The sequence below is a fragment of the Balearica regulorum genome, chromosome 24, assembly GCF_011004875.1.
Source record: "Balearica regulorum gibbericeps isolate bBalReg1 chromosome 24, bBalReg1.pri, whole genome shotgun sequence".
Taxonomy (NCBI): Eukaryota; Metazoa; Chordata; class Aves; order Gruiformes; family Gruidae; genus Balearica; species Balearica regulorum.
Genome location: NC_046207.1, coordinates 4701563 through 4759421, shown reverse-complemented (window position 1 = coordinate 4759421; position 57859 = coordinate 4701563). Strand labels below are relative to the sequence as shown.

Genomic DNA, 57859 nt, shown 5'->3' with positions numbered 1-57859 from the left:
GCCTTCTGGAGACTTCAAAGAGTCCGGCCACGCCCCTCGCCACGCCCCTCCCGCCAATGGGGCGCCGCCGGAGGCGGCGCCCCATTGGCGGGAGGGGCGTGGCGAGGGGCGTGGCCGGCGGAGAGGGGCGGGGCGTTCTCCGTCGTTCCCCCCCTCCCCTCCGCCGCCGCCGCCGCCGCCGCCCCGCCCGGCCCAGCCCCGGGTAAAGTTTCCCCGCGAGCACATGACTCGCAATGGCCGCGGTCGCCGCTCGTTAAGCGTTTTCCCCCCTCCCTTCCCTTTACCCCGTTCCCTTTTACCCCCCCCCCCTTCCCTCCCCTTTCCCCTTCCCGCTCCTTAACCCCCTTTAGGCCGGGTCGTTCCCCGTGCCTCCGCCGCCATGAGCAGCACCGGGAGCTTCCCGGTTTTAAGGATCTCGGTGTGAAGTCTCCGTGATCAGGTAATGAGTGGGCCTTCGTATTCACTCGTGGAGGGACGGAGGGGGTTTGTTGTGGTACCGGTACCGGGGGGCGGGAGCGGGGGGGGGGGGGCCGTGACGGCGGGACCCGCCGCGTCGTGCCGGTGGAGGCGGGAAGGGGGGGGGGGGGGGTCGCCGCAAGGACCGGGGGAGGGTGGTGGGTGCCGTCGGGGTCGTGGGGTCTCCGCTCCGGGAGGGGCGTCTTGAGGGTCCTAGGGGGGGTGGGTGTCCCGTCCGTGTGTCCCGTGTCCCGTCCCCCCCCCCCGAGAGGCGGCGCTGGGGATCCCCCTCCGGTAACGGGGGAATCCTGGGGATCCCCCTCGTTCCGTCTCGGTGGTGGGGTCCCTGGGGGGAGGGGGGGGCACGAAGGCTCCCGCCTGGCTGAGGCTGCCGGGAGCCCCGGAGGGGCAGCGTTGCTCCCCCCCCCGCCCCTGTTCCAGGTCGTGGCTTTGCCCCCGGGCTTGGCGGTGCCGGATCCCCCCGGTTACCGGTGCTGGGGTCCCTCCTCCCGGGGCCGGCTGGTTGGGCGCTCCCGAGAGGCACCGCTGCCCCCCCCCCCCCCCGACCCCGCTGAGGGCTCGGGGCACCCCCGGCACAGGGGGCTGCGGTCCCCCCCCCCACCGGTGTGTGCGTGTGGGTGGGTGGGTGCCGGGGCCCCGCCACGGGGCGCGGTGCTGGGGGTGCCCCCCCGGGAGAACCGGGCCCCCCGGGCCTCCGGTGCGTGCAGCCACGTTCCCCCCCCCCACACCCCCCCGCCCCGGCGGGGGCGGACGGGGGGGGGGGGGAAGCTGGGGCAGCTTCCCCTTTTAGGGGTGCGGGGGGGGCCGGGGCGCAGACGGCGGGGCCCGGCGGGTGAGCGGGGCCGGGAACGCGGGGGGCGGCGGGGTCCGGGGGGCGGGAGCGGCGTCTGCGCCGTTTCCTGGCCGGCGGGCGGAGGAAGCCATCGCTCTCCGCGGCTGACAGGGCGCTGGCGCGGCGGCGGGGCCGGGGGGGGCCGGGCGGGGGGCGCCGGCCGCCGCCTCCCCCGCCGCAGCAGATGACTGGGGCCGGGCTGGGGGCGGCGGAGCCCCCGCGGGCTCCCGTTGGCGGCCGGGCCGGGCTGGGGTGGGGGGTCCCCCGCTGGGTGCTCCCCCGGCCGCGGCCCCGAGGGTGGGGGGAGCCCCCCCGCCCCCCCCCCCCCCCCGGGGCCGGGCAGCAGCGCCCCAGGGCGGGGGGGGAGGCGGGGCAGAGTCTCCCTGCTCGCAGGAGCAGGGGTGTCCCCCAAATCTGTGCCTCTGACCTTTGACCTCGTTGGGCAGTGGGGGCCATCCCGCAGTCCGGAGGGTGCCGGAGGGGGGGACGGGGACGCGGGTGCTTCCCCACGGTGCCCACACCGGTCCCCGCTGCGGGAGCGGCCGTCCCGCTCGGAGATGCCGGGCAGGCGCCGGCCGGCAGCTCTGGGTGCGGTGCCCTGACCGCCAGCCTCCGTGCGGGGATTAGTGGGTGACGGCTCGGGGGCTTAGCGGCCCTGCAGCCGCTGCTCCTGGGCCATATGTCACCCGTGGGCCCCACGCCCTGCCCTTGGGGGTGACCTTGCTGTGGCGTGGGGACGCGTGTGGCTCCGCGGGTGCTCGCATCAGGGCTCTCTGGGATGCCGGTGGGTGCCCGGCACTATCATCCACTGCTGCATTCGTGGCCCCCCCCGCCCCAGGTGACATGGCCGATACCAGCGGGTACCGGGACGGCGGGGAGGAGGGCAGGACCCCATCCCACACCGCCTGGTGCCCGCGTGCGTCGCGTCCCAGCCGGGATGCCCGGCTTTGCCTGGCTGTCCTTGTGCGCCCGCTGCGTCCCCGGTGCTCAGTCCCCGTGCCGGGAGCGGCGTTGCAGCCGCCGAGCCTGGGGAGGGCCCGTGCCGGCGCCTGCCCTGCGGCGCTGGGATTCACCAGCTCCGCTGCTCCGGCTCTATTTATAACCAGGAGGCTCTGGCATGTCAACGTGCCACACTCGGCTGCGCCGGCCACGGGCAGAGCATGTCCTGGGCCACCCGCCCTGGGAATGGCTTGCGCCGATGCCAGCGCTGCCACTGAGGGGGGTGGCTGGGCTCTGGGGTCCCCTGGCCCTTTTTGGGGTTCTACTGCAGGACTGCAGGGGACCCCTCGGCTGGGGAAGCTGTGGGGTCCTCGCAGCGTGTGCCCAGAGTCCCCCGGCACCCATGGGCTCCCCTGTGCCGTGGCAGTGCCAGCCCTGGGACTCGGGGGGAAGGGCTGCGGTGCTGGCAGGCGCGGGGGGGCTGCGATCATATCTGCGGTGACACATGTGCTGATTACGGAAAATGGGTTAATCTCCCTGCGGCTGGAGGCAGCTTAGCGGGGGGGGTGGCTCGTGGCAGGGCCGGTGAGGGGCCGCGTGCACCCGCCCTGCCCTCCGCTGTCCCCGGCTGAGCCGTGGCTGCCAGGTTATGACAGGGGACGTGGCAGCGGCACACGTCCGCGTGCCCTCCCGCAGCCGGCCTGGTCGCGGCACGGTGGGTCGCAGTACCTGTGGCCTGGGGTGGTTTGGCCCCCCCCAGGTACGCCAGGTCCCAGCCCAGCCTGGCCTGATCCCAGTCCCCAGGAGCCTGCCGGGGCACGGTGCCACCAAATCCTGGTGTCCGGGGGTGTCGCGCTATTGCCTGCCCGATGGGTCCACCCACGCCAGCCCCGGGCGCCGTGTCCCGAGCGGCCCCGTGCCGCGGGCCGGCGGCGCAGCCAGCTGCACTTGTCTGCCGGCTGTCGCTGAGCCAGAAAGGGCTGTCTGGGGCTGCGCTGTTCCCGGCACGCCGTTCCCAGGGCGCCGGCTGCGCGCCGCATCCAGGGCTAAAAACAACCGGGGGCCGCTGCAAGCGGCTGCCGTGGTGCAATCCCGCCAGTTCCCAGGAGCCCGTGGGGAACCGGGATGGGGTACCCCAGCACCGCAACCCCTCCCGGGCTGCAGAACCTGCGGTTCCCTGGGCTCATCCCAAGGGTCAGGGCTGCACCGTGGGTTGGGGGCCGGACTGCGCCCCCGGGGTGCCCCTTCTGTGGGCAGGCAATGCTGGCCTATGGGTGGGGGTCCCCAGGGTGCTGCGGGGCCGTCCTGCAGTGCGAGGGGCTGGTGGGTAGGGCTGGCCGTGGCACCGGTAGGTCTTTGGGGCTGAGCCGGGCTGGGGTGGTACTGGTGCTGGTGGCGGCGTGGCACAGCCGTGTCTGTCCTGGGGGCCATGGCGGGGGCCGGGGCACCTGTTCCCGCAGAAGAATGGCGCGTCTGGTGGCGGGTGCGGGAGGTGTAACCGGAGTGGCGCGTTCCCCACGTAACCGGAGCCGGCCTGGCCGCGACAGGTGGAATTTCAGTTTGTGGCTCCCACCAGGCAGCAGGATGTGGACATGGGGGTGCTGGGGCGAGGACCCATGCGGCAGGGCTGGCATCCGTCCCCTGGGGTGCCCATGTGCCCCCCTGGAATGGGGAGGCTGGCACGGACACCATCCCCGCCAGCAAGGACACCGTCCCCACCGGTCCGTGCAGGGTCCCTGGCCCCGTGTCTCTGTGGCTCGAAGCCGGGGTGGCCCGGTGCAGGTTGCTGCTGGGCTGCAGAGCGCCAGGGTGCGGGGGCACCGGCGCTGCCCAGGGACCTGCGGTGGGGCTGAGCAAGCCCCTGGGTACACTGCTGGGCCTTGGCAGCAGCTTGCAGGTCCTGGGGTCCACACCGGTCCCGGCACCCCCAGATCCCCTTGAACGGGGGCTGCGGGCAGCCCTGGCTCTGGCGCACGCTGCCTGTGCCGAGCGTACGCCGCCGGCTCTGGCCCTGCTGCTGGGCTGGGGCATGATTCACGCCTGCCTGGGGACGTGAGAAACGTGACGGTGACTCACGGCCGAGACGCTTCGGGGATATGGGAAGGGGGTCTTGCTCAGCCGCCCTGCCGGGGGGCACTTCACACCCCCTGCTTGGCGCTGGCCGGCCCGGGGGCTGCCGGGGAGGGTGGTGGTAGTGGGGGGCAGCCAAGGCCTCAGCCTCGCGTGTGAGGCTGCCCCGGGCCAGGCGCTGACAGCAGCGAGGAAACCGCAGGCTGCGACCGCACAGCGGCTCCACGGGCGCTTCCTGCCCTGCCCGGGAGGCTGCCAGCGGAGCGGGGCCACCCTGCTCCCCCCGTGCTGGGGGCAGGGCACCCCCTTCATCTACCCTTGTGCCACGGGGGTGGCCTGGCACAGGGGTGTTCCCGTGACCTGTCCCGGTGAGGATGGGGGATGCTGGCAGCAGCCCCTGCCAGATTTGGGGAGCAGAGGGGGCTGGGGCGGTGGGCTCTGGGGTGGCAGCGGAGGAGTGGGGTGACGGGGTGCTGGGGTAGTAGGGGAGTGGGGTGACAGGGGCTGGGGTGGCAGGGGGCCGTGGCAACAGGGCTGGGGCTGAACTGAAACCTAGCCGCCCAGGAATCGAGACGGGCAAGGGGAAGCTGCGGCCGGGAGCACGGTGCCCGCAAGCATGACAGGAAGGGCTCGGTCGCTGCCCGCCGCCACGCCAGGCAACCCAGAGCAGCCCTGGCCCTGCTTGCCCCCATGGTGCCAAGGCGGGGGACACACACAGGGCGGTGCCCCCGCTCACCGGCGTGTCACATCCGGGCGCTGGCGCTGCCATCACCGTGTGCCCTGGCAGGAAACGCGGCTGGGTTTGGTGGTGTGACATGGGCACCAGGGCTGGGGGTGCTGCCTGCACCGGGGAGGTCGGGGAGCCCTTGGGGTGGGATGGGGGGGATACCCCCTCGGTGGGCAGGGCTGGGGACGGCCACTGGGGAGGTGGGTGTTGCGGTGCTGCCATCCCAGTGCAATCCTAGCTGCTCTGTGGTTGGCCGTGCTGGCCACGCCAGGCGCTGGGGAGCAGGATGCGTCCCTGCCCTGGGGTGTGCGCAGTGAATCCAGACTGGGGTCACAGCTCGGGGCTGCATTTTCGGCAGAGGTCTCTTGGGTGGGCTGTGCCGGTGCTACCCAGCCTATCTGGGTGTGTGGAGTGGGTTTTGTGCTCCGGTTTGGGGTCATGGGTGGCTTGGGCAGCTATGGTCCCTCCAGCCACACTGCCATCAGCCCTGGGAATGGCTCTGGTCTGCGTGTCCGTGCGTCCGTCTGCTCCCAGGGGCCGCCCCTGGACTGGCCGGGAGGTTCCTCGTGGCTGGGATTTGGCCCGGGCTCCGCGGCCGTGTTTTCTGCGGGGCTGGAACAAGGCGCTGGATTCCAGGAAGCTCCGGGCCCCGTCCAGCTCCTGCCGGGGACTGGAGGAAAAGGCGTCGGGGAGGGCGAGCGTGGGCCCTGCCGAGGGGCTGCGCGGCCCCTGGCCCCATACTGCTGGCCTGGGGTGCTCTGGGAGCCGCGCTGGGCCAGGATGCCCAGGACCCCCTTGCCCTGGTCGAGGAGCAGCCATGTGCCGGGGTCTGTGCTGGCACAGGGGCTGGTGGGGACTCCTCTGGGCCGCAGCTCCTTCTGCCTACAGGGACCCACGGGAGAGGGGCTCCCTGGTCCCTCCTGGCCACTGCTGGTCCCATGGGAGTGTTGGGAAGGGGTCGGGGGGGGCCTGCAGCCGCCTGCCAGGTTTAGGGTGCCCGGTGGCCAGGCCGGCGGTGCTGGCCTCGCTCAGTCCCAGGCTGGCGGCGTGGGGGGGGGCAGGAGCGGGTTGAGTAATTGGGCCCCGGCGCGGCTGGCGCGGTGCCCGGCGAGCACTTGGCACCGGCAAACATAAACAGTTCTTCCCGCGCCTCCCTCCCCCCTGCTCCCCCCGGCCAGCGCGGCTCAGGGGCCATGGCCTGGCTGGGGGACAGTGGGCAGCCCCCCGCACTGGGGGGCCGGGGTCCCCACGCAAAGTCTGTTCCTTCCCTGGGGCCGAGCCGTGGCCCCTGGGCCCAGGCGGATGCTGACCCGAGGTCCGGCACGGTGCCCCGGCAGTGCCCGTGGGAATCCGCCACGTGCTGCAGTGCCCGGTGAGGTGTCCTGTGCCGGGGGGGTGTCATCACCCCCACCCCAGCCACCCCTGGGTGCCCACCCTGGGGACAGCTGGACTGTGGGTCTCCCCGTGGGTGCTCCAGTGGGTCTCCGCGGGTGGGGGGCAGCGCTGGGGCTGTGGGTGCTGGTGTAAGCTGGGAGGATGTGGGTCCTGCCTCCAGTGGGTGCTCCCAGCTGGGTGCTGGGGGGGGGGGGGCGGACAGGGCTGTGCCCATCCCGGCCCCTCCCCAGCGCCTCGCCGGGCGGCCCAGCCTTGTTCCTCTGGATCCTTTTCCGCCTCCGCGGGGCCGGGAGCCAGCACTCTCGGCAAATAAACAGCCCCCGCCGGGCCCCGCGCCAGCGCTTAAATAAACAGCCAGCCCGGGATTGTGAAAGCCCCGTGCCCCCCTTCCCACCGCCGCCCCCTGGCCTGGCCTGGGCCGTGGGGTCCGTGCCCCGACGGGTTGGTGTGGGAGCTGCCGTCACGACCCAACACACGGCACGGGGTAGGTGCTGCTCCCCCATGGGCAGAGCCCAGCTCTGCGGCGGGCAGCCAGGCTGAGCCCCCCGGGGTCCGGTCCCATGAGGGGGTGAGCCCCCTCCTACCCTGAGGCCGGGTGGCTGAGCCCCCTGACGCTCGGTGCAGGCATGGGGGAAGCGGAGCTGTTAGGGGTGCGTGGCCGTGACAGCAGAGATCCAGGCTGGAGCAGAGCCATTGTCCTCAGGGGACCCCAGCGTGCCTGTCCTTCCCCCCCCACACTGCTGCCTTGCAGCCCCCTGGACTGGGACAGGGGGTGCTGCCCTCCTCAGACCCCCCATGCACCCCAGTTCCCAGGCCAGGCCTGGGGGAGCAGGTTTGGGGCCATCGCGTGGCCCCTGGCCCCACGGGGTGTCCTGTGGGGCCGCAGTGTCCCCACGCCATCCCCTGCCCCCTCGCCCGCTAAGCTGGGATTAGTGACCTGCGCCTGCCGGGCCCCGCCGGTCGCGGTGTCGTTAATCTGGGGGATTGTCGTTAATCTCGGGTGGGGGGGTGGGGAGAGCGCTGGGCCCGGCCCGGCCCACTGCGCCCTCCTGGGGCCTGGAGGGGATGTGACCCTTAGGGGGTCTGGGGAAACTGAGGCACAGCTGGTAGGTGCCACATTGGGGTGGGGGCCAGGCGTCCCAGCCCCTCCACTAACCCCCCTCTCTGTTCCCCCCCACAGTGTCGCAGGAGCCAGCGCCGCCAGTGAGGACAGCCGCCGGGCAGCGGGTCGCCCGTGGGCCCCATGCTCTGCTCGGCCCTCGCACCCTGCGCCTGAGAGCCCCCACCCACGCTGGAGACCCCCGCCATGGCCAGCAACAGCAGCTCCTGCCCCACGCCTGGAGGGGGGCACCTCAATGGCTACCCTGTGCCCCCCTACGCCTTCTTCTTCCCCCACATGCTGGGGGGGCTCTCGCCACCCAGCACGCTGGCCGGCATCCAGCACCAGCTGCCCATCAGTGGATACAGTACCCCCTCGCCTGCCAGTGAGTACCGCGGCCCCGGTGCTGGAGGGGGGGTGTGTGGGGACCCCTCCATACTGGGGTCTGTCCCTGGTGTAGGACACGGGTGCCAACCCCAGGTTGCTGTTCCGGCATCGTTCCGTAATCTGCCCCTGGGGCGGTGGCACGGGTGAGGGGGGGGGTCTCCCTGCTCCCAGCTGCCATGTCGCCCACCTGTGGGGAGCTGCGTTTGGGGGGCACCAGCTCCTTGTGCCGGGCGCTTCTTCCCATGCGTCAGTTCTGCCGCTGGGGAAACTGAGGCACGGAGCAGGCAGTGGCACCCGGCGGGGTGTGTATCAGTTAATTGCTGCTGTGTGGCCCCGGCTTCGTTAATGGCTGTGTTTATACCCTGGCTGTTAACGGCCCAGCTGGCCCTGGTTAGGGGCCGTTGGCTGTCACCCTCCCCGGCACCCACCGTGGCCGGGCTGGGAGATGGGGGGCTCGGCAGTGGCGGGGGGGCCAGGGAGGCCAGTGCCGCGCTGCGTCCCCGCGGCGGCTCTTTGTTCGCCGGCGGCGCGGGGGCCGCCCGTGGGGGAGGCGATGAAGGCAATCATCGCGTCTGCTCCTGATTCAATTTCCCCCTGACAGGGTCGTCCATCACGGCCCCAGTAATCACCGCCCTGCCGCGCCGGCAGCTGGGAGCCGCGGGAGGTGGGCTCCTGGCCGGGGTCCTCCCCGCAGCGTGACCCCAGCCCTCGGCGTGCCTCAGTTTCCCTGGGCCTTTACTGGGTGCCATGGTACGGCTGCCGGACGCCTTCCCGTCCCCGGCACCTCTGCGGACAGGCGGCCTTGCCTGTTCCCGTGCCGTGCCGGCATGGGTGCCCCGCGGCACCCGCCGTCGAGGAGGCCCCCGTGGGTCGGGGTGTGGCGGGGCCCCCTCAGCCCGTCCCTGGCCCCGGGGGACGGTGCAGGCCCGGGCAGGGCCGGCCCCGGGCGCTGTCCCCCGCCGGAGCCGCCCCGGCGGCGGTGGGACCCAGTGGGACCAGTTCAGCGACTGGGTGGCGGTGGGTGGGGCCCCTCCCCCGCGCTGGCTCTGGGGCCATTCCCGCCGCACGGGGTTGTGGGAACGGGCTGGCGGGGGGGGGTGCCTGTCCCCCCCTTCCATGACACTGGGGACGGGGGCCATGGGCAGTGGGTCAGGCAGGGCTGGAGGGTTCTCTGGCGCTGATGGTGGCCGGGTGAACTGTGCCTCAGTTTCCCCTTGGCCATCCCTGCTGGGGGATGCAGGGGCTGGGGACACTGTGTTTGCCCCCCCCTCGTAGCACCCATACAGCCTGGTGGGTGCCCTGTCTGTCCCCTGTATTTGGTGTGTGCCCAGGTGGGATACCCCCACTCTCGCTCCTGGCGGTGGGGCCAGCAGGGAAATGCTGGGGGCTGAGGTCCGTGTCCCAGCTGGGAGGGGACCTGAGGCTGGGGGGCTGCGGGGGGGACGTGGTGCAGCCACCCCTTCCTCACACATGTCCGGCCCCGCCGCTGGCCCGCCCTCACCAGATGTGCTGCAGCTGCGCGGCCCTGGGGCTGATCTGGCTGGGCCCTTCTGGGGGTGCAGATTCCCCCCCACCAGGGTTCAGCTGGACACCCCGTCGGGGCCGTGGGTGTCGGGACGGGGATCCCGTGGCGGTGGAGCTGCAGGGGAGCTGCTGGTGCCAGATCTGCCCCCCGGGGTGCTGTGTGCTTTGCCCCTGGCATGGGGAAATAGGATCGGCCGTATCCTGTGTGTGGTGCTGGGGGCTGTCCCGCTCGCCCCCTCCCTGGGTGTGTGTGGGGGGCCCGTTGCACCCCCCAGCCTGAGGTGGGTGTCCCTGGGTGCACTGGGAGCCACCGTGTCCCGGCTGGGGCCAGACCCGAGTGTGGGGCCCTTTGTGCCGTGAGTCGAGAGCACCCAGCAAAGGGGAAGTGAATGGAGGTGCTGGGCACACCCGCCCCCCACCCCGGCATGGCCCCCCCGGCACAAGTGCTGCGGCTTCCCCTGCGGGGTGGGGACGGGAGCCCCTGCCCCATGCTGGGCCCTGATGTGGGGCACCCTGGGGTGGGCAGGGGATGGTGTGGGGGGCACCCGGGGTGGGTGTGGGGCCTTTCCATGCTCACAGCTGCGTGTGGATGTGTGTGCGCTCGCATGGTGGGTGTGCACGCGTGTGCCCGTGCGTGCACGCTGCAGGGGTGGGTGTGTGCGCGCACCCTGTGCAAGGAGGTGTGCGCATCCGTGTGTGCGTGGAGCTGGCCGCGTGCGTGTGTCTGTAGCGCCGTGCGCGTGCGCTGCCAGCTGTGCCTGCGTGCGTGTGTGCACGCCCGTGTGCGCACAGCTGTCGGTGCAGAGCTGGGGTGTGCGGGGGAGTGTGCGTGCAGCAGGCATGCGCGGGGCTGAGCGGCTGCACGTGCACGCGGGTGTGCGTGCGTGAGTGTGCTCAGTGCCTTGCCTGCTGTGCGTGTGCCTGCACACCCGTGTGTGCACGCTGCGCCCGGTGCTGAGCCACCTGTGTCGCCGTGCTGGGTGCACGCACGCGTGTCGGTGCGTGTGGGGCTGCCAGGGCTGTGCCTGTGCCCTCATCCCTCTCCCCGGGGCTCGGTCCTGGCCTCCTTCTGCGGGGCCTGGCTGTCCCCGGGGGTCCCTCCCCTTGTCCAGTGTTGGCCCATGGGGGTCTCGGGGGGCCACGAGGGACTCTCGCCCACCGCGGTGCTCCCCAGGCTGCCGCCCCCACCGGACCCTCCCTCCGTCCTGGTTCCCAGACCCGGCTGCGGGAAATGGGACCCCAAGGCGGCCCCCCTCCCCCTGCAGCCAGGCCCCCCCCCCCCCCCGAGTCCCGCTCTTGGCTGCCGGGACGGGGGGCCCCGCGGCCTGTCACCCTACCCGCTGGCTCCAGTTTCCTCTGCGCCGCAGCCGCTCCCCCGCAGCGCCCCGTAATTAATTAATTTTTAAAAATTAATGAGCAAAACGTGCTCCCTGCAGGCCAGGGGCCGCGGGTGGGGGGGTGACAGCGGGGGGTGGGGGGCCCCGCTTGGGGCAGAGGCTGGGGAGCCCCTATGGGGTGCGGTGCTGGGGACCCCCCGGCCCCCCCATCTCCGCCCGGGGAAGATTGATGAGGCCGTGCTGGGCGCTGAGCCCCCGCGCCTGGGAAAGCCCATTACGGCGGAGGTTTTCTATCACTGTCACGGGGGCCGGGGGGAGCCGCCTGCGCCGGCCGGGAATTTGCTGCGCTCAAAAGCGGCTGAAGGGGATAAATGGGGTCTTTTGAAGTGGGCGGGCGGCAGGGGGGCTGCGGGGCCCCGAGGTGCCCGCGTGGGGATGAGGGAAAGGGGCCAGGGCTGGGCACCCCATACCCCAGGTTGGGATGGGTGGGTTTGCGTGGGGGTCCCGGGGGTCCCTGTCCACGTCCCGCTGTCTGCCTGGGCTGGGGCTGTGACCGTGCGCTCCCGAAGCTGCCGGCTCTGGGCGCAGCAGGGTCCCCCGTGGGGTCCCCCGTTGGCTTTGGGGCCGTGTCTCCATCACGCTCGTGGGAGTATCTTGTGTTTCCCGGAGCATCGGCCGCCCCCGTGAGTGGGGACCGGGCAGAAGCAGGGCCGGGGGTGCTGCCGAGGGGGGCCCCATTCTGGTGCCTCCAGGATGCTGGTGGGGCGGTGGCACGGGGCGCATGGCGGGGTGTCCCCGTCCCCCCTTGCGCCACGGGGCTGCGTGTGGGGCGCTCCCCTCGCCCAGTTCCTCTTGGCTTCTGCGTTAAGGCTTTGGGGTTTTGTTTTGTTTTGTTTTTTTTTAATCTCTGTTTCTTCCTGTTGCCGCCGGCGCGGGACGGGAAGCGCTTGCCCGGTGGGGCGGCTGCCGGCGTGCGTGCATGGCATGACTGCGCCGTGGCCGAGCCGTGCAGTGCCACCGGCCCGTGTCCCCTCCGTCCCCTCCGTCGCAGCCACATTCTTTCCAGCGCTGGTAAATGAGTCAAAGCAGACATTTGTCATGTTCGCTGCAGGAAGTTGGAGGAGCGCTGGGCTTTTGTTCAGAAACCTGCTGGCTAAGCAAAGCCTTTGACTTTCTATTATTATTTAAACAGGCGCTGCTGATCTGCTCTGCGCAGACACACACGCACACACACATGCACACACATACACACGCCTCCCGGCCTTTTTCTTATTCTTTTTTTTTTTGTTTTTTTCCCCATTCTCCCCCCCCTCTCTCTCTTTGCGGGGGGGGGCAGGTTGGAAATAAAAGCGGGGTGGTCCTGGCTGCTCACTTTGGGGCCGGGGCCTGGGGGGGGGCTGCTGGCGTGTGCGGGGCCAGGGCATGTGGGCGTGCAGAGTGCGGCCGTGCCGGTGGGAGGGTGTCCTCGGCCTTGGGGTGCGTGTGAGCACACTGCCCTGTGTGTGTGTGTGTGTGCATATTGCCATGTGTGCACACACGCGTGCACATCTGCTCACGCACGTTCCCCGCTTGCTGCATGTGGCTGTGCAGGGCTGGCGTGTGCGGCAGCACCCGCATCTTCTCACCTGTGTCTAGCTGTGCACACACGTGTGCAGCACACGGGCCGGGGTTCAGATGGGCCCTGTGGCATCGCGGGGTCTCCCTCTAAGGACCCCCCTGGGGTGGGCAGCGTGGGGCTGGGGCGGAGCGGACCCCGTGGCATGGCAGAGGCCGCATGCCCGCCGTGGAATGCACCGGGGCTGGGCCCCATGGCGTGGCTGTGCCAGCGGTGCCGTGTTGCAGGAAGTGAGGGTGGGTGGGTGAGGCCGTGCGGCGTGGAGGTTACCGGCGCGTCGGGGAAGTGGCACGGCCGGGGCCCGTCCTGCCAGCCCGGCCCTGTGGCAGCCGTCCTTGGCGTGGGTCCGTCCCTGTCTGGGTGCGGGCGGCGAGGCCGAGCCGGCTGTGCTGCGTGGGGTGATGCTGGCCTGCACGGGCAGCGCTGTCACCGCTTGGGTGGCCCCGGGTTTGGGGTGTCACCTCCCGTGGGGATCTGTGTGCAGGGGAGGGGGGAGCATGTGGCACTGCCACGCATGGGCCACGCGCAAACGCACACGTATGTGGGGGTGCACACATGGATACAGTGGGAGTATACACATGCGTGTGCGTGCGCTCAGCTGCTCACGTGCTTGGTGGGGACACGGTGTCACACATGCATGCATGTGTGTGCAGAAGGAACACCCGGGCTGCCCCGTGTACCGCGGGAATGTGCACACCCCCCTGTGCAATGGTGCAGCAGGAGCACGCGTGGGCCCCTCTGCAGCGGGGATGCAAACAAGCACGTACCCCATCATGCCGCAGGAACACGCATGAACGCATACACACATGTGCACACACATGCATGAACGCATACGCACGTGCACACACACATGTGCACACACACACATGTGCACACACACACACATGTGCACACACACATGGCCCCCCCCGTGCGGTGGCACCCTCACCCCCGGGGGGGGGGGGGTGGCGGCCGGGGGTCAGGGCGAGGTGAGCCCTTCCCCACCGGGTTCACCCGCAGTTCACCCGCATTCCATTAGGCAAATGAGCCGCGGCCCCGGGCAGCCCCCGGCCCCGCCGTGCGCCCCCCCCGGCCCGTTCCCGCGTGGCGCTGCCCCTGCGCGTCCGTGTCCCGCCGCGCGGCCGTGGCCGGTGCCGGCCGTCCCGGGGAGGGGAGGTGGCGGCGGCGGCGGCGGCGGGGGAGGACGGGGGCGGCCGGGCGGCCCCGCGGCGCGGAGCGGGTTAAGGTTGTGGGGAGGCGGCTGGTGTCGGGAGGGACCGGGGCTGCCGGAGCCGCAGAGCCGGCGGGGCTGCGCCTTCCTCCCCTCCCCCTCCTCCTCCTCCTCCTCCTCCTCCGCCCGCCGCCGCCTGCCCGGGCGCGGAGCGGAGCGGCGGGGCCCCGCTCCCCGGCTGAGCCGCGGCGGGGCCATGGCAGCGCGGCGCGGGGCGCCCCGGGGGCCCGGCTCCCGCGGGGGGGGGCGCTGACCGCCCCGGGGCCGCCCCCGCCGCCGGACCGGGGGAGCCGCCCCCGCGGCCCCGGGCCATGTACGAGGGCGCGGCGGTGGCGGGGCTGCCCCCCGGCCCCTTCCTCCGGATGGATTTCTACGGGCCGGGCCGGGGCTGCCTGCTGCCGGAGCGCGGCCCCCCCGCGCCCCGCGGGGCCCCCCCTCGCCGCCCCCCGCCCTGGAGCAGCTCCGGCCGCTGTAGGTACCTGCGCCCCGGGGGCGGTCGGGCCCCTCACCGCCGCTTCGGGCCGGTGCTGGAGCCCGCCCGGGCGGGAGGAGCGGCCTCAAGCCCGTCTCTGATCCGGGCTGGGGGGGGGGGCGGGTGGTGCTGCGGGGATGGGTGCGGGGTGCTGGGTGCGGAGCGATGGGTGCTGGGCGCGGGGATGGGTGCGGGAGTGGGTGCTGGGTGCGGGCGTGGGTACGGGGTACTGGGGGCTTGGCCGTGGGCGGGGGCGCAGAGCAGGGTGCTGGGTGCTCATCCCGGGGGGGGGGTGCCGGGCTCAGCCCCCGGCCCAGCGCCCTCCATCGCCGGGCAGAGCTCTGCGCAGATGCCGCCGGCTCGGCCATAAACAACCCTTGTCCTATTTCAGCGAGAGCTGGGACGGCCGGGCCGGGGCCGGGGCCGGGGCTGAGCCCGGTGAACCGGGGGCCGGCGGGGACCTCCCCCCCCCCCTCCCCGCACCCCCTCCCCACGAGTGGGGGTCGCGCCAGCGCCAGCTCCGCCACCGGGAATTTCACTCCCTCCTGATAAGGGCTCCCACAAAATCCAATTAACTCCAGAGCTGCTGCGCCTGCTGCTGCTGCTCCTGCTCCGCGGGCGGGGAGGAGCGCCAGCGTGGGCCCCCCGCCATGGCCCCGCCGGGGATCGGGGTGTCCCCCTGGGCCGGGGTGTCCTGGGTGCCGTGGTGGGGCCCGGTCAGTCACACTCCCACTGGCAGGATCCTGCCTGGTGTCCCTGGGGGGCCACAGCCCGGTGTCCCCCACCGTCCTTGGGCACGGGCAGGCCCCGTGCTCTGTGCAAGGGGTGCGTGGGGCGTGTGGGCAGCTCCGGCCGGGGCGGGCAGCGGGAGCAGGCAGGAGTACAGGCAGCACACCCCGTGCTGCCGGCTGGCCCAGGGGCTCCTACCCCCACGGGGGACACGGGACCCCACTGTGCTTTGTCCCCACCGTGTGGGGCTGGGGGTGGTGTGGGAGGCGAGCAGGGCCCGGGCAGGAGGGGGTCCCACACCGTCCCCCGCAGCGGGTGGCTGGCTGGCCTGGCCTGGCGCCCAGGGGCCATGGGCTGTGATAATGGCCTGGGGAAAGTCCTGCCGGGCCCTGTAGGACTTTCACCCCGATAAGGGCTGCGGGGCCCTCCCGCGGGGCCGGGGGGACTGCCTCCTCACTGGGGGGGCCAGTGGGCCCCTCTTCCTGCCACCAGTTTGCCGTTCTCACGGTGATGCCCGGTTCGGTGCCCGTGGCCGGTGCTGCACGTGGGGTGTGCAGCCGTGGCCCCCGCCGTCTCGCTCCCCCCATTGTCTCGGGGCCGCTCGACCTTTCCGCTGGCATCGGGTGCGAGCGCGGCGCGAGGGGCCTTTGTCTGCAGCTGGGGATGGTGCGGGGCTGCCGCGGGGGCTCCCGCCGCCTCTGTGAGGGGGGTGCTGCCTTCGAGCCCCAGAGCAGGCAGGGTGCAGGCAGGGCCTGGCAGGGGCTGTGTATCCCAGGCTCCAGTGCTATCCCCTTAGCGCAGGTCCCCCCCCCAATCCCACTGGGGCTGTTGTGGCCCGAGTGGGGTAGTTGGGGGCCATCACCCCCCTCTGTGCCCCCAGTCCTGCGGGAGAGGGGCCCCTGGCCAGAGCCCCCTCCCTGTGGGCTGCGGCCGGGCGGGCAGCGCGGGCAGCTCTGCCGGGGCCAGGGCACCTCTGGGCTCCGGTCGTGGTGACCGTGACCTGGCGGGCGTGTGGGTGGCGGGTGCTGGCGGGGATCCCTGGCAGGGCGCCCTGCTCTCTACATCACGCCAAAGTGCCGTGTCTCCCCAGCCCGGGGGTGCCAGCCCACGGCACGGCACAGCTCAGTAGTGTCGGGGGTGGCCATGCTGTGCCTCAGTTTCCCCAGAGACAGCTGTGGCTGCGGCTGGGCTGTGCCTGGCGGGGCTGGCCCCAAGGTGCTGGCTGCTGGCCCGGCACCGGCACTGCCCTGCCCGGTGGAACGCCATCTCGCTGGTGCAGGGGGAAGAGCTGCTCCCTGGGGCGCCTGGCCGATGCTGCAGCAGGGCCTGGGGACGCCACTATGCCGCAGCTGGGGAAACTGAGGCACGAGGCGGTTCCCAAGGGTGGTGGAGGGGCCTGTAGGCACCCACTGAGGCAGTGGGTATCCTGTGCCAATGTGGGTCCACGTGCTGCAGGGGGTTTTGTGGGGTGCCGTGGGGGTCTTGGGAGGGGTGCATGGGGTTGGGACCACCCCACTGGGCACAAGGTGGCCCCGCCGGCGTGAGCCGTGCTCTGTCACCCCGGGCCAGCCGGTGGCCTGCAGCCAGCACAGTGCTGCGGCACGGGGCGGAGGTGTGGAGGATGAGAGTCGGGGTGATGGGGACCCCAGGCCTGGTGCTGGCAGGGGGCAGGGACCCTGGGTCCGCTGGGCAGGATGCCCCGTGGGGGGACCAGGTGGGACAGCAGTGCCCGGCGGGCTGAACACCGTGCGTGGTGGCACGTGGGCAGGACCGGGCACCCCATGGCCTGGGGTACCCCGCGGCTCGGGGCTCCTGGCCCCATCGCTCTTGGGACCCTCCTTTTTTCCCCCTCCTTCGCTCCTGCAGAGGTGCAGGAATTCGGGGCACGCGGTGTGGCCCCACAGGCGCTTTCCCACGCCGGGGCGGGGGTGCCGGGTGTCGGGGTGCCCCGGGGTCCCTTGGTGTGGGCAGGAAGCGGCCGGCGGGGCCGCGGGCGGGGGCGGCGCGTTCGCCCGGGGATGCTGGCGGAGCTGCAGCATCTGGTCTGCAGCTGGGCCCCGCTGCCTGCGTGCGGGGGGGCAGGACGCCTGGGTCCCTCCTGTTCGGGAGATGGGGCTGGGGGAAGGGAAGGGTCCCCGGTGTCCCCAGCCGGCCCCTCCTGCACCCAGCCCCGTGGGAGCAGGGGAGGTTTGCACCCGTCCTGCTCGCTCAGCACCTTTGGGCGCTGCTCTGCGCCCTTCCCTTGCTCCACAGGGGCGTGAGGAGCGCCCAGGCCTGATGCCGCCGCGATGGGCTCCTGGGGAGCTGGCTGGGCAGGCGGCTGTGCCCGCGGTCCCTTCGCCGGTGGCTGCGGTGGCAGGGGATTCCCGCGGTGCTGGCGCAGCCGTGCCTGCCCGGGGACACCAGTGTGCGCCGGCGCGGGGGGAACCGAGTCCCCTCCCCCCCCCCCCCTCCCCGCACCCAGCACATCAAAATCTTGTCAAATCTGCATTTTGTGAGTGCAGCTCTCCACGAGGAAGTTCTTAAATTATATAAAAGAGGCGATAAATTATAGACGACGTTCGCTCAGTCACTTTAATGGCTCCGCTCCCTCGAGTGGCAGCGGTGATTTATTCAGTGCCGCCCGGGAAGCGCTGCCCGGCTCGCTCGCCTCCGCGCCCCGCACGCTCGTATCCCACACGCTCATCTCCACACCCCGCGTGCTCGCTCCCTACCCCGCACGCTCGCCGCCGTGCCCCGCACGCTTGCGTTCTGCCCTGCACGCTCGCCTCCATGCCGGCACGCTCACCCGTCCCCGCTGTGCTGGGGGACAAGCGTCGTGGGTGGCTTTGTCCCCGTTGTCCCCCCTCCCTGGTCCCGTCTGCACCCATGACCTTTGGCGACTGGCCGGTGGCGCAGCCAGGTTGGGGACCCCCACCCCTCATCCATCACCCCCCCGCCAAGCCCCACCGCCCCCCCCGTGGGACCCCTCCTTGGCTCAGCTCCGGGGTGGGTGCCCCTGGTCGGGGCTTCTCCCCATGGCCCCCCAGCCTCGGGGGGGGGTGAATGGGTGGTGCCAGGGCCCTTTTCGGGGGCCTTTTTTGGGGCGCAGGGGCTGGCGGGGCGGGGGGGGGGTGGGGGGGGGCCGGGCTCCCCCGCCGGGCCCGGCCTTTAATATCCTGTTTGACTGGTTCGCTTGGCTCCGCTGCAGAAAAACATTCGCAAACATCCCGGAGGAGCTGGGGAGCGCTTAACCCCTGCCTGGCTGCACCCCGCGCCGGGGCCGGCACCCCAGCTGCACCGCGCCGCACACCCCGTGGTGGGGGGGGGGGGGCTTGTCCTGGGTGGCTCGATCACCTCCTGGGTGGTCCTGGGGGTCAGTGGGGGACAGGGATGGTCCTGGGGGGCAGGAGGGAGGTGGCATGTCCCATGGAATTTTGGGGTGTAGGGTGGGGGTGAATTTTTTGGGGTGGCTGTGGGCTGCCTGTCGCGGGGACAAGGGCGGCACTGCCCTCAGGGATGTCCTCTGCTGGGGACCCGCGGGGTGCCGGCTGAGTGCCACCGTGTCCGTCCTCTCCTGGGGGGGGGGGCATGCCTTTGGCTCTGGGGCCGTGGGTGGCCCCCAGACTGTGCACGCGTGTGTGCCCGCGTGTGCGAGCGAGTGTGCGGCAACGGCCCCCCCACACACACCCCCCGCACTGGGACTGCACCGCGCCGGCCCCGCAGACGCCATCAGCGCCGCCCGCGCGGGGGGCTCCTGGGATTCCGGCGTTTTTTTTTTTTCTTTTCTTCTTTTATTTTCTTTTTGTCTGCCTGAATTCCACATCGTCTCCGTGGCCTGGAAATGTCAAATTGCATCTTCCCAGCTCGCGTCCTCTCCCTGCCGGCCCCACGCGACCCGGCCCCGTGGCCGGGCAAAGCTGGCGTGGGCAGTGTGGGGCTGGGGGGGAATGGGGGGGACCCCCGGCCCCAGGGGCTGGCCCTGGTGCTGTCAGGGGGTGCGGGGCTGAGGGGGGGTCCCTGCAGGACCAGCCCTGCCTGGGGGTCTCCGTGCCCTGAGCACCTTCCTTCCCCGCAGCCGTCGAGACGCAGAGCACCAGCTCGGAGGAGATCGTGCCCAGCCCGCCCTCGCCCCCGCCCCTGCCCCGCATCTACAAGCCGTGCTTCGTCTGCCAGGACAAATCCTCGGGGTACCACTACGGGGTGAGCGCCTGCGAGGGCTGCAAGGTGAGAGCTGCCACCGCCCCGCGCCGCGGGGACCGTCCCCGCGAGTCCCCGGGGTCCCTGGGCCGGGCGCTGATCGGGGCGTGCGGGGTCCCCAGGGCTTCTTCCGCCGCAGCATCCAGAAGAACATGGTGTACACGTGCCACCGGGACAAGAACTGCATCATCAACAAGGTGACGCGCAACCGGTGCCAGTACTGCCGCCTCCAGAAGTGCTTCGAAGTCGGCATGTCCAAGGAGTGTGAGTGTGGACGGGGACGGGGACGCCCTGCCTGGGTGCAGCCAGGGGGTCCAGGCGCGGTGGGCCATCCCGGCAACCCCCACCATGTGCCCGGTGAGACCCTGTGGGGGGGTTGGGGGGCCCCCCCGGGTTTGTGTCACAGCCCGGCCGTTGCCTGAGCAACGTGTGATTGACGATGTCAGAGATAAATGACGCTGACGAGGCCTCCTGGCGTCTGCGTGCCAGTTGTCATGGTGCCTGGCTGTACCCCCCGTGCGGCACGGCATCGCCGGGGTGGGTGACTGGGGGGCGATGGCTGCTGGGGCGCAGCTGCCTCCCCGAGTCCTGCCCCATCTGCCTGCCCCCGGGGGCCTGCGACCCCCCCTGCCCCCGGAGGGGGCTGGCGCTTGCTGGGGAGGCCGGGCACTGCTGGGGGGGGGGGTGTTCAGCATCCCAGGGGCTGCAGGTCGCCCCCCCACCCAAGAGGTGTCCCACAGAGGCTGATCCCTGCGGGGTGTGGGGCTGGGGCTGCGCCTGGCTGCCTGCCCCCCCCCCCGCCACCTCGATGAGCGCGGTGGCTCGGCTGCCATTTTCTCTCCCTGCTGTTTTTCTCGGCTGTATCGGCTTTGCAGCACAGAGCTGCGCACTGTCCCCATGGCCAGGGGTGCGTGTCCCCCGCCACGGGTGCAGTGTCACCCCCTAATTGCCTCCTAGTGACTTGAGGGCTTATTTAAAAGCAAGCCGTGTGGGGCTGGCGGCCGTTTGTCACCGTGACTGATCCCGTGGTGGGGTCCTCATCCTGCCCTGGGCGGGGGGGGGGGCACAGAGCACGGTGGGGCTGAGCCCTTGTCCCCGGTCAGGGGCTGGGTGGCAGCGGGGCTGGGTGACGCTGACCCTGCCACCCCCCCCCCGTAGCCGTCCGCAATGACCGGAACAAGAAGAAGAAGGACGTGCCCAAGCCGGAATGCTCGGAGAGCTACATCATCACGCCCGAGGTGGAGGAGCTCATCGAGAAGGTGCGCAAAGCCCACCAGGAGACCTTCCCCGCCCTCTGCCAGCTCGGCAAATACACTACGGTGAGTGTCAGGGGGGTCCCGGGGGGCTGGGGAGCGCGGCCACCCCCCCTCCGCAGCATCCTCAGCCCCCCATCTCCCCCCTCAGAACAACAGCTCGGAGCAGCGGGTCTCCCTGGACATCGACCTGTGGGACAAGTTCAGTGAGTTGTCCACCAAGTGCATCATCAAGACGGTGGAGTTTGCCAAGCAGCTCCCCGGCTTCACCACGCTCACCATCGCCGACCAGATCACCCTCCTCAAAGCCGCCTGCCTCGACATCCTGGTGAGAGCGGGGACAGAGACAGGGACGGGGATGGGGAGGGGACGCCAGGCTGAGCCCTCCCACCCTCACCCCCCCCAGATCTTGCGGATCTGCACGCGCTACACGCCGGAGCAGGACACCATGACCTTCTCAGACGGGCTGACGCTGAACCGCACGCAGATGCACAACGCCGGCTTCGGGCCTCTCACCGACCTGGTCTTCGCCTTCGCCAACCAGCTGCTGCCGCTGGAGATGGACGATGCCGAGACGGGGCTGCTCAGCGCCATCTGCCTCATCTGCGGAGGTGGGTGCTGGGGGGCTGCGGGGACGGGCACCCTGCTCAGCACCCCAGCGGACCCAAACCCGATGCCTGCCCGGCTGTCTCGCCCCCCTCCCCAAATGGTGCCCTTTTTGCCGCGGCACAGCCACCCCGGTGACCGCCACCCCCCCCCAGGACCTGGTACAGGGAGCTGAGCCGTATCCACCCCCATGGGGGGGGGATGACAGGACGTGCCCTGCCCCCCTCTAACCACTGTCATCCCCCCCCAGACCGCCAGGACCTGGAGCAGCCCGACAAAGTGGACAAGCTGCAGGAGCCGCTGCTGGAGGCGCTGAAGATCTACGTGAGGAAGAGGAGGCCCAACAAGCCCCACATGTTCCCCAAGATGCTCATGAAGATCACGGATCTCCGCAGCATCAGCGCCAAGGGTGAGCGCTGGGGAGGGGGCGGCCGCCCTCCTGCGGCTCCGTGTCCCGCAGGAACGTCCCTTGGGCTCAGCACGGGGGTGGAGGGGGGGGTCTAGGGCGCTTGTCCTTCCCCAGGGCACAGCATCCTCTGGAGGGGACGAGGGAGGGGATTCCCACTGCACAGCGTCCTCCAGGGACGTGGCCATGTCCCTTGTTCGGCACCCAAGGAGGAGCAGAGCTGGGTGCTGATTTGGGGGTGCCAGTTTGGGGTGTTGGCCATGCCCTGCCCCGCTGACCCCCGACCCTTCCTGCAGGCGCCGAGCGGGTGATCACGCTGAAGATGGAGATCCCGGGGTCGATGCCGCCCCTCATCCAGGAGATGCTGGAGAACTCGGAGGGCATGGACACGTTGGGGGGGCAGCCGGGTGGCCCCCGCGCGGGCAGCTGCAGCCCCAGCCTTTCGCCCAGCTCCAACCGCAGCAGCCCGGCCACGCACTCGCCGTGACCCGCGCCTGGCGCGCACCAGGACAGAGCCCGGCACGCCGGCAACGCGGGGAGTGGTGGGGGGGGGGAGAGAGACCCTGCGCCTCGGCCTTGGCTGCGGCCCCCCCTGGGGCGGACTCCTCGGCAGCCCCCCGCCGGCACAGCCCCGGGACACCCTCCCCCCCCGCCGGAGCGGACCCCACGGGGAGCCCCGCAGCCCCCGGCCGGCCGCTCCCCGCCCCCCCCCCCCCCAGCCCTGGGCGAAGCGCGTTGGTTGAGTCACATTTCAGGGGCGCGGGGGACCTCGGCCGCATCCCCGGGGACGCCCCGGCCCCACCAGCACCAGCACACGCGGGATCGCGACCACCGAGCCACCCCCCCCCCCCCACCCCCCCCCCCCCCACCCCGCCATCCCGGCCGGCCGGTGGGGAGGACCTGGCCAGACCCCGCACGCCGAGGAAGCAGAGTCATTTAGAAGAGAAAGAAAGCAAAGTATATATATATAAATATCTATAAATATCTATAAATACGTTTTAAAACCTTTGTAAAAGTTTGGAGGGGTTTTTAGGCCTGTGCAGGTGGAGGGGGCACGATGGGCGCTGCCGGGGAGGGGGGGGGCACACGATTTATTATTATTAAATTTTTTTTTTGTTGTTGTTGTTGAGATTTTAGTGGTTTTAGAGTTGGGGGGCACCAGGTGGGCCCTGCCCTGGCACCGGCACCCCCACCCCCCCCCAGATGGGGTGGGGGCTGCGGGAGCGTGTGGCGGTGCCAGCCCTGGCCTCGCGGGGTGCGGGGCCTGGCCCTGCCGGCACGGGGAGGATGGGGGGGGATGGGGGGGACGGGGGGGTGGAAACGGGGGGGGCTGGCTCCAGAATAAAGTTTATTTATTCTAGTGCCCGGCTCGTTCTTGCTGTAGGGGCACTGGGGGGGACGGGGGGAGGGACACACACACACACGGGGTGTGTGCGCCCAGGGTGGGGGAACATGGTCAGGGTTGGGGCACCCCAAGTCCTGGGGGGGGTTTCCTTTGCTGCGGGGGGGGGGGGGGGCACCCCAGGACACACACACAGAGCTCTGGCTGTCCCCAAAGGCTGGGGCAGAGCCCGTTGGGGTCCCCCCCCTCAGTACCCCCAAAGCTCTGCCCTTCCCAGCCTGGCTGTTGCAGCCGCAGTCCCCTATGCCAGGGGCCAGCCCTGGCCTGCAGAGCCCCGATGCACTCATGACACCCCCAGCCCAGGGATGGGACATGTTTGGTTTCCCTTTTGTCCGTGGGTTTTTTTTTTTTTTTTTCCAGCAGCTGCAGGGTGAGGCCTGCCGGCCGCCCACAACAGGAACCGGAGGGGGGGGCCCAGCCCGGCCCCGCTTCCTGGGCACGGCGAGGGCTGGGGCAGGGAGAGCCGCAGCCACCCGCTGGGCACCGGCCAGGCTGAGACCAGCCACAGCTCGTTCCAGCGATGTCAGCCCAGGGCCGGCTACACGGTCAGGTCCCCCCGCGGCGGGGAGGCATTGGGGCGGCATGGCTCCTCCGCAGCCCCCGCCGGCTGCCCAGGGGCCGGTCCCCGCTCCTGCGGCCGGTGGCAGCACCCACCCCAGGGCGGGGGGCCCTTGCGCAGGAGGTGGGCGAGCTCAGCCAGGCTGAGCAGTGCCGAGATCAGCCCCACCACGAAGTAGAAGTAGATGAAGACGGTTTTCTCGGTGGGGCGGGAGACGAAGCAGTCAACACGATGCGGACAGGGCCGCCGGCGGCAGACGAAGAGCGGCTGCACCCTGAAACCGTAGAGCAGTGCCTGCCCCAGCAGGAAGCCCAGCTCGGCCGCGATGCGTGCCACCACGCTGCCCATGTAGAAGGGCTGGAGGCGGCGGGTGCGCTGGCCGGGGGCCCCCCCATGCCCTGGCTTGGCTGCCTGGTGCACAGCGAAGATGACGAAGAGGGCGGCAGGGGCCGAGAGCACGACGATGTGGAAGACGAGGAAGCGGTAGTGGGAGATGGGGAAGGCGGCATCGTAGCACACGGGTTTGCAGCCCGGCTGCTGCGTGTTGCAGACGAACTCCTCCTGCTCGTCCTCGAAGACATCGCTGCCCACAGTGGCCAGGACCAGGATGCGGAAGAGGAGCATCACCACCAGCCAGAACCGCCCCACCATGGGCGAGTGCTCCTGCACCGCATCCAGCAGTGAGCTCAGGAAGCCCCACTCGCCCATGGCCGTGCTGCGGAAGCAGGGTCAACGTTGGGGGGGGATGCTGTGCCCGCGAGGATGGACCCCAGCAGGCAGCATGGCCCCCATAGCCCAGCCCCAGCTGTGCCAATCCCAAATGCATCGCACCATCCCTGCTCGCAGGAGGGTGTGTGGCAGCGCCGGCCCAGCTCAGCCCTGTCCTGAGTGTCCCCAGGCACCTGCCCTACCCCGGAGATGGGTGCAGGGACAGCAACTGGGCCGGGTTCCCCATCCTGGTACCCCCCAGATGCCCCAAGCCCCCCATCACCCCCCACCCGGCAGGGTCTCCCCGGTACCTGCGGAGGCTGGGGTCCACTGTGTGCCAGCGCGGCTGGTGCCGGCTGTCCAGGGCTGTCCTGGACTGTCCGGTCCCTTGTCCGGTGGGATGGGATGACGGTCCCGCAGCCACGCCTGGAGTCCTTTTAAAGCGACAGAGCAGCCGCAGGGGCACCCGGAGGGGAGGGAAGGGCTCTGCTCTGCCGGCGGGGGGGGGGGGGGGGGCAAGGACAAACCCTGCCCCTGCCCTGGGGCCAGCAGCTCCCGGGGCGCAGGTTGGTGCAGGGGGGCAGCAGCCCCCATGGAGAAATGCCCCCGAGCCTTGGCCTCCTCCCCAAACCTTCAGGGCCTGGGGGTACCAAGCCACAGCACTCAGCCCCCGCCCCCCCCCCCCCAAAAGCTCCCCCAGCGCTGGCATCACCTCCCTGGCCCTGGCAGAGCCCGGGTGCATCGGCTGCCTTCGACCATGCCACGATGGCTCCTGCCCCACGGTCCTTCCTGGGGCCGGGCTCTGCCCCACGGGGGCCCAGGGGATGCTCGGGACTGGCACCAGCCCTCCCTGCCCCGCGACGCTGAGCCCGGGCTGTTGGGGCCATGGAGGGTCGCACGGACCGTCTCAGGCTGCCCCCACCTTCAGCACACGTGCTGGCAGATGGAGCTGTGCCGGCTGGCGGGAGGCCGTTCTGCCGACCAGCTGCTTTTCAAAGCCCTGCGATGCTCTACAAGAAACCCTCTGTGGCATGGCCGGGGCTCCCGCCAGCCCCTGCTCGGCCCGGCCGAGTGCTGATGGCCTTCGCCTGTGCCTCAGATTCCCTTTCAGGTGCTGGGCACAGAGCCCTGGCCCACACGGATCACCCTGGGGGGCCCCCCCTTACCCCTCGGGGGCTGTGTGGTGCCCATGGTGGGTCGGTGCCCCACAGCTCAACTCCCCCTCCAGCAGTTCAGCGTCCGCAACGCCCCGGCCAGGGGCATCTAGCGATGGAGAAAATCCTGCTGCAGACACTGTGGTGCATCGTGTGAGTGCACGCGCGTGTGCTTTTGCACACACAGCTCTATATATACATTTGGGGTGATGGCGGGGTTACGGGAGCAGCTCCACAGCCGGCCTGGAGCAGCCTGCGCGGCGCGGCCGTGGCCTCGCCATTTGCTGTGCGAGTCGTGACAACTGATTCTCCGGGCGCGCTTGCAGCACGGAGAGCCGTAAATAGCACGGCCCCTCGGCGGGGACGCGCCAGAAACGCTCTCCAGAGCCCAGCAGTGGAAAATCTGACAGCGCTCTCCACACTTGACTGGGTTCCAGCAAAAGCACCTCGGTGGCACCGATAGCGTCCGTGCCCGACCACCGCACCATGGCTGGGGGGGGGGAAAGCGGGGGGCCCCAGGATTCGCCAGTCGGTGCTACAGCTGTGCTGCTCCCCACGTGCAGTGAATCACCAGCCCGGGACGTGGGGGAAGGCAGGCAGCATGGCTGGGTCCTGCACCAACCCCACATCGTGTTTCAGCCATGTGCACGATGCTCTGGGGGCACTGGGGTGCTGAGCACCCAGGTTGGGGGGACATGGGACAGCACAGCTCATCCCTCAGGGCTTCATTAGTAGCTCTGATCCCTCCTGCTGCAGGGACCCTGCATGCTGACCCCCCCATTTCTGCCAGGAGCAGCTGGAACAGAGCCTGCCGCATACCCCCCGGCAGACAGGCAGCCCCCCAGGGGTGCAAACTCCAGCTCAGAGAGGCAGTTTAGCACAAACCCATCACTCCAGAGTAAAACTCCCCAGCCTGGGAGCACTGAACACATCAGAAACTTCAGCCACCGCTCACCTGCGGTCACCCCCGTCAGCTGCAGAAGCAGAACCTGGGGCAGACAGTCTGCACGGGCAGACGCCGGGTACCACAGGGGCATTCACAGGAATTTGGAAACCTCAGCTGTGGAACTGAGGTAAGCGAGTCCAGCCAGCGGCTTTGCAAAAACCACAGTCTCAGCAGTGAGAAAACCGACGGGGAAACAAGTCCGAGCAGCACCTGAGTCGGCTGCAGGCATTTCCTCTGGCAGGATCCAAGGCAGCAGAACAGGACAGCAGTGGGGTTTTCACAGCTCTCGGCAGCTCAGGGCGACCATCTAAGGGATTTCCAGCTGATGATTTCCACTCCCAGCCACAGGTACCAGAGGAAGAAGCAGAAGAGACACTGAGTGGACCATCTTCGCAAAGCCTGAGGCTCCTACAACTCCTTTACACTGGCCCTACATGTAGACTGGAGCTTGTGTCAAGCCCCCTGTTCTGCCATCGCTTCACTGTGAACGGAGCTTCACACAAGCTCTGCAAGTACTCACCAGGACGGAGACAACTCATGGTAATGAGGGAAAACTAGGAGAGCAGGCAGCTGAGGACAACTCTTTTTTATTAAAGAAAGCTCCAGTAAAACCACTTTTATTACATAAATATTAAAAAGGACAGAAACTCAAGACAACAAGAAAAGGACAGAAAATATTTACATAGACAGTCAAGAAATATCCCTTAGTGCTATAGAAATGGCTCTATGAAAATCAAAACACGACTAGATAAATACTCCAGTGAAGTACTTCTAAGGGGAAGGGGAAGATGATGTTTCCCCGCTTCTGCTGAGGAACCCGGTGGCCCCAAGGTGACAAAAAGGCCTGACTTCCCAGAAGATTGCACTCTTCGTGTGACCACGTAGGAGCCAAGGAGAAGTTCTTGTCCCCAAGAACAAACAGGCAGGAGATGCTTCAGCACAACAGCCTTTTCTAGTGCCGAGCGCGGCAGCAGAGGAGCTCAGCATGGGGGAAATCTGCTGCTTTCCAACATCTGCGTTGGAATAACCAACCGGCTTTCCCGCAAGTTCCCGCAGATCAAAGATTCTTGGATGGCGAATGTCTGTCCTGCCTCCGTCCTTCTAAAAGCTTGTCTCTCTCAGCTGCAGAGACACTCGTTTAGCTCTTTAACAGCACAAGGCACTGGCAGTCACAAGCATCTTTTACCTGAAGATGACCTTTGGGCTGAACTAGCTGAACATGGGGTTTCTTGGCAGCCAGACAGAAGATAAAACTGCCAACACTGAGCAGAGTGCGGGGACAAGTCTGCACAAACCTCCATTCCTAAATCTGAATTTAAAAAACCAAAGGCTAAAACTCAATATGGCAGAGGTTGAGCAACAAGGGCTTGCTCAGACAGAAAGGACTGCGAAAGAAGAAGAAAAACACTAGTGTGGAGTTCTAAATGCCTACACCTCATGTTGTCTCTATGGTTGTGGAGTTAAAAGCTTACATATTTTATTATTTTTTAAGATATCTAAAGAGAAAGGTATCTATGTGAGAGGGTATTTTAAAGGATTTGATATGTTTTAAAGTCTACTTTAATATCAAAATTACCACAAAGTGTCAAAAGATTCCAACTAGCTAATGGGTAAGAGGGAAGTGCATCAGCACTAGCTGGGCACAAGGCTCCAGTGCTCACAAGAAAGGTGTAGGGGGGTCCTGTTTAAACAAATCTAAGTTAGTTAAAACCAAGAAAAATAGAGCTGTATTCACTGGTAACAAACATTTTTGGACTAGCTTAAATTCAGTGAAAAGATGTCCTAGTCTGAGATGATATTCTTCAGTGACAGCTTGTCAAGAGCTCTGTTGAAGGCTAGTTTGTAGCTTGGTTTGGATGAGCAGTTAAAAATCTTCATAAAAATTCATCCTCATCCTCATCGGACTCCTCCAAGTATCGGACAGGCTTTTTGAGGCGTCCAGGCCTGGTACGGGGCACGGCTGCTACGGGGCTGTCCGCACGACCAGTTGAATCAATAGTAAAGCTATCGTCGTCTTCCAGCTTGGATTTCTAAAGGGAAAGCATAATCAAGAAGCAAATCGTGAATCTGTGCAGAAACAGGGAACACAATTAGCATAAAACGCACCACTGTGTCACGGGTAAGGTGGTTGTTTGGACTGATGAGACCACACCAACAATCTGGGACAAGGACGCGTGCCCGATCCCCTCTTCACCCACACCCAGCAACCCAGTCGGGACCACGCTTTATCTGCCAGAATAACCGACACCACACTCAGCGGTACCTCCCCCCCTTGCCTCTAACGGGTGGCAGAGTACAAACCTTTGCCGCAACTGATTTGGAAGGTTTCGAGCCAAAATCCGAATCTGAATCCAAAGAGCTTGTCTGCCTTTTGATCACTTTCCGCCCCTTGGTCTGGCCAGACTTCTTGTAACCCGCTGCTCCATGCTCAGAATCCTGGGATCCCTCCTTCAGCGCCGTCTTGCTGGATTTGGGCGCAGCCTTTGTCTTGGCAAGAATATCCATGATGGACGGCTGGTTATCTGAAACAGAACCCGGCATTTAAACCCTTTTGCTGCCTCTCTTCTCATTCACAGTTTGTGAATTACTTCCAACACAAACACGGCTCTGCACTATACTGCGAGGTCAGCACGCAGGTCGTCTCATTTGGAAGCGTGGTTTTCTAGAAAGATTGCTCTTTACCAAGATTATGAGAAATGAGGTTGTTTATCTGCTTAGTTCCACTACATTTAGAGGATCAAATTAAAGTGTACCCAAAGCAATTTATGGACTATTTCAGATTGAAAAGTCCTGAACTCTCAAGGCTGCATAACCAATCTTAAACCTTCAAAACTTTTGCATGGGGAAGGAATGAATTTACCATCTATACTAAACAGTTACTCGTGGAGTTTGTTCTTACCTATATTTTGACATTTTTTTTAACAGAATCTTGAAGCATGTCTCCAAGTGAAGCTGAAATGAGCAGGCCATTCCTGAATGATAATGGGCTTTCTCAATTTAGAAGTGGAAGAAACAGCTATTTTGCTGTGAAGTAACATACTGCTTTACTGCTGGGATCCAAACCAGCTAGAGATGGAATATGCAAAACAGCTTTCAAAGTTTGACAAAGACTCTGGGCAGTTAAGTTTCAAAAACCTGAGTCAAATGCTGCAGATTTATGAGGTCGAGCTAGCACTAAATAGATCAAGCTACCCGAAAGAAGCTTTTCTTCTTCCTGGGAAGCAAGCTACCAAGCAGCTTTCTTCCCAAAAAGACATGAAGTAGAACATTGACTGCAAGACAAATTCCTCTCGGATTATTTCTGCCAAGTATTACATAGCACTGTAGGAAGCATTCACTTTTCCTGTTCCCAAACTAAAATTCACTCCCTTCGAGCATGTCTGAGATGAACTAGAACATGGTATGTTTGGAAACAGACTTCTTTAAAAATGACAACTACGCAACCTTTGCCACAAACCTCAGATCTTTTCTGAAATGAAAACTCAAGTTATTCAGGCCTCAACACCTGGGACTTGTTTCCCAGAGGAATAATAATTGTTATCTAGAAATGATCTTACTAAACATTGTCTTACCCTTAGTGGCACTGGCCTTCTTAGCTGCAGGAGGTTTTTTAGATGCGGCCCTACTGTGAGGCACAGAGACAGCAGGGGCTGTCGGAGCTTGACTCACATTTTCAGTAGCAACGTCTTGGGCTTGAACTGAATAAAGAAAGCAGAAAGTAAATCTGAAATAGTCAAATTAGCTGCTCTGGCTATAAACATTAGAGCAGAAGGAAATAATTTTGACCCACTTTATAAAGAGAACAACTATTAAAACTGGATTAATCACAAATTCAAGTTAGAAACAGACAAAAAGTCTGGTGCCCTGAAACAAGCCTGTACCCTAGCGTCAAAGCTTCTTTGCAACATCTTGTGACTAACATCTGCCTTTGTCAGTGTCAGGCACTGATCACAGTGCCCAGTGTGCTCTCCTGGGGTTTTAAGAAACTCAACAAAGTTCAGAAGGTCTTGTACTCACCAGGGATAGAGCTTTGCACTGGCTTTTCCTTAGGAGCTTTAGCAGCTTCTTTTTCAGCGGTTTCCCTAGAATACAAAACCCCGAGTATTTTTCTCAATTTATGATGCACTATAATAGGTGCACTGAAGAAAAAGAGCTATTAATTTCTATATAGCATTATCACTAGAAGCACAACCAATTTCCAGTGCCTATGTGGAGAAATACTCACCTTGGAGCAGCGCTGGGCTTGGGAGCAGGTTTTTCTTTTGAGTTTGTATCTGATTCACTGTTGCCCTGAAATTCAAACTCCTCATCCGAGCTGGAGAGATTTGCATCCGAGTCCGAACTGATTATGGTCTTGACTTTGGCTGATGAAACAACACAGATGTATTATTTTATACATTTGACAATATGCAGCTCAGTTTCTTCTTCAATATTTTAGCTGCAGTTATTAAAAAATAAAGATCCGAATAAAAACAAGCAGATATTGAGACTGCCAGTTAGAAGACTCCAAATCACAAGTGTATTCTGGGCTCGCTTACCAACAATGCATTTGTTTTGCCAAGACAATTGTGTAATTAAAACCAATAACCTTATTTCTCTAATTGCCCTTTTCTGCTTTTCCTTGAAAAGCATTGTGAAAATCTGCTCAAATGATAGAAATATTTAGTTGTTATATACGGTAAAATAAATAAGGCTATAAAAAAATATTTCTGACCAAGATCTCAGACTCTGGGAGCTCTCTAAATAGTCTGTTCAATTTTTTTCCTCCAGACTACCCCCTTCTGTATTTGCATCATCACTCACCTGCTGCTTTGCGAACCACTCTCTCTCTTTGAGGAGGTGCTTCAAAATCAGACTCTGAATCAGATCCCGAGTCAGACCAAGGGTTTCGTTTCTTCATTTTCTTTAATGGCTTAAATGGCAGAGTGGCCTGTCTCTTACCACCTGAAAAACATTGGGAGGCAGGATCAACTAGCAAATTTCCATGTGTACTTCAGGCTCAGCAGTTCAAACTCGACTTAGAGATACATCACTAAATTCAGAGGATTCTGGCTTAAATGTCAAAGAGCAATAGCAATTTATCCCGCTTGACTGTTATCCAGGATCACTTTCTCTCACCTAGTTTTTCCAAAAATACTGATCCTAGATGTTACTCATCACCTTCAGGAAGAGATCAGATAACCAAATTTACAACCCTTCACCTCATTTTCCATTGATGGAACACATAAAAATAAAAGCATTTACCTCGCTCAGTATTAAGCTTCTGCACTAATCTCTGCTTAAGGCCTGAAGACTCTTTGTCTCCTGACATGTTTTCTTCTTGATTCTCATCAAATTCAGTTTTTTCACTCTGAAGATACAAGCAGATATCAAATAGATAGCGAGTCAGCTCACACAACTAGAAGAGGCACACAAAGTAATGCAGAAAGGAGCTGCCTATTTCAGATGTACGAAAGTTAGCAATACAAGAAATCTGTTTGTGAAACAAACTGTGTGTAAAATCAATTACAGCCAAGTAAATCAGACATGATCTGTCCCCAGATCAGGTGGCTTAAAATGCAAAATCCAACATTAACAAAAACAGGAACTTTGTCCCCACTCCAGAGCGCACTTTGGTACCGCCTTTGTGTGCTGATGGTATGGCTCTAGGGTGTGTTGAGGATGCAGAATTGAACAGGGTGGGTTAAAAACAACAGTGCAAGTTATTTGGAAAAACTGTTAGATGGAACCATCTGTAGGAAAGGAGTGATACATCTGGCTTACAGGTCAAAACAGGTGAGAGGATATTTTCATTTTCTATGTTGCAATTGGCTGAATGGAATAATTTCAACTAGCCGTAGGAAAAGGGCTAAATCATCTTTATCTCCTTGATATCAAGAACAATAATGGCATTAAGTGGCTGAAAGGATTACTGGAAATGCAAAGGCTGTTCTAGAGAAGTGAGTTTACTAGCTGTACTTCCTGCCTGCTAGAAGATTTATAAAATCCCCAAGACACCTAAGAACAACCTTGTTTGCATCTGGCCTTTTCATTTCTAAGCTACCAACCCATCTCTGACATTGTGATACATGCTTTTGCCAAAAGATTTCCCTCTAAGCCATCTCTCGATACGTTAGTGAATCCGTTCTCTTTTAGACTGAGAAACATCCATTTCCAGCATTCCGCATGTCCAAAGGTTCTATCCTTCCCCCCTGAATAGCTGTTTCATCAGGACAAGTTCAGCTAACAAGAACTTGCATTTCTTTAGGACTATATTGAAGAGGGTGTAAAGAAAGATAAAGCATTCGGAATGTTCTTTTTTACCTTTATTTTCTTTTTAGTTCTCTTCTCTGCCTCTGCCTTCATCTCTGCAGTGATCCGAGGAACAACCCTCACCCCATGAGGTGACGGCATTATTTCTGACAGCTGTGCCTTCTTCACCTTTGCTTTCCCTCCTTTCACCTTTAAAGGTTTACCACTCAAGCCTGCCATCTCGTCCTGCATTTGCTTGGCTTCCACGGCCTGCAGAGGTGAGCATAAAATAATATAACTGTGAGAATACAAAAGAAACAACGTACTACTGAAAAAACCCACCATCACAGCCCTTGCAGTAAAGTACTCTATACTCGCTGCTAGATTTCCTACCATCAGTTTAAATGAAGCTTCCCACCCTGCTACAGATTTGCACATTTTCAAGCAATGGTTTAAGCCAGAGGTATAGTTCAGTTACTTGGGGAGTAAGAAGAGACATTGCGGGTGATGGTGCACAATCATCTGCCCACATCTGGGCTCTGTTCAGTAAAGTCCAGCTCCTCCCTCACTTTCTCAGTGCCAAAAAGCCCTTTGATCTACATCTCCTCAGACTATACGCTAGTACTAGTTTTCTCTCAAGCCCTCCTAAAACTCCTTTTTGCTATTCAGACTGGTGATTGATCTCCTTCCAACGACCACCTTGCTGGTTTGACTCCCTGGCCTAGGGCAATGCTACTCCTATCCAAGCTAGAAAGGTGAAGAAAGCTTTCATTCTCTGCAATGAGCACAGCACATAGGAGTTATCATTTTTTGTTTCCTTGTCATAGCAAAAAAGTAATAAAGAGCTGGTGGATAAGACTACATGGGAGTCAGTCATCTGCACTGAACACTGACATACATCAAGTTCTTCAACAAAGACAGCAAGGTCTTCCTTCCACAGATCAGAGGGTTTCTTGCGCTTAAGGTTTTCCAGCTCCTTTTCCTAAAGGAAATCACAGTTGATAAACGTTAGTCACATATTTTAATCCATCATTTAAAAAATATATGATATAATAATGCATTTATAAGAAAAGGAAGGAACATACTTTGTTATCTCTCTGCTTACAGAGCTCATCTTTCTTCTCTTTAGTCAGATACCAAAGGGGCATGTTCAGCAGATAGTTGAAGTCTGGTCCGGTAGCTGCAGCTGATTCTCTGTCATTCTCCTCCTCCTCCTCCTCCTCCTCTTCTTCCTGAATGTGGATTTAAAACAAGCATTGTCAACAAAACATATACATTGACACACAAGGGAAGGCAATTTTGATCAAATTTGGACTGCATCACAGGTACTCCATGTGCTTGTGGTGTTGTAGAGTCTTCTAGAACAATTTGGAAATGGATAGAGATGAAGTTATGCTTCCTAAAACCTCAGCTGCTATCGCACAGAGGAATCCACCTGCAAAAACAATTCTCCAAATCTCTTTTGCTCTACTATATTTGGCCTCTCTGTCTTGCCCAGATTGCCTCCTCAGGCTTCTTAGAACTGTCATCTTGCTCACAGCCCTTGTACAACTGTGTCCCACGGGCAGAAGGAAACCCTCAAGGAAGAGCAGACATTGCTGTGGCAAGAGGACTCAGACCCGAATGAGTAGGTCTCAGTGCCTTCTGAAAAAGGGACTGAACTTTTGCTTGTCTTAGATTTCCTATCACAGGCATACCAGACACGCAAGCTCTGGAATCCTACAAATTGAAAAGCAACTTGGGCTTCTTCCTACAAATTATGATGCCTCAGACATAGGGGTCAGTTCAGATCTATTTAGAGAGGATGACTGAAGCATTACCTTGTTTTGTGATTCCTTCCAAGCCTTCACTGGATCAGATTCATATCCTCTCTGGATAAGAACTTGAATCAACTCTTTCTTGGGTTTGTTTTCTGTAAACAGACGTTTCAGGATTGTCAGTTAGTGACCACTACCAATCACTGTTAGGAAAGACAGATGAGCTTTACATTTTGGATCCCATGGTTCGAGCAGCTCAGCATCCTCTCAGGCTCTAAAATAGCCTTTCCTCACCAGAGGTGGGACATATGGAAGAGATAACCCCTAAAAAGTTCCTACTTAGCAGGTGATTTGTCAGGTCAGCATCCCTCCTGTGCCTCCCAGGAACACCTGCCAGAGCACTGGAAATATATTCTTCTTCACTTCCATATCTGCATTTTCTGTGCCTTAAGTAGTTTTTGAACTCGAGGAAAAAAAAGGTGTGATTCTATCAAAAAAGGTTTCACAATAATAAGCAGGCAGGTGGAGGAAAAAAAACCCCAAAACCTGATAGCACTCAAAAGCTTTGGTATAGCTTGCACCTCATTAGACTTCACCGGGGAAATTTATGCTATAAGTGCCCCAGCCAATGGAAGTGCTTCAGCTGGAATTTGTTCCTTTTTAAGCTATCAGAAGCAATCAACCATGAGACACAAATACAAATGAAACCAGTTCTGTCAGCCTTGAAACTGCTTATTGCAAAAACCCAAGAAAATGCATTTCAAGGGAATTATTTCTCTTCCCGAGTCAAGTCAAACAGACACCGGCTGTTGGGATTATTGGGCTGCCTTGAGACACAAACCACAAAGCATCTTATGACACTTTGTCTAGCTGCATCCTCCACGAATGCAAGTGAAATACAGACTGCCTTTTAGACTGAGGTGGAAAAGTTGATTGAAAAATCTGAATGCTGGGAACAAAGATCTGTTTCTTTTTCTAGCTCATGATTCTCAGATGGTGCTAACAAGTATCTTCTAAGTTTGAAACCCCAATCCACTGAGAACATGATCTGGAATATTTTTGCAGAGGTTCACAGAGATAACAGACACACACATGTTCTTAAGTATGCATTTGAACAGAAAACACTACCCCTTTCTAGCCCCACCAGTACCTAACTCTTATTCCTACTGATTCAGACATAGGTAGGAATTATTGCTAAACTATTTAAAAAAAAATTCTACTCTCAAAATAGTGTCAAACACAGTAGGAAAGCTGTATGAGTATCCCATTTTAAATAACATGTGCATAATGCTCTATAGACCAAGGATACTCTGTGAAGCATTTTCCTCTTGTATGTTAATGGGAACGGAAAGATAAGCTCTGGTGTAGTTTGTTAAGAGCCAGTCCGGGGTTGAGGGGGTGCTGACAGAACTCAAGGGAGCACCTGGTTCTCCCAGTTTCATCAACCAAGTAACCCAGAACAACGCATACCGATCACAATTTTGCCATCTATTTTCTCCAGGATGAAACGAGCCTGGTTGCTCAGTTTTGCAGACTCGGCACCTAGCATTCCAATAAGCCATTCTTTTCTCAAATTGTAGTATCGGAGCCTGAGTTCAAAGAACTCTTTAAGAATATCCTGGGGTGAGTCATACTTCTTCAGAAAGCCGACATGGTCAAAAAGAACCTAGATGAAAGAACACAGGCATTATGATCATAAAACCGTTTTCCAAACCCACTGACAGTACAATTGAATTATTAGCCAACAAATTATAAAACCTTAGCCTTGTTTTAGAAATTACTTCAGTTTGCAAGCATGGCAGCAGAGACAATTTTATAATTTCAAAGTTCTTCAAAACACATAGTAGGGTTAAGGTTACTTGAATCTTAAAGCTATCTGCAGGATAAACATCTTTGCATCAAGCTTCACATATGTCAAAACCCAGACGTTCAATGGTGGTGCTGTTGTCACAACAAAGGTCTCTGTGAATTGTGTGATTTCAGATCACTTTGACTCCTTCAGGCAAAACCATACCACTCTCAGGCCATTCCCAAGCCAGTCTCTTGACCTTTTGAGGATATATTTAGAAAGCCGATTTAAAACCAGTTACAGCAGAAAAGGCAAAGGGAATAGGTTACCACAAAGGACCATTTTCATTACAAGCAGCAACTGCAGCTTTGCAGTCTGCAGACTGCACAGTCTTTGAGTTAAAACAAGAACTTTCTTCAGCAAAATCTATTACATACCATGGAGTTGCATGTTAAATTTGTTTGGAGTTTGAAGACCTTATGCAGCCCCACTGCTTCAGCTTCCACTAGTTTTTCTTCAGTCATCTTCACTATAAACTTCACTGTTGTGTCTGTGTGATATTCTTTGTAGTCCGTGATTAGTGGGGGTGTCTTCTCTGTCCCATTTAACATTGGTTCCAGAACTTGCTCTTTGTAAGTCTGAGAAAAGAATCAAAGTCAGACCCATGTTTTCCATGAAGATTAAAAGCTCCAAAAACCACTGATCACGTTTTGCTTTACCGGGCAAACTACACATTCCTAGGACAAATTCACTGTTTATTACCTGTGTCCACGTTCTGATAGGCAGCTCAGTAATCTCAATGGTTGTAGAATCAAGGATAGACACTTCACCACTTATCACGTACTGATTAGGTCCCAGCTCATCTATTGTGCCTTTGAAATTCTTGTAACTAGGAAGCTAAGCAGAAAAGAACACTGGATTCAGCTTTGTGTTGAGTCTGTTTTTAAGCACTTGCACGAAATGCTCCATAATGTGCTGAATAAACTAATGAGCGAGACATTGTTTTTTAAATACATTATTTACCATTGGCAATGGCTCTTCTCCGTCCATCAGACGACGGATATTATTCACAACTTCCCTGATATCAAAGTTGGGAATCTTACAGGACCAGCCGGTACCAATCCCTTCTGCTCCGTTTATCAGCACCATTGGAATGATAGGCATATACCATTCTGGCTCCACACGTTGATTGTCATCATATAGGAACCTCAGGATATTGTCATCCATTGGTGGGAACAGCAACCGTGCTAGTGGGCTAGAACGGAACAGAGAATTTAAGCCCAAATTCTTGTTACAGAACAGTGACCACCATGCAAAAACAACCCTCCAGAAAACAAACCAACCACATAAATCAGGTTTATTCCTGTCAGTCAACTTTGGCCATACAGCCTGGGTGTCTACGATAGGAAACTAGGCTTCTAGAGTAACACTCAAAACAGAGATGCATCTTCAGCAATCTCACCAATCTCTACAGGTTCCACTGACTTTATGGGACCCTGAGCTCATACCTGAAGTATGTGTATTAGACCTTTAATGTTGGGAAGGCTCCAGTTCTCTGTGTACCTTGCTTTAGTACAACCATACACATGCTCAAGTAACAGATTTGATCAAGTTCAAACCGAGTGACCACTGGGCCACAGAGACTACAGCCCTGTACTTTCAGATACTAGAACTTCACTCTCTCAACCCAAATTCCGTTTTTATTATCCTACCCAAATTTCTCCCTTTGTTTTTGCTCCCATTTCCATATTCTCTCGGATGATAACCAAGTTCACAAATCTGAATCTAGGATCCAAACCTCACTTCAATTCTTGCTGCTATGAGTATGCAAGTAGTCCAAAGTTTTAAAGGGAAAAAGTAAATTAATTTTTCATTTAAAATGCTGTCAAATTGACTCCTGTAACATGCTAAGAACATTTAAGACAGGAAGAAATCTTTAATGCTGACCTGAGCATTGTAAAGATGTATCGAGGGCTGGCAGAGTCTTTCCCACCATGCAGCCTTGTGCCAAACTGACCAATAGGCTGTAGCAAGTTGAGGTTGTTACTGCCCACAAAGTTCTGAGCTAAGTTAATAATAGTCATCATCAGCGATGCCTGCAATAAAGAAAAGTTCAAAGCTAAAATTGCAGAATTCTTCACTGCAAGGACAAAGTTAAAAGAAAATTCACACCAAGAACAGAATTGATATAGAGGATAAACTCAGCTAATAAAATACAGGAGGAAACTCTCTCTGAAAGTGCATCCCAAGACCTTCTAGTCTGGATGACTAGGTACATTCCAGTGACCCACCATATACTGCTATCTACCTGTTCTTGAAACCTCCAATGAAAGATCCTATCAGTCTGCCAAGAGAAGCTTGTTTTAGTGCTTAACTTCTCCTTTCCAAGGTAGAAAGGCTATTAACGTCTGCCCAAAGCTATCACAGATCAAGCAGGTTTTTTTCCCGTTCTACTTATTGAATGAAATATACTCCCATAAAGTCCAGGTAGGACAGGCAGACGACCATTAAATTAATATACAAGTATTAATAGTGGATATACAGCCACTTTGCTTTGGCTTTTATACTCAAACATCTAATCCTGCTTTTGAGGCATCTTAACTCTCAAGTTAAGAGAAGGGCTTTTTTGCTTTTCATTTAAAGAGCGTTTTACACAACCAGGCCAGGTTCTTACTTCACCATGATGATATGAGGACATCTCAGCTACAGAACCAGCCAGCTGAGCAACCTTCACCTCCCGCTTATCATTTCGTTTGAAACATGTGAAAAGAACTTTTCTTTGACCTGGCTTCAAACCTGTATGAAAAAGAAAAGACCTTGATTAGAACGTACAATGTGTTTCACCTAGCTTCTGCTCTCTAGAGACTAAGAGCAACTTATACACCTAGATTCTGCACCAGGAGAGTAAGGTACTTGCAATAATATACTACAAAATGGACAAGACATTTAATCCAAAGATTAAAAAAACTTGGACAGCAGAAAATGGACCTCAGAACACTGACCCTGAAAACTCCACAGGTTACCTTCATTCTAATGATATGACATACAAACACCCATTTATTAAGTTCTGGGGAATGCACTATGCAGAATCACTATCTTGAAATAACTTACCATCAACCAGTGATGGGATTGATCTTTCATTATCTGAGTTTGAGAACAGGACTAACTCCTTGTTGATGAAGTCGTTGTATGTCAGGTAAGTCGTATTTTTCCCATATAGGTATTCCTAAGAAAAACAGGTGCAAGATTGCCTTAATTTTAGCAAGTTTCTTAGCTTATATTTCATTAATTTCACTAAAATGGAAGTTCCTTCTAAGACTAGCTAAACACAGCTCAAGTGCTGACATTCTTAGCATGGCAAAGCAAAACATCGCTTCACGTGATGCAGGCCCATTTTTTTTGAGAAACTGTCGTCATACAGACCTGCTCGAGTTATCATTGCCCTATTGACAAGGTAATTTGAAAGATAAGAGGTATAAATGAAATGAACTGTTGGACAATTGACAATGAGGCTACACTGATGAGAGGAGCGGCTGCTCTGCAAAATCCTGAAACATTTTAACTGTCCCATAATTCAGTGACTGAGTTGTGTGCAGCTCAGAATGAAGCTGAGAACAGCCCCAGGGAGAGAGAGGAAACCGGTTTCCTTCCTTTTACCTCTGGCAGACCGTGCAGCTTCCGTTGTCTTCTATCCTCCATGAAATTAGTCAGCCACTCCTTTCGCTCTTCTACCTTCTTCTTGCTAAAGGCCTGTGTATTTCAAAATGAAAAGTAACTCAATTCTAGGACATTTCTGTGGTGTGTGCTATTGGACCACTTGAGAAAAAGAAAGCATACAGGAAGAGTTTACTCAGGAGAATAACATGCTAAACAGGCTGACTTAATAGCCTAAGTGCAATAAAAGGTTCTTGTAGCTAAATATATTAAGAGCGTAATTTCTACCAGCCTTTAAGAGACACGGTAGTTAGGTGTAAATGTATTTTTAAAATAATAACATAAAACTAAGCAGATTTCCGTATTAATTAATGTTTTTGGGAAAAAACTTGGGGTTTTTGGCCTTGCCTAATAGCTCAGAAGACTTAAGAGTCAATGTCTGCTGAAGGTGAAGAAGTTCACAGAAGCGAGGACTGTTTTAATCCACTGGTGAACCATTTTACAAGAAGAAAATCTGGGGGAGAAGGGGGAAGTCTGACTTGGAGAAAATTGCAGCAGAACATGCAGAAAAATGTAAAAGGAGTATTTACTATTGTGTCTGAAAATGTCAATTGGTTTGTAGTGATTAGTTTGTTCTGAGCTATATTTAAAAACCATCATTAAAAGGGTGCTCTTGGCCTGAGGTCCGTGGACAGATTTGCTTCTACTGGTTAGACTAAAGCCGTAGCCTTGGTAACAAAGAGATTGTCGCAAGCCCAAAGGCCTCTAAGAGCATTTTAAGAGAAAATACACAGCACTCTAAGCAGTCGAATACCGAAGGTAGTAAGTCAGCAATTAAATCAAGCGTTAGTTACCAGGGTGATCGCAGCATCATCTTCAGGACCAGAATATTTGAAGCCAATTCGATGTTTAGCCATGTCTGCAAAGTATTCTTTAGCCTCCTTCGATGTGCTGGTACCCAAACCTGCAGAGACAATACTAGTTAATCCAAATAATTTCTTGCTTAAATCAAGTTATAGTTAAAAAAATATTTTCCTTTGCTTACTTTCTGTGATGCATCATATAAATGTACAGCAAGAAGATGATTTACTGAAAACTTAAGTTACTTTAAAATGAGATCACAAAAATCACAAGAATTACAGATAAGTGAGCAGTTGCATGTTGTACTATTGGATTTTGTCTGTAACTCCTGCAGATATCTGAAATGATTAAGTGCAAATTGGAAATGATTCCTCATCATCCAGCCATTGCTCTGCAGTTGACAACTTTCTTACTGGTATTAAGCAATTCTGGAGTAAGTACTTAGCTTACAGCGCTAACAGTACCCAAGGACTGTCCTGTGGAAAACAGCACATAAAACTGAGCACAATTGCCTAAGAGGGCTGAAAGAACGGTTACCTACAATATTGTAGTTCCATTTTGGGAGATTTTATACCGTTAGATGTTATGGCTTCCTTACTTTTATATTTTACGTCGCATGTATTTGTAATCAGAATATATTAGGAGGGAAGAGACTTGGAGGTCACCCAGTCCAAACTCTTTCTGCAAAAGCAGGGCTAACCCTGAATTTATTCATGAATGCTCTTACTTGGGTCATTTAATTTCACCATATTACGTTTTCTACAAACCTTTGTAGTACTTGATTTTCCATGAATTGTAGTTCTGTGTACTGTTTTTCCATTCTTCAAATTCAGGAATGCTGTAGAACGCAATTTCTTCTTTGTTTTTGAAGGCCTACAATCAACAGATATTTTAACTGTGAAATGAGGGGCAGATTTGGACCAATGGATCCTTCCTCATTCACCTTACCATCTACCCAACCCATACCTTTATGATGGGAGTAATAAATTCCTCCAAAAAGTTGTGTTTTAGAAGAGATGGCCAGTTGTGATGGATGAAGTTAATCAGCAAACCTTTGATATGTGATCCATCTTGATCCTGATTGAAAAAGAAAAGAAAAAAGACATATTAAATCAGGGACATGATGGAAGTGACAATTGTTAGCTTAATAGCGAATGATTTTATAATTCCAGCTAACTGACCCTAATACCTTTCACTTCTAAAAAGGTGACCATGCATTGTTTAAGTACTGAAAATTAAGGGAAACAGAAAAGGCACATTCTTGGTGAATAAAACGGTATCAAGGACTGGTCAAGGACCTTGAATCAGCAGACTGGAAAGACAGTATTTAGCTATTTGGTGATGCTACTCCCCTCTCTACTTTATCTGGTTTGTTTTGGGGCTGAAAAGACATTATGACCCACTAAAATATAAAATGATAAAAAGAAACAAATACAGAGGATTAGGTACAACAATGGCAGTGGGAGAAAGGTAGTATTTTCTTCTTTCCTCTGTATTCAAGTGTTGGGTTTTTTTCCCTCTCCCAACTTTCAATTTTAGTGAACCTAACCTGATCTGTCATAATCATAATCTTTCCATAGCGAAGACTCTTTAAAGATTCTTGATCTTCATAGTTCTTTTTATATTGCAAACCCACAATCTTGATGATGTTGTTGATTTCAGCATTTTCCATAATCTGGAAAAGATCACATGGAATAAAAACTTGTCTTTCAGACTTAAAATGTAGCTCAAAAAAGCCTAAAATTATCCATAACAGGACTTGATCAATCCTTCCCCTTAACCAGCAAGGCAGGCTGAAGATGAGACTAGACTCAGGCATTTAAGACTCTACTCCCATGAGTTACAGTGTTCAAGGTGTTCGGCTGTACCGACTCAGTTCAAACACGTTGCACTACGCAAAGCACACCGCGCCTTCTAACATAGAGACTATAAAGATTTTCCAACTGACCTGCTTATGAGAAGCTTCTCTGACGTTGAGCATTTTCCCACGAAGGGGAAATACTCCATATTTGTCTCTACCAACCACTCCTAGACCAGAGACAGCCAATGTTTTGGCTGAGTCTCCCTCAGTCAGGATAAGTGTACAATCTAAAGAATTCTTGCTGCCTAAAAAAAACAAACCCAAAAAATCAAGTCAATTTTCTAATAACAAGTCAAATCAAAGCCTGCATACTCACAAATTGATTGAGAATAAATATCCTCTAACAGATACAGGTTCTGTTGCACTGGACATAGTAAATAGGGATAAACGTAGTAAATGGAACTGTAAAACGGGGATAAACTATAATTACGGGTTTTCTAATTTTTCCTTAGGAGACAATTCTTTTATTTGCCTAACGAACAAGTCTTAACTCTTTATGAATGAATTGGTTATAAAGGATGTAAAACACTTACCAGCATCATTGGCATCATCCAGCTTAGGAACACCCTTAATCTTACTGTGTTTCACAGCCGAACATTTCTTATTCAGCTGGCTCTGAGCTTTAAATTTTACCCAGTTTAGGATACTTTCAACAATGCCACAGCCAACTGCCTGCAATACAAAAAATAACCCCAAACAATTGTGGGAAAAACCTTAAAAATGACAGAATTCTAAGTTATATACTTTTTCTTTAGTTCATGACATTACTTCAAAAGTATATATTTATCACATGAAACATAAGATGCAGCTTTAGAGACATTTTGATTATCCACGTATATCAATACTTACACCCTTAATAAATTTTTCACTCAGTTTACAGGTTGAGCCAAAGTTCTTTGCCTGCAGGGTCATGTTCTCCTTAGTCTGAGAGTCAAAGGTTGGGTTTTCAATTAAGGCATTCACGAAAATCCACATGTGGTTCTTCACCTATAGTTAAATACAACGAGCATCGCACATTATACAGGCTCATCTCTGTAACAGCGGTGCATTCTGACAGCAAGGAAAAACTCAGATATCACTGCATGGTTTTGAAATTTCAAAGATGTCTTGAAAGAATTTAGGACAGCTAACAAACATTCATGAACAATGTCATATGATTTGGGATGTCAAGGAATCAGCAGCCCTCAGCCTAGCTAGGTACTATATAACAGATCTGAGTTTTAGCACATCTACACTGACTAATAGTGTTCTGATTAAAAATACATCACCCAAAGAGAAGAGAGTGTTAGTGGGCTTAAACTGGACAATATGAGACTTCTATAATTAGTGATTTCATATATATTGCCAGTACCATGGAAATATGTATGATTCATTAATGCAGTAAGCTGTAGTTACAGCTTGCAATAATGCTTGAGTTGCGTTTCCCACCGGGGAAATTCCGACATCGTACCTGAAAAGGCTTCACTCCCACTCCGTTTTTGTTCTTCTTTTTCACAACATCAATGAGTTTAGTCACAATCTGGTCAGCTACATAATCAACGTGTCTGCCACCCTAAGGGAAAATGGGACCAAAGACCTGGTGGTGATTCCATTTAAAAAACCACAGTAGGTAGATCTATTGAAAACTAAGTATAGTCTTTGCAACGTTAAGCAACTACGTATTTTTCACTAACGTACATACATTTGAAAATGGCTAAGGGTATTAATGATGAAGAACGTGGCATTAGTGTAACTAAATAAAGAGGAGTTACCTTTGTAGTGGCAATGCTGTTGACAAAGCTAACTTGCTGGAAGCCTTTTTCGCTTAAAGTCAAACACACTTCCCACCGAGAATTTACTTCCTCATGGATGACCTTAAGCGCATTACCAGTTTCATCTACTTTGTCCTTCAGATAGAGGTCCACATAACTGCGAAATCCTTTCACCTGCATACAGATGAAAGCAGACAACTTGTTTATAACAGCTCCCAAAAATACTTCATTCATATCCTCCTGAAAAATGGGTAGAGAAATCACTCGTGCAAATTTTCCCTTTACTAGGTGTAATGTTTCAATAAATTGCTTCAACAAAATCTCGCTGTTTAAATGGCATGAGAAATACAGATATTTGTTTCTTTTAAATGCTCACTTACAGGCAGCCTCTGTCCATTTAGGAAAACTTTGACATCCTTTGTGGATCCAGCAATATCATATGCTCTTCGAGACATTAGTGCTACAATGTCTTTATCAAGAATCGTCATTTTGAATTTTGACAGATCAGGTTGGAAAGTGACACACGTGTAATCTTCTCCATCAAAATATTTCAGTTTCATTTCACCAGCATTTCCCATGTTGTCTGTCCAGGTCTGAGAAAAGGAGGTTTTGTGAGTTGCAAGTCTAACACACACACGCAACTAGCTTAGCTTTTAAAAGCAGTAAGCTGATTTACAAGTTTTAAATATTTTCAAATTAAAAAAACCCAAACCACTGGTTAAAAACTAGATTCTGATTATGTCTGCTCACTTCATTATTAATTTCAATTATATTTGGTGGTACAGTAACTGTGGGCCGAATTTATTCTAATCACAGTGCACTAATGCAAGTTACTCCTAGATTTTTGGAACAAAAACTTAGGGTCTTATTTGAAAATCTCGGGTATAACCTTACTGAAATGAGAAGTGTTCATACCTGCTTGAATAACTTCTTGTATTCACGACATGCAGTTTCAACAGTAAATTTTTTGCTAAATATGTTGCACAGTTTGGCTCCATAACCATTTCGCCCACCTGGAATTAGAAGGAAAACAGACTTGTGTTACTACTTTGCTCAAAACCATCTAAAAGAATTCCAGACTAACAGGAGTTCAGCCACTGCAGCACAATCAAAGCATAACTGCCAATAAGCAACAATACCCTGCAAACTCAGTACGTGACTATAAATCCATATTTAATTGGGATTTTTCCTGTTCTCCATGTTTGTACCATTATTATTAAAAAATAGAGCATGAAGACTTCTCTCTGATGGACTCAGAACACATGTTTTCATGTTGCATCAAGGAACCCCATCCCCCCATTTTATTTCAGTTCACACATGTAAACCCATCAGGCTGCTCAGAAATATCAGCACGTATTTGAGAGTCTTCCCTACCTGTGACTTTCTTTTCATTGTCATCGTAGTTGCTGGATGTTAGCAGCTGTCCAAAGATAAGAGCAGGCACGTAGACCTTCTCCACTTTGTGTTCAACAACTGGAATACCTTTCCCATTGTTCCATACACTGATTGTGTTATTCTCTCTAGGGCAGAAGAAAAAAAAAAGTGTAGTTTTAAGGCTGCAAATGACTGAGCTATGAAACAAGTATTGCCCAAAAGCTCTGGGGAAAAGCCACCATTTCATCAAGAGCAAATCTTTGTTCAGCAAGTGCAGAAACAGCCAGCAGAGGGAGGACAAGTCAACAAAAAAATTCCCATATCTGCAGATACCGTCTATGAAATGGACCCCCTACATAAAACCCCTCTATCTGTGCTCAATGACAGAATAAAAGGGTTGAGAGGAAGAAAAGAGGAAAATGGCCACAATGGAAAAACAACAATGAAAAAGCAATCATTTCACCAGTCAGCTCTCTGTAAGAGACCAAGGAACTAAACAAAGAAAAGGGCTTTCACAACTGGTGAATTACTTTTGGTCTAACTTGGATCAGCCTCATTGCAGAGCCCATCAATACTATACCAGCTTAGCAGAACAGCATCTGAGTGAGAAAATAGAACGCAGCTGAGTTTGGAAGGCAACGAACAAAAACGAAATAAAACTTACACATCAATTGTAACTTTAATGCATGACATGCTTTTATCTCTCTGCTTGTTGTCTGCAGCATTGACTAGAATGGAAAGATTATTGTTATGAAATTACATTCTCAATCAAGACAAAACCATTAACTGTAAAGTGTCTTCAGTAGAACGAATGCAAAAATTCAATACAATGTTACAAATAATCATCTTGGTATGCAAATATTTGGCAAGTTACAAAGATGAGTACTACAAGTTCACATAAAAGGCAGAATTTGGGGCCGAATGAAACTGGTTTTGTAATAGAGTGCACCACCATCCCACGAATGGCTTACTATTAAGTAGCGTTAATGGAAGGACACGAGCATCCAATATTTCCAAGCACAATCAACAAACAATGTACTCTGTAAACACCATCCATCAAATTACACAACAGACATTACTTGGTCAAACATGCAACCAGACAAAAGTACACTTGATAAGTCCTTACATTTAGTTCCAGTTTCTTTTCTTAGACACTCAGCACCCGTTAATAACTTGTCAATCATTAACTCAAGAAATAGGTCACCTTACCCAGAATCTCATCAAAGATTTTGTATAAGCCGGGCACAAAGGTCACATCTCGGCAGTTAAGGCCCACATCCTCATCAAAAACCCACATTTGCTGAAAAAGAAGGCAAGAAATACGTAAGTCCCCAGATCCACCTCCTCTTCCGTGCCATCGGTTTGCAAAGCAGACGTTTTGTGCTTTATAAACCACCGAGGGGTTCAGGCTTAGCCCCGCGGGCCTCCGCCGTACCTGGGTGACCAGCTCCACGGAGCCGATGTAGGTGTCAGGCCGGAGCAGGATGTGCTCCAGCTGCGTCTTCTTCTGGTAGATGTGCTCCACCGAGAGCTGCTTCTTGGCTCCACCGCCCTTGGCCACCCGGGCGTTCTCGTTCGCGGGCTGCTCGGGGGGGAAGAGACAGCGGCAGTGAGGGGCGGCGGGACCCGGGGGGTGAACCGCGGGGGGGAGGGAGGGGGCGAAGGGGATCAAGCGGAGCGAGGGGGACACAACGACGACGAAGGACCCCGAGACGGTACCAGGGGAGAGGGGAGAGCCTGAGGGGGGCGAGGAGGACGTGGGTGGGGGAGAACTCGGAGGAGACCGGGGGAACTGAGGGAAGAGGCCGCGATAGGGGCCCGGGGAGGATACGAGGGGACGCGGCGGGAGCTGAGGGAGGCCCGAGGCGCCGAGGGGACGGGGCGGCGGGGGAAGCCGAAGCCCTGCGGGGACAAGGGGACGCGGTGTGTGGGACGCCGAACGCACTCGGAGGGGCGACGGGGACTCCTGGAGCTCCATGGCGGCGGCGGGCGCTGCTGAGCGGCGGCGATGGCGGCCCCCAACCGCGCGGCGGATTTCAAACCTTCGCTCAGCCCGCCGAAACCCTCCGCCAATCCGCGCCCGCGGACCCCCAGCGCGGCGCCAATCGCAGCGGGAGGGCGGGGATAAGGATAAGCCCTCCCCTCTCTCTCGCCAGTCACAAGGCGCTCCGCGCATTCAAACCAGCCACTCAGAAGGGATAGTTGCGGGACGGACAATGCTATTGACCAATAGAAGAGCGAGGGGGAGGGCGCTGTGCGGCGGGGGTTAATGTCTGCCCGGTTGCCGCTGGCGGTGTTATGTAGTGGGACGCGCTGGGCTGGCCCCGGGAACGCACTGGGGGCACTGGGCAGCTGCTGGGGACGCGCAGGGACCCACCGGGCTGGCCCTCGTGTTACACAGGGGCACACGGGGCAGGCCCTGGGGTCCTGCTGGCATGCCCTGGGCAGGTCTTGGGGCTGCCCTGGGCAGGTCTTGGGGCCACACTGGGCCACACTGGGCAGGCCCCAGGGGGACACTGGGACACACTGGGCGGGCCCTGGGGACACGCTGGGCACACAGGGGCACAGCACTGCCTCTTCCATGGGCCCTGGAGCGTGTACCCGTGCACGTACCCGAGTCACCGACCTGCCACCGTGTGCAGACAGGGACCCAAACCTGCCTGCTGCTGCCCAAACCTGCCTGCTGCTGCCCAAACCTGCCTGCTGCCCACACCCCGCGCCCTGCCCGCACACCCTTGCCTTCCTCCTCCTCTGCAGAGAGAGTGCCTGCTTCTTGCGCATTCTGCCTTCGTCCGCTGCTGGAGCTCCAGGAGGGGCAAACCCCACTGCCTGCCACCCAGGAGGGGCAAACCCCGCTGCCCGCACTCCAGGAGAGGCTGGTGTGTTGACGCAGCGGCCGGCAACACTGATATCACTGGGAATGGAACCCTGTGACTTCGGTGTCGCCCTGCACTTGTGCAGCTCCCAATGGGGCTGAAGCCCACACGTGGCTCCAGACCCTCTCCCCGTTCCCCGGGCTGGCTGCAGCGTGCCCCCCCCCCCGCTGCTGCAGGCGAAGTCCTGGGTAGGCCCCCCCTGTAACAGAGATACTATCCAAAACGCCAACTTTTTTGTGTCTTTATTTCTGGGGCAGTGACAGCATTTGCTTCGCTGGAGGTGCAGAGAGGTGGCCGGGCACAGCCTGGCATCACCCTGCCACCCCGCGGCACAGGGATCTGCGGGGATGGCACACCCAGGGACAAGCACGGCACAACCAGGCCGTGGGGTCGGTGTCCTCTCGGTGCTCTTGCACGGCTCCGGCGCTGCAGTTCTCCCCGCTGCGCTGTCCATGGGGCTTCCAGGGCTCCCCTGGCCCCGCAGGATGGGGGGGCTGCCTGGGGCATGTGGCTGGGGGTCACCGGTGCCGCAGTGCCGGGGTCACCACATGTGCCGGTAGGGAAAGGCCACCTCCACGCAGAGCACCACCAGCGCCTCGGAGCAGTTGTGCCGCTGCCCGGCCAGCAGCCTGCCCTCGCCCAGGGGGGCTGCCAGACCCTCCCCGGGACTGGAGCTGCGCCAGCCCTGGCAATCCCGTCTGCGGGCATGGCCGCCCCGCGGCGTGGATCCGTGCCAAGCCAGCTGGCGGGGCCTGTGGATGGGGACAGGGTTTGAGAGGGGCTGGGGGACACCCTCTGGGGCACCGCCGGCTCTTTGCACCAGCTCCTGCGTCCGTGCAAGTGCCAGGGGCAGGGGGGGACCCACTGCAGACCCCCACCCCGGTTTCTGGAGCGGGTGCGTTTGCTCAGGGACACCCTGCCGGCGCCCGCCCCGCGGCCAGACTCACCAGAGGGGATCTGTCAGGACGTTGCGTCCGTTGAAGGAGTAGATGGGCCCCTGCAGGGCAGCACCGGCTTGGCCCTCGAAGAAGGAGCTCCAAGACTTGGCCAGGAGCTGGCCCTGCGGGCACAAGTGGCAGTGCTGAGATGGGGGCCAGGAGGCTGGGGTTCTTGTCCCAGCCATGTGTGGGTAATAACTTGCTCTGGGTTCCTCCCGGCTCCCCAAAACACAAATGCTGGGATGTGCACAGCTGGGATGCGGCAGCTCCAGCCCAGGACTGGGTAAGGCTCCAACCGCCAAGGCTCACCGGGGGCTGTGGGGCTTTGCCGCCGGCAGCCCCCACCGGGGACCAGGGTACCTGCCTTCAGGTTGACAACAGGGAGGGTTCTGTCCGTCCTCTTGACGATGGAGACCAGGTCCTGGGTGGGGGCCGACAGGAACGCCCGGAAAGTGCCGTAGAGCTGGGCCTCCTGGGACTGCCGGTAGCACTGCAGGTCGGCACCCCGGATCCCGCTCATGTCGCCGGCAAGAGGCACATTCAGGGCAGCCAGGCGGAGCTGGGGAGGGCAGGCATGATGCTGGGGAGGCTCGGGCACAGCCAGGCGTCAAGGTCTCTGCTCCCCCCTTCCCAGGAGGGTGCAAGCATCCCACAGTGCCAACTGGGCACGGAGGGCTCCTCTCCCATGGCTGGGCCACCCATCTCCCACCCCCAGGTCCAGGCATTGCTTACTGATGGAATCCGTGGGGCGATGGTGGTTGGCAGGATCTGGGGCAGCCCTTGTCCCTCCTCCTTCTGCACCTGGAATAACACGGCTCAGGTCCGCCCGGGGACACCTATCCCAGTGCCATGGGTGCCGCACCCTGCCCATCCCAACACGACCCAAACAGCCCACCTCCATGGCACGTCCCTCCTGGTGCGGCTGGACCAGGCAGCAGCACTCACCAGCGAGTCCGTCGGGGCTAGTACGGGTGCTCCCACGTTGGGACCTCTTGTCTGCACCCGCTTCGCCTCCTGCATCAAAAAGAGAGGATAGTCCCGTGGGGGCCTGTCCCCCTCAGCAAGCAAAGGAGGGCTCTGTCCCCTTGCTGGGATGTGAGCGGACCCAGCGGCTGCCCACACCCCTCACCTGGTACCGTGGGGTGGAGGCAGAGGGGTCATCACCAGCAAAGCGCGAATCCGAGTCCTCCAACTGCTCAATGCAATGATCAGAGGGACAGGTTAGGGGGGAACCACCTCCTTCCCTGGGCTTTGCTGCTCCAGGGCCACATCCAGCCCGGTGCTGGCTGCCAGGGCTGCAGCCCGGACCCCCCCTCCCCGCGAGGGACCCCGAGGGGCATCCTCAGTGCACGGTACCAGGAGGCGGCTCCAGCCTGTGGGGGTCCGGAGGAAGGCACTGCTCCCTTCCCGCACGTAGACCAGGCTCCCCTCGGGCACCGTGCTGCCCGACTTCAGCATCAGCTCCTTGGACCTGAAGACCCACGTCTGGTGCTGGGGGGGATGGAGAGGTTCATGGCCCCGCTGCGGCGTGCGGGGCAGCCGGACAGCCTGGGGTGTTTGCTCGTGGCTGCAGGCAGGACGCACCCGGAGATCGGCATGGGAGTCTGGCAGCTCCGTCCGAGGGATGTCAGCATCTGGAGAGCCCAGAGAGGGTGGGGGGTCACAAGGCGCCCCGGCACAGGGGCCAGGTGCTCCCATGGGACCCAGCCCCACAGCGACGTGGTGGTGGTGGGGGCTGGGTGGGATAGCCGGCTGTGGTGCCGGGGATCCGTGCAGGGTGGCACAGCCCTGCTGCCCGGGAAGGGATGCAAGACTTTGCAAAAGATATTTCTGAGGAGGCTGGAGCCCCTGAAACACCCGAGAAATGCCCTTACCTGCTGTCCAGCCTGTGTCAGCGGCTGCCGGCTGCTTGCAGGGTGGCTGGGCACGGACGGGGTAAACCCTCTGGAAGCAAAGACAGGCGGGTTTGCGGGGAGCTTCTTGTGCCGTGCACGCTCACATGTATGCATGCTCTGGCACAGGCGTGTGCACAGCCTGCGCTGGGCCTTACGTTGAGGTAGAGGAGACCTGGTGCTCCAGGGGGGCCAGGGGGGCCAGGAGGGCCAGGGTTCCCGGGGGGACCTCGAGGACCCTGTGGTAGAGCAGTGTGGAGATCGGACTGGGGTACTTTGGTGCTGCCTTTGAGGGGGGCAGCTATAAGACACCCCATCGCTGTCCCCCATCCCTCCCGCTCCCTTCCCCTCCCAGGGCTGAATCACGGGAGCCAGGCAGTGTCTCTCACATGGGGGATGATCGCTCCGTAAATCTCCGTCTCGTCTTTGTTGCCCTGCAGAGAAAGAGAGAGAAGATTGAGGCTGATCTCCACCCTGCCCCTCTCCATCCTCCATCCTCCATCCCAGCCGGAGCCATGAGCCCAGTGGAGCTGCCAAGCGGGATGAACCGTGGTGTGGGGCACGCAGAGCCACCTGGGCTCTGGCAGCAGGGTCCCCACGGCCAGGCTGGGGTCCCCAGGCACCCCTCACCATGACGGGGCTCCATGAGCCCTGAGGACTCACCGTTTGGTACCCGCTCATGGGCACCCAGGATCCAGACTGGCTGCCGGTGCCAGGGAAGGGGAGGTGGCCTGGTTTGCACCCGTGGTGTTCCCCATAGCAGCACCCCTGGGTGAGCCGCAGAGACAGGCACGATTAGAACCTGTGCTGGGTGGTGGGGATGGGTGTGTGTGCACGCTGTGTGCGTGCATGGCTGTGCACGTGTGTGCGCATGGGTGCACTGCATGCCTACATGGATGTGCACACTCCACGCGTGCATGGGTGTGTGCACGCGTGCATTTGCATGTGCCCCAGGGGATGACGTGACTCGCTGCCCCCCCTCCCATGCCCCAGTCCGTTTGGGGACTCTGGCGGTGCCACCGGGGCGAGTCGAAGGGTGGTGCTGCCCTGGCATGGGCTGGGGGGGAGCGGAGGCAGCACACGGGGCTCAGGGGTTCACACTCAGGCTGTGGAGACAGGACCCCCCCCCTAACCAGCTTCCCCCACGCCAATGCCCACGGCTACAAACCCGCTCTCCGGGGTCTCCCTTTTCTCCCTGGAAAGAAAGCGGAGAGGTCCTGTTGGCACCTTGGCTTTGGGGGTCCCCGGGCACTCCTGGCCCTCTGGCACAGCGCTGTGCCTCGCTCCACAGGGTAACACCCACCATGGAGCTGTTTGGTCTTGGTGCCAGCACTGGGGAGCGGCCACAGCCGATGCTGTCCCCGTGCCCTCGCTGCTGACACCCACCACCCGCGGTGCCCACTCCCCCTGCTCACCTTGGGACCTGGCGGCCCGGCCGATCTGTGGTGCCCTGCGTGGCGCGAGTCGCACTGGAAGGAGAGGACGTGCCGGGGTGAATGCGGGGCTGGGGCTGAGCACCCACAGCCCCGCAACCTCCTACTCACCCTATAGTCTCCCGGTGGCCCCGGCGGCCCCATGGGACCGGGCATGCCTGGGGACCCCGTCTCTCCAGTCCGGCCGGGGCTCCCTGGCATGCCCGGCAGTCCGTGTTCACCCTTCTCACCCTGCCGGCACATGGTGCGTGGGGTGGTGAGCGTGGGGGCTCAGCACCCCGTGTATCCCCGGGCCTCGCAGCAGCAGGGCTGGGGCAGCCCCGGAGCCATCCGACGGGCTCGGTGCTGGGGGCTGCTCCCCGCTGGGGCAGAGCAAGGGGCCGGTGAGCCCGGCTGCTCCATGCCCACCCCGTTGGCTCTGCTCTGGCCCCATGGCCATGGATGGCTGGGCTGGGACCCCCTTACCTTTAGTCCAGGGAATCCCGGCTCCCCTCGGAGCCCTGGTTTGCCAGGGAGTGATGCAGGTCCTGTGGGACCGGGGGGTCCTTCATGCCCAGGCACCCCGGGGGGACCTTGTGGCCCTGGGAGCCCTGGTGTCCCTGGGGGTCCATCTGGCCCAGCTGAGCCTGGAGACCCTGGAGAACCTTCAGCCCCAGGGAAACCGGGTGGTCCCACAGCCCCCGGTGGGCCAGGGGGTCCCGGCTGCCCCTCCCGCCCAGGGACCCCTGGGGGGCCTTCATGGCCTGGGTAGCCTGGGGGTCCGGGCAGGCCGGGCAGCCCGGGGGGGCCTGGTGGTCCTGGGTTTCCTGCAGGGCTGGATGCTCCCAGCTGCTTGTCAGGTTGGAGGGAGAGAAGAGAGAGCAGAGTCAGTGAACAGCCATGTCCCATGCCCTGGTCCCCCTCCCCTGGGTTGCCCACTCCCACGGCCACGTGCCTCAGCCCTCCCCATCCCTGCCGGTCCAGCCGGGGATGGACACCGCAGCCAGCACCAGCACTGCCTACCCACCCTGGCATCGTGTGCCCCCCACCCCGGCGCTCACCTCATTCTCTGATCCCTCGGGGAGGGCGGCATGCGCGGGTGGGCTCCTGGCTCCCCAGGTGCCTGGTGGTCCCGGGGGCCCTGGTGGTCCCGGAGGACCTGGGGGGCCCCGGGGACCCTGGTGACCTGGCTGCCCTGGGTTGCCGGACTTCCCTCTCTCCCCAGAGAATCCGGGCTGGCCTCTGTCTCCTGGGGACCCTCGGTCACCTTTCTCTCCCTGTTGGGGAAAGATAGAATCTGGCTCCCAGCTCCTGGCACGTTCCTCCAACAGTGCCCACCATGGGGACATGCTGTTCCCCTGCCAGGGGACATCTAGGTCTCCCCCCCAACCCAGACCCGGAAGTGACAGCCCAAATCCTGAGCAAAAAGGTTTTGCATGGCCAAGAGAGCTGTGGGATTTCTCCCAGTGGGTCCCCACGGGTCCCTGCCCTCCCATGCCTCTCCCTGGGGAGGACCACCACACCTTTGGGCCGGGAGGGCCGGGAGGGCCGGGAGGGCCAGGGTGCACGGGGCAGACACAGCTGGAGCCGTTGTGCATCTGGAAAGGGAGAGAGCAGTGAGCGGTGGAACGGGAGCCCCGGCTGCAGGGTCCAGCGTGGGTGCCCTGCACCCATCTCTCACCTGGAGGGCAGGGTCCGTCTCCGGGGCCAGGGGCACCCGCCGGGGCAGCCCCTTAGCCGTCATCTGTGTGGAGGAGAGGAGGGACTGAGTGTGAGACCCCCGAGCATCGTACCCATCCCTGCAGCACCATCCCCGTCCCGCCCTGCCCGCCCACATCCCACAGAGCCCCTCGCCTGGGTGCCCATCCCGGGCTGCCCCTTGCAGCCCCCAGGGCACCGGGACCCCTCCATCACCTTGATCTGCAGGAACTCCTCTTCCTCTGCGCTCCCCTCAAAGATTTCTGGGGCGGCCGGGGCTCGGTGCTTCTAGGACAGATGGGGAGAACTCACTGTGGGGCTGGGGGGGGGGTCCTGGGGGACACGTGAGACCCTCCCACAGCCATGGCTGCCCACAGCCGGGGGTGGGGGCCAAGCCCCAGCACTGCCAGGGGGGCTGCGCCGTGCAGGGGGACACCGGGAACGGCCGCAGCTCCTTTCCAAGGGGGCAGAGGTTGCTGAGCCACGGGTCGGGGCCAGAGCGGGGCACACTGCCCTGTGCGGGCCGGTGCAGTACGGACAGGACACAGATAAGGGGAAGGACACGGCGAGGAGCGCGGCAGCGGCTGGGGAGTTTTGGGAGCACTGGGGGAGTGGGGTGGGGGACACAGGCTGCCCGGGGAAAGGCACCTGGCCTCGTGTGCGCAGCGGAGCATGGCCCGGGCCCTTCGCTGCCCCCCTAGCGAGGGGCTCCCGGCGTCGGGAGGCAGTCACCAGTGGGGGTTTGCTCAGCAGCACCTTCCGCGTGGGCTCCACACCGCCAGCGTCTCCGTCTGCAGGAGCAAAGGGGCGATGGGGCAGGAGGTGGCAGGGCTGGAGGGGACTGGGGTGGCACAGCACTCCCAGGTCCCGGCACTCGCCGCAGCCACAGTGGTGCCACCAGCAGCCCCAGACCCCGGCACCCCACACCTCACCTTCCAGCCTTACAGTGGAGGTGCCCCCCTTCTTGCTGGGGCGGTGGAGCTGGGGGTGCCAGGGAAGCCGTGCCCCCGTCCCGCCATGCCTACCTTCCTCCCTATCCAGGGCGGGTGCCGTGGGGGCCGTGGGGCTGGTGCCTGGATCCGGGGTGGTGTCCTCCGAGCCCAGGGGGTAAAACCACTGGGCCGTGGTAGGGCGCAGGCACCCAGCCAGCACCGAGAGGATGCAGAGCACGCAGAGAAGGCGCCGGGGGCTGCCAGACCCCATGCTGCTGCCTCGGGGCCAGGCTGCCCAGGATGGGGGGGCTTGACTTGTCTGGCTCATCCGCGCCGTCTGCTCCCGTGGCCCTGGCACGGCTCCCGCTGTTATCACGGCGGCCCCCGCTCCGCCCGACACGCCCCTCGCCCGCCCCGGCACCCGCACCCCACGGGCCGCATCCGGCGGGGGCTGAGCACCCACACAGCCAGGTGACCATCTGCCCCGCCGGCCGGGGCCAAGGAGGACAACCGGGAACCGCAGGGAAGGGAGCCAGGGCCAAGAGGAGCTGCTGGAACCGAGGGAGGGCCGGGGAGGAGATGCTGCTTGGAAATGGGGAGTAAAACCAGTGAGGAGGGGAGTGGAGGAAGGGCTGGCAGAGAGCAAGGGGCAATGGCCGCAGCGGGAGCAGCTGGGTGCTCCGTGGGGTCTGCTCGGCTGCCGGTGCCTGGTGCCAGGAGGGGACGGAGACAGGCTCATGGGCCGGCCGGGCTCAGCCCTGGGGACGGGGCTGTGAGAGCCCGGGAGGCGTTTGGGTCCTGCAGCAGGTGTGATCCCTGTGGTGTGTGCAGTGACCGTGTCCCACAGCGAATGCAAACAGCCCTGTGTCTCCCCGGCTCTGTCAAGGCCACCCTTGGCTGGGGGTCTCCAGCCCTTTCTGGCCCCCAGCCCCACTTCTGCCCCTGCCCTGCGCTGACCTGCAGCCTCTCCCCAGGGCTAGGGCGGCTCTTGATCCTGCTGGAGCAAGTTGCAGGGAAGCAGCCAGGGTCTCCACAGCCTCAGGAACCCCAAAGAGCCACCGAGGCTGGGAAAGCCATGCTGGGAGCCCAGAGATCCCTGGGGCTGGGAGCACGGGGCTGCCCCATCACAGGCGCTGTGCACTGAGCACCCTCCTTGGCTGTGAGGCTGTGATCTCCAGGTGGGGTGCAGCATGGCTGTGGGGTGCACCAACCCTGGCCCACTCTCCATCTCACAGGATGGTGCTGGGACAGGGACCCAGAGGAGCTGTGCCTGGCCGGAGGAGGGGCCTCTGCAGCAAGCACACCCCCCTTCCCCGCACGCCGTGCCAGCCTCCAGTGCTGCCCCGCTGCCTCTGCCCGCAGACACAACAGTCTCCCCGGCAGGCGCTCAGCGCTGCCAAGGCCTGATAAGATTCCGCAGCCAGAGCGGGGCTGGGCACCTGTTTGGGTTTGGCCCCAGCTTGGACACTGTGTCAAGGCTGGTGCCTCTACCCCGAGTCATGGCCACTGTGCACCTTGGCCCGGCAGCGGTGCACAGCTCTGTGGCAGCGCTTGGGTGCCAATGCTTTGCAGGACCCCTGTGCCAGCTGGGAGGGGAGAAGGAGGGCTGGGGACCGTGGGGGACACGGACCCTGCCTACCCACCCCAAGTCCTTCCCACCTGCCTGTGTCCTGCCTGCATGTCTGTGCACTGCTCAGCTCACCTGCACAGGAAAGAGAAGATGGTCCTGGGAGCCCCCCGCAGCCAGTGCCACCAGTGCTGGCACTTGAGCCTCAAAATGCTAGTTTAAGCAGTCGCTGTGCTCATCCATAAGATGAGTTTGGGGTTCTCAGCCCAGGCCCTGCATTACAGGCTGGCTCTGCTCCTCTCGAGGGGGTTGTGATGCGCTGAACCCTTTCTGCACATAGCCAGGCTGATGCACCCTGCGGATGTGGCTTTTTATCCACCCACTGCTCCTCACCTTCCTCCCTCTTGCTTGTTTCATCAGGGCAAATGAAACAAGTGACATCCAATATCGCACCCGCACAGGGCCTTGGCGCCTGCTCCTGTCCCTCTGCGCTGAATTAAATTCCCAGGCACAACCAGACCTGGGCCCTGGTGTGACCCCCCCCTCACACCTCTGTTGTGGAGCAGCCTGTCGCCGGTGCTTGGGGACTCGCCTGCCCCACAGTGAGCGGAGCTGGGGCAGGGGCAGCAGGAACTGCAGGCTGCTGTTGTGATGGGGCAGGATCTGTGCGGGGCAGCCCCCACCTCCCAGGGCCCCTTTGAAGCTTTGCCCACCCCTGGGAGGCTGCCCCATGTCCCACGGGCTGCCCCAAGCCCCGCTCCGGTGCCCGAGTGTTCACAGCCGGTTAATTGCCTTGGAAGCGGTACAGAGCGCAGTCACAAACCCCAGCGGCTCCTGCTGCTAACCAAGTCCTCAGCAGGTCAGCGCAGACCCTGTGGGACGTGGTTGTTCCCTGCACGTTGTGCTCGCCCTGCAGTGCTGCACAGGGCTGGGCTAGCTCCCCGTGTCCCATAGGGTGAAGGTCACCATCCTGACGGGCTGCATTGTCTCCTCGTTGGTGCTGGCAGTGGGGATGGTTGTGGTGATCTTGCCAGTCTTTGTGCAGCACAGGGTGGCAGTTTTGCCAGTGCTGACCAGGGCCAGCGTGGGGACACGGCCAGCACCCAGATGCTGCTGTGCCGTTGCGTCCCTGTGCATGGGGGACAAAGCTCCCTGCGGCGTGCAACTGCTCCTCGCCTCGTGGCATGAGTTCAGCCGGTCTCTGCCTTGCCCCTGGCCACAGTGGATCCTGTCGCCGGAC

At 59.3% G+C, this 57859-nt stretch overlaps 4 protein-coding genes across 5 annotated transcripts; 1 reads left to right on the top strand and 3 right to left on the bottom strand.

Moving 5' to 3' along the window:
* The first annotated feature begins 200 nt into the window (after nucleotides 1-200).
* RARA (retinoic acid receptor alpha) lies at nucleotides 201-21887 on the top strand. 2 transcript variants are annotated; one of them, XM_075774928.1, is made up of 9 exons: nucleotides 201-439; nucleotides 7621-7924; nucleotides 18871-19019; nucleotides 19115-19256; nucleotides 20151-20311; nucleotides 20397-20573; nucleotides 20652-20856; nucleotides 21102-21260; nucleotides 21554-21887. In XM_075774928.1, exons 2-9 carry the CDS (start codon nucleotides 7747-7749, stop codon nucleotides 21742-21744), a joined length of 1362 nt encoding a protein of 453 aa, XP_075631043.1. In that variant the 5' UTR covers nucleotides 201-439; nucleotides 7621-7746; the 3' UTR covers nucleotides 21745-21887. The 2 variants fall into 2 exon arrangements, with proteins under 2 accessions (XP_075631043.1, XP_075631044.1); XM_075774929.1 differs by lacking the exons at nucleotides 201-439; nucleotides 7621-7924 and adding an exon at nucleotides 13800-14083.
* A 1310-nt stretch (nucleotides 21888-23197) lies between these two features.
* On the bottom strand, nucleotides 23198-23926 carry GJD3 (gap junction protein delta 3). Its single transcript, XM_075775176.1, has one exon. The coding sequence runs from the start codon at nucleotides 23924-23926 to the stop codon at nucleotides 23198-23200; it is 729 nt and encodes a 242-aa protein (XP_075631291.1).
* A 2671-nt stretch (nucleotides 23927-26597) lies between these two features.
* Nucleotides 26598-47366, bottom strand: TOP2A (DNA topoisomerase II alpha). The gene is made up of 35 exons (XM_075774918.1): nucleotides 47250-47366; nucleotides 46740-46886; nucleotides 46514-46604; nucleotides 45969-46032; nucleotides 45305-45450; nucleotides 44846-44943; nucleotides 44311-44523; nucleotides 43931-44104; nucleotides 43630-43731; nucleotides 43029-43166; nucleotides 42713-42851; nucleotides 42267-42424; nucleotides 41868-41993; nucleotides 41285-41395; nucleotides 41086-41191; nucleotides 40312-40421; nucleotides 39461-39553; nucleotides 38915-39029; nucleotides 38478-38599; nucleotides 37751-37899; nucleotides 36827-37058; nucleotides 36566-36700; nucleotides 36241-36441; nucleotides 35485-35680; nucleotides 34078-34169; nucleotides 33343-33489; nucleotides 33156-33239; nucleotides 32330-32527; nucleotides 31271-31376; nucleotides 30830-30970; nucleotides 30252-30390; nucleotides 30044-30108; nucleotides 29599-29724; nucleotides 28328-28548; nucleotides 26598-28056 (listed from the first exon to the last, which is right to left on the bottom strand). Exons 1-35 carry the CDS (start codon nucleotides 47280-47282, stop codon nucleotides 27901-27903), a joined length of 4674 nt encoding a protein of 1557 aa, XP_075631033.1. The 5' UTR covers nucleotides 47283-47366; the 3' UTR covers nucleotides 26598-27900.
* A 2057-nt stretch (nucleotides 47367-49423) lies between these two features.
* LOC142604963 (uncharacterized) lies at nucleotides 49424-55277 on the bottom strand. The gene is made up of 20 exons (XM_075774870.1): nucleotides 55146-55277; nucleotides 54769-54911; nucleotides 54337-54408; nucleotides 54104-54166; nucleotides 53946-54020; nucleotides 53484-53699; nucleotides 52909-53271; nucleotides 52555-52674; nucleotides 52426-52479; nucleotides 51674-51778; nucleotides 51400-51444; nucleotides 51169-51249; nucleotides 50993-51062; nucleotides 50703-50752; nucleotides 50475-50609; nucleotides 50248-50310; nucleotides 50064-50132; nucleotides 49851-49919; nucleotides 49483-49677; nucleotides 49424-49441 (listed from the first exon to the last, which is right to left on the bottom strand). Exons 4-20 carry the CDS (start codon nucleotides 54164-54166, stop codon nucleotides 49424-49426), a joined length of 1791 nt encoding a protein of 596 aa, XP_075630985.1. The 5' UTR covers nucleotides 54337-54408; nucleotides 54769-54911; nucleotides 55146-55277.
* Between the last annotated feature and the right edge of the window lie 2582 nt (nucleotides 55278-57859).

Bases quoted from the DNA above. Each gene is read 5' to 3' on its own strand.
- GJD3 (XM_075775176.1), bottom strand. From the start codon at position 23,926: ATGGGCGAGTGGGGCTTCCTGAGCTCACTGCTGGATGCGGTGCAGGAG.
- TOP2A (XM_075774918.1), bottom strand. From the start codon at position 47,282: ATGGAGCTCCAGGAGTCCCCGTCGCCCCTCCGA. The intron at 43,732-43,930 runs GTAACTCCTCTT...ATTTTCCCTTAG, and splicing joins ACAGCATTGCCACTACAAAG to GGTGGCAGACACGTTGATTA. The intron at 30,391-30,829 runs GTGAGTGATGAT...TTGTTTCATCAG, and splicing joins AGTGGTTCGCAAAGCAGCAG to CCAAAGTCAAGACCATAATC.
- LOC142604963 (XM_075774870.1), bottom strand. From the start codon at position 54,166: ATGACGGCTAAGGGGCTGCCCCGGCGGGTGCCCCTGGCCCCGGAGACG. The intron at 53,272-53,483 runs GTGAGCGCCGGG...CCTGACAAGCAG, and splicing joins CCGAGGGATCAGAGAATGAG to CTGGGAGCATCCAGCCCTGC. The intron at 51,445-51,673 runs GTGAGTCCTCAG...CTTTCTCTGCAG, and splicing joins CCATGAGCGGGTACCAAACG to GGCAACAAAGACGAGACGGA.
- RARA (XM_075774928.1), top strand. From the start codon at position 7,747: ATGGCCAGCAACAGCAGCTCCTGCCCCACGCCTGGAGGGGGGCACCTC. The intron at 19,020-19,114 runs GTGAGAGCTGCC...CGGGGTCCCCAG, and splicing joins GCGCCTGCGAGGGCTGCAAG to GGCTTCTTCCGCCGCAGCAT. The intron at 21,261-21,553 runs GTGAGCGCTGGG...CCCTTCCTGCAG, and splicing joins CCGCAGCATCAGCGCCAAGG to GCGCCGAGCGGGTGATCACG.